Source organism: Phaseolus vulgaris, chromosome 5, assembly GCF_000499845.2.
Source record: "Phaseolus vulgaris cultivar G19833 chromosome 5, P. vulgaris v2.0, whole genome shotgun sequence".
Taxonomy (NCBI): domain Eukaryota; kingdom Viridiplantae; phylum Streptophyta; class Magnoliopsida; order Fabales; family Fabaceae; genus Phaseolus; species Phaseolus vulgaris.
In genome coordinates this window covers 19,799,405-19,871,493 of record NC_023755.2, presented here as the reverse complement: position 1 = coordinate 19,871,493, position 72,089 = coordinate 19,799,405, and the positions used below count along the sequence as shown (strand labels likewise).

Below are 72,089 nucleotides of genomic sequence, written 5' to 3'. Positions count from 1 at the left end.
GTTTTGGTTTTAACAGCTCAACCATTTGAAAAACAGTTTTCAATCTTTTCTAAAAACATCTAAGTATAAAACAATCGGTTATTTCGACAAAACAATCGGTTGTTTTTCACTTAGTTTGAAAAACACTTTTCTTTTAAAAAGATTGAGAATGCCTATGCTTTGGATTCAATCACAGAATGGATTACAATACACAAACTACCCCAGATCCTAACTAAGACAGCTCAGCAACAACAAGCACAGTCAAGCCTTCAACATCCTTCAAAGGGTTTGGATTCTTCAAAGCTTGAACACCACTTGGTTCAACAGTAGACTCTTGTGCAAGTCCTCGTTGATCTTGCGCAATTTCGCACTATTTGCTCGCGAAGCATCTATCTTCACCATCAGTTGATATTGCATAAGCACTTGCTCAGCTCGAGCTTTTGCAATGAGATTCTCCTGCTCGGCTTTAGGTTTTTACTGGATCCGCTCATGCTCTCGCATGTATTGCTCGTTTGCTTCCTGTGGAGCTCTTACGTTGTCCATGAGCTGTTGTAAGGTGGGGCATCGCTTACTTCGGATCCCAGTGGTGCTTGCCTCGTGTTCCTCATTACGTCAGAAAACTCAAACACAATTGTGGATGAGATCAGATTTATTGGGCCCCACGGTGGGCGCCAAATGTTCTCGTCGGTTGACTCTAGTGAGAAGCTCCATTTCCGATTTGTCTCCTCTGGAATCTGTTCTACGTCTTCTTATTGCACTGGGACGTGGCTCCGTTGAAACAAAGGGGGTTCTACCTATTGATCACACTACGACGATCAAGTCAGTGAGAGCTTACTAAAATCAAATAAGTATTCAGTTTCAGTCTCAGAAACAACGTAACTTTATTGGGGGACTCAAGCCCCATTTATAACTACTCTTGTAACAACTTTCTCTCATGAGAATCTTATCTCTACTGAAAGCATAAAATAATAACAGAAAAATCATCTACTAACAGGGCACTACTTCAGGTGCTAACAACAGGAAAACAACATTTTGTTTTACGTGGACACCCTTACTCACGGTGCAACTTTATCTTTTCAACCAACAACTATATGCATATATTTACGCATCTTAACAAACACGCACACTTATATGTTAGGTTAGAAAACATATTCTGCTAATAACCTTATTTTAATATATAACAAAAATATTATTTTTATTAGCCTCTAACGGGCTTACCAATATAACTGGGTTACCTCGTGACCACCCTTTGAACCCAACAACCGAACTAACCTACTCACGCCCGTGCACCGAGCATCCGAGCACTTTGTCCAGTACAACATCCAATAAATTTTTACACCCACTTTGTATTTATTATTTTATCATTTATTCTTTCTTTTTCTTTATAAATATAAAAGTTTAATTTTTTTAATAACCATGTCTAAAAGTGGGTTACAAAATAACTTGTGGAGTGTGAAAACATATTTCTTTTTTTTATTAAGACAAACTTTAATCGAAGCGTGTACAGTTATGATTTTGTTTTATGCTGCAATTAGACAACATAAAAAGAGAGATGTGACCTTTAATACAGACAGATTCTTAATTGTGGTACAGAAAAAAAAAACATTCCTTGATTGAGAGATGCAGAGAATATGAAACTTCTACTCTGTAGCATAATATTAACCATGAAATATGAACAAGAGTAATGAAAATGTATTATATATTTTTACTACATTGGAAAATGCAAATGTGACTAAATGTAACATAAAGAAGAAGGCGAATATGGTAAGTTTATGGTTACAAAGAAACATGACCCTTTGTCTTTTGTGAAATGATGCAGTAGTAGAGTTGCACAGTGATGGGGTATGAACAGGACTAAGATATCAATTCAGTTTCATTCACTTGTGTCCTTCGCCAGGGCTGGGATTTGAAACCACTTCTTGATTGTCAAAATGATCAACTACCTTTCCTCTACCATTATTCTTGACATAACTAGTGGCCTCAATTGAAGGAGGGGTGCCCTTCAAAGAGAGCACTTGTGGTGTCTGAATTTTGAGAATCTTTCTGGCATCCAAGAGAGAGGAATGACATACCAAAAGAAGTAGAGTGATGAGTATAACAGGGTTCAAGCGAGCCATTTGGAGCACTGATATGATATGTAAGGAAATGTTTATACCAAAGAGTTTATAACTTTGTGGCTTTGTGTTTTGTTGTTGAAAGAATGGCATGTGCATGCTATTTATATGGTTTGGAGGTTCCTACTGAGTTCTTTTGTGCATGACAGAAGGGAAAGACACGAAAGCAACTTTGACAATATTGTAGTCATTTTGTGTGTGGTTTCATTAAACTTTGTTTTGAATATTTCTTTAACCTGAAAAGAAACATGAGAGAAAAAAACTTGATGTGACACTGATTAATTCCTCTTTATGAAGTTTTTAAATATTTGAAAAGGAGGATGGGAGAGGCCTGAGGGTTAACCCTATGAGTGTGGTAAATAAGAAGAGAAAGACACATTTTTGTGATTTTTAAAATATACAAAAGTAATATGTTGGACATAATTTATTGTAAGAAATGGTTTAAAAATCAGATTTTAAACTTTTTTTTTCATTTGGAAAATGGACGGAGCAGCTTATTGTTTGGTTTGTTCCAATCACACAATCAGTTTAAACTTAAAATAGTCGAGAAAAGCTTCATGTTTTAATGAAAATTCTTAATATAAAGTATTTTTTATTTCTTTTTTCATTCAAATTGTAAACTTCTCATAATTAAAAATATAGTTTTGTATTGTCAAAACTTAGATACATAAGTAATACTATATATATATATATATATATAGTTTTAAGGATTATTTAATTAAAAAATATATTTTTCTAATGTTACTCGCTATATTATTTAATTAACACGGATTTAGCTATTGTTTAACTTATATTAATATTTTGACTGAGTTAATGACTTAGGAAAAGAGAAGTAGTATTACTCATTATAAGAAAATTATTAAATAAAAATTAATTTTAGAGATAAAAATAATTAATATTGATTGAATTATATATTATTTTAATTAATATAATAATTATTTAAAAAAAATTGATTTCTTATTTAATGATTTATTTGTAATGAATATTTTATACTATCAATTAAAATTTATCGAAAACTAAAATATCTTAAAATTTGTTCATTAAATAAATAGTGAGATCCATACATTATTAATATTTTGGACAAAATAAAAGGTTTAATGTGATATATTTCTCTTTGACTAAATAGTACTCAGGTCAGGTGATAATACTAAAAGAATGATAAGTGTTCTAAAGTTTCCCTGTAGAAGTTGGGTTAGGTTAAAATGATATTGAGACATCCATTTTCTTGCTTGTTTGCTCCAAACACCTTGGTGTGAGTTGCTTGTAAAGTTGAAAAATCTTCTTTCCCACAAGGCAATGTGATTTTGATCTAAAAAAAAAGAGTTCACTCTTTCACAGTTCATTGGCTGAAAGCTCATATTATGGCAGCCACTTTGACATTCCATTGTGGTCTTATTCTCAAGCAGCCATCAATAACATTAATTCCGTGCATGAATTATATGTGTCAACCTTTTTTGACTCGAAACAATGGATGGCTAAATTAGTAGTTCCACCATAGAAAAACACTGTGGAAACTGGTAGAAATTATTGTGACCCTTTTACTATAAATGCTCGAGTTGATTCGGGTCAAATGCTCAATAATAAGTTTAGAACACTAGGGTTACCAAACATTTTAAAGATTTTGGAGTATATGTTTTTATCCACTTCAAAAAATTGTGACTACACACATAATTGTCTTAATTTGTGTGACTATATTCTTCTTGCAAGGTAGGGGTCAGAACACATTATATATGGGGAAGTGGCTAAAGTCAGCGACACTTCTGAAGTGGGAATTCAACATTATTGGTGACTTGTGTCATGCAATTCCTTCTTGAATGATTGTGAAGGAGAAGACAAGAAAAAAAAGAGTTAACAAGCAACTGGAAAGTGATGAATGAGGTAAATTAGTTACTTTTAAACACAAGACTTTTGTAATATCATGTATTGTGGAAGTTTACTTGCACCTGAGAAAAGTGTATGATAATTGTGTCAAGAAAAAGAAAAGTACTTGATAGTGAGACATATATGTTGGTAATGGGGTACATGTACCTAACCTATCAAAACACAGAAATGGTAATGTATGTGACTTGTGACAATTGAGATTTAGTTCTTTAAGTAACCAAATAGAAAGGCTCATTCTTTTAGCCCCTACCTGGTCACCATCACTTGTTGGATATTTATCAATCAAACACCTTTTTCTTTCAACAAAACCAATAAACAATTTATTTAAATGCCCTTTTCTTCACTATAACATATTGGTGTAATTAGTGACTACTATTTCACAATTTCTTTTTCTTCTAGAGGAGAAGTCAATGGTTGTTTCTTCCTCCAACTCCGTAGTTTGTTCTAGCACTCCTCCATAGGCCAGGTCACATTAAAGATAATTTTGTCCTTAACTTTGAAAATGTATTTTTTTATTTACACAGAAGGTATTTTTAGATCTATAAAATACTTTATAAATTCTATAATCTAAATATATATTTCGAAATTTCATAATGTATTTTTTTTTATAAAAAAAAACTCATTCTAAATTATAAAATCAAAAATTATATTAGATTACACATTCTGAAATAAAAACATTAATAAAATAAAAAATATTTTTGATATTTTAAGAAATATAAGATGACACACAAAAACTATAGAAGTGCACAAATAAACAACCGAAGTTAATTTCTAGAATAGTTTTAAAATTCAGACCAGCTCATGGTACATGTGGCCTTTAAGGGAATGCCAAAGTCCGATAAACAAAAAATTCAATGTGAATTCAAAAGTTGACCAACCCATATTCATAAGATGTATAACAATTACTAACCAAAGAGTTGTATATAACATAAACATGCAAATACTTTAGATATATTCAATATAATTTTTTTATAACTTTTAATATTTAGTGTATCGGCTAATATGATTATTATTAACCTACTAGTTTAACCAATTATTGAACAATGTAATATCTCAAATTCAATAACCGATTGGACTTTTAAAATTATTGACTTTATTGTTTAGCAAGTGATTCAACAATCTATTATCTTTACAATTTCAAAAGCCTGTTCGGTTTTTAAAATTTTCAAAATTTGATTATGTTATTGCAACTGATTTTTCTTAATTTGGAACTAGTTAATCTTAATGGCTAAGCATGATTCAAATTTTGTAATGTATCAATGTTTATTTCTGTTTTGTCAATCAAATCTTGTGGAATTGGATTATGCACTAGATTTTGCACAACGTAGTAGCAGAGTTGTTTTAAAAAAATATTACAAATGGAGGATAATGTCTTTTTATAAATATCTAATACATTTCAATTACTAATATTAAAAAAATAGAAAAATTTAAATAATTCAATTTATATTGAGTTGTGTATAATTTCATTGGAATATTATTTTTCATAAATTCTCTCTCCACCTCAATACTTTCCTTTCACTACTTTCATATTAATTATGAAAAATCGGTTTTAACTTTTTTTAAAATTTTAAATAATCCTAAATAAATTATAATCTTATTTTTTTAAACTTGCATATGCATATCTTTCTTTCAATCACAACACTTCCATTCATTTTTTTCTCCCGTCGCAGTGTTTGTGATAACAATTCCATTATTTGAGCATGTGATGAGAGTTGACTAGAAAATTTGTTGTATTCGACATTTTTCAGTGCGAAGATTTTTTATTGTTTTTTAGTTTTGTACTTCATTTTTCACCTTGTTGGATTATTTTGGGTTTCGTGGCTTCCAAAAAAATGAAAAAAAAGCAAACAAAAACACAATCACTACCAATAGAAACACAAAACTTATCCCAACCACTAACGTTTATCACCACAAGGAATCACTACCACTTAAAAATAAAAAAGAAATTACCACATTTTCCACCATATTCAGCATAATGCTATTGAAATTAAAAAAATATATGAAAATATAAAGAGAAGGTACGGAGATATAAAGAAAATTTGCCTTTATTTTTCCTTTTTCTTTACCTTAGAATGATACATCCTTTCTTGATTTTATGTTACTAGTCAAATCACTATGAATATCCAACAAATTTAAAACAATAAGATTAACATAAAACTTTGATAGGTGAGTACACAATTATAGTTAATTTGAACCATATTGTTTCGTAAACATACTTAAATGTTTTGAAGGTATAGGGTTTTTGGCTTCTGGTCAACGAAAAATACAATTATAAGAAGAATTATAAGAAATAAAGAAATTGATAGAGTGTATAAGTGAAGATCACATCCTGGAGTATTCTTAGCCTAAAGTTGGGGAAAGAAAGGAATGAATTTGAAGTTTATAATAAAGCATAGAAGAGTATAAAGAAAGAATGGCTGGTGAGTGTTGTCCACTATTCTAGTAACTAAAAATTCAAAAGTAACTCCTACAACTACCTACTCTCAATCAATATTCCTGCTACTATGTAGCTGTACAATGTTGTAATTGGTAGAAAAGTTCTAATCGATATGATATGTCAACTACAAGAATTTTAAATCCATTGGCTAAAAACACCCAGTTTCAATTCAACAGTAGTTTTCTGTCCTTCTTGCCACATGATATTGGTTGACAAATTATTCAACTAATATTGCTTTTATGGAAAATTGTGAATAAAGAAAGTTGTTTGGATTAAAGTAAATAGAGTAGAAATTGTAGAAAAAATTTGTGAAAATTTGTAACTCACGATGAGTGTAATTGAAATTATATATTTTTTTAATTGATAAAAATGTAAGTTTACATATTTTTTCTTGTATTTAAAAATTATTAAAAAATTAATTTGATTGTTTTATTTGTAGATTATAATTATTTTTAATTAAAACATTTTCGGTAATTGAAACATTATTTCCGGTATTCGGTTAGAGTTAACTTTGAAAAAAAATATAAATAATGTAAAAAATTTAGACTATGTTGTCAGGAACTTTATTTAGAAAAAAATTGTAATTGTTGATTATTTATTTGTGAGTTTTAGTTGTACGCAGTTAAAAGATTATTTCCGGTATTGTGTTAGAGTATATTATTTCTGATATTGTGTTGGAGCTATAATTTTATAAAGAAAAAAAAAATATTCATGAAATAAATATTAATGCAATGTATTAAAGCAAAGTTCATGAATAAAGTTTGTGCATAACAAATATTAAAATATGAAATAAATAATAATAATAATAATAATAATAATAATAATAATAATAATGTTCCAAAATATGATATCAATGATATATTGAAATATGTATCATTTAAAAGAGTCCTCAAAGTCCTTAATTTGTTTTTGCATGTCGAAACATGTGTTCATGTTGTCAAAACGTGTCCATGTTGTCAACAAACGTGTGTTCATATTGAGTTTTATAGTCCGGATGGATTCATGCAATGCTTGGAATCCACTCAAATTTTGTGGTGACATTGTGAGTGATTATGCTTTGGGACCTGAGGCACACTGCCATTAACATGTTCTTCTGGAATGGTTGGGTCCACATCATCATCATCTTCGTCATCCTCCTAGTCATCCCTTCCACACTGTCGTTTGTACTATGGATATTTAACTTTTTCAGTGTTTGTTACCCCATCCGAGATTCATACATAATTCTAGGAATAAATCGATTTCACATGTTGTCATGAACTGTGAGATTAACATGGCATATGACAGAGGAATGTCGTTGTCCCTACATTTTATCATGTGTTGCATTATGTAATGTGGCCAGTTAATCCGAATATTATTCTTTATTGTCCATAGGATGAAAATATCTTTGTGCTGCAATTAAGAATAATTATTAAGCCGAGAAATCAAAATGTGAACAAACATGTAGTGAAGTAGTTTGTCATTCATTGATAGAACACCAACATTTATGACATTATGAGTCTTTATCCCTAACCTCAACATGACTGCAAATGTTGTGTCACGGTAGTAGTTCAGGTGCTTAGGATAGGTTGCAACATTCAATTGAAGTCCTTGGTAATTCAGTTTAGCCAACGACATCCAATCTGAAGGTTGTATAATAATCCTCTTGCAATTGACCTCTGGCCAAAGGATACCATCATTTGTAATCCTATGATTTGCATAAAAAACATTGATCATATCGTCAAAGCATGAATATCTTAGCATTATAAATTGTTTTGGTCCTTGATGTTCTAAATGATTTTGGAAGTCAAACCTTTCTGATTCTGATACAAACCACAACAACCAGCAGATGACTAAGGACACATCAAGCACTTCACAAAAAGGTAAGTCATCTCATTATACAAAACCAGACCCCACCAAACCTCGAGAGAGCATCAATAGAAGAAGAACCAGATATAAACTAGAATATCAAAAGTTCTTCCTTCTTTTCTTTACACAAGAAAAGTTATGGGAATAGATTGGGCTCACTTTGGGGGGTCCAAATAGAAGAATAAGCTAGATTAGGTTTACATAGCATAAATAGGGGTGTATTTAGCAAATTGGGCTTGTGCCAAGCCCATCTTTTATGAAAAGTGTACCTAGGTTTAGGGTTTTAGCTAACCTACCTTATAGAAGGGAAAATGGTGCAATTTTCTACCCTAGGCTTGACCTAGCCACCCCTCTCCTCTCCCACCTCTACCCCTCTCTCATCTTGCTCCCCAAGTCAATCCTTCCTTTATAAAGGGTGTCTCCCTCCATGTATTTACACATTGAATTTGGATAGTAAAAAACCTTACAGGAGTGTTTTTGTGAGACTTGAGAGTTCTCATAATGGGTCTTATCTTGAGTGTGTGAGCACTTCAAGTGGTGGCTCCAAGTGGCGTGACAACCCTTCTTCTTCCATAAGCTTTCTTCATCTCTTCCTCTTTCTATCTTTCTTTTTGCACCATCCATTCCATTCCTCTTTATGATATCATGCTTGTCTTTTATTTTTTGTTATCACTTGTCTTTCTATCTTATGTTCCTTCCATTTCCGTAATTTAATTTCATCATCATAATCACCATATTGTGTTTTTCTCTTTACCCTTTATAAGTGAACATTCACACTTACTTAACTACTTGGTTAAGTTCATGTCCAGTGGAGATCTTCTTTGGGTTCTCACCTTAAATTGTTAATCTCAAAAATCATAAACAAAAGAGGAACCTCTAAAATGTGCCAATCTAGAATCAACTCACATCATGTGGTATTCAGAGCATGGTTTTAATTGTGCTTATCTTTTCTTAGTTGATTTTTTGCTTTAAAATTTCAGCACATTTCAATTTTGCTTTTATCTTCCAGCAATTTAAATTTCGTTTTACATTCATCACCTTTCAATTCCGCCTTAAAATTATTGTCATTTACAATTCTTTCTTTTAATTCATTAAGCACTTTAAATTCTGCTTTTGAATATTGTTTTGTCAATTTTTTTCCTTACCTCATTTGCTTGAGTCTTACCTTCTTAGTGTTTTAGGAGTCTTAAATCCATTCTGCTTATTTTAATTTTAATTGTGTAGAACTAAAAAAAAATTAGAAATTGTGTGAGTAGTGGTTGATTTAATTCCAAACATAGAATGCAAATGTTCATATGAATTGAATCCCAATCCAATATCTTTTCTGAAAATTGAAAAGTGAATTCAAATATCCATGAACAAAAGAATATGGAAATTTTGAATCCATAAAAACAAAGACAAAAACAAATTGAGAGCATTCACATTTTAACTTTCACATTGCAAATTACTAAAGGGGATTCTAAGTATATGGAAAATTATTTTCATACTTGTGGAATTTAATCCTTCTTGCTTTCACAATTTCTAAGGACATTAAACCTTCATAATTAAAGTTTAAGTAAGTGTCTTTAAGTCTTTCTAAGTGCTTTTCTTGTTTGTCTTCTCTAAGTTTTGTCATTATCTTAATTCCAATTTAGTTTAGCTTTCTTTCTTTAAAATTTTCTTCCTTGTCTTCAAATCTTTCTTAAGTTTTGTTAGGAGTTTTCTTTGATGAGCAAGTGTTAAGATCTTTGACCTTTTTCACTTGAAGTGATGCTACCAAGTGTAGACCATTGGAAAAAAATGCAAAACCTTTCTTGAGTGAAGTTAACCTTTTTTCCATCCTTACTAAATAGCCGAGTGATACACATGAGTGAGTGCATTAATTGTTATTTTCACTAATTGTTTGCTTTCTTTGTGCAACATCATGTATCATTTATCTTCAGGGAAATATTCTAAACCACAATCTCCTCAAAAGGCACATCTTTTATGGGAGCTTGAGGATTCCAAGAGAAGCTTGGCCCACACAGATGAAGAAATGAGACAACTAGTAGAAAGAATGCACCAGCTTAAAGAGACTCAAGAGAGATTAATTAGAGAAAGCGCATTACAAAATTTCATGGGCACTATGGGAGTCAAGTAGAAAACTAAGATTAGAGAGTGCACAATTTTGAAGAAAGGAGTCATCAACACCAAAGACTTCTTTTCCTTTTGTAAATTTACCTAGTTTTAGTGGGGATAGTGACCCAAATGTATATTTAGGATGGGAAGCTAAAGTAGAACAAATCTTTAATGTGTATGAGGTCGAAGATGACCAAAAAGTTAGGTTAGCTTCCCTAGAATTTTTAGATTATGCCATGCAATGGTGGCATCAGATTGTAATTGACATTGGGCTAAACAAAAGGCTAGTCATGGTCTTTAGGAGTGATTTGAAGTTATTCATGCGTGTGCGGTTTGTTCCTCCTCATTACAGGAAGGAACTCTTGTTGAAGCTCCAACGACTTCATCAAGGATCTAGGACGGTAGATGAATACTTCAAGGACTTAGAAACCACGTTGACTAAAATTAATATGCATGATAGTGAAAAGTCAAAGATAGCTAGGTTCGTGAGTGGTTTGAAGAGATAAATTCAAGATATTGTAGAATTATATGAGTACTCTTTTTTAAAGAAGTTGGTTCACCTAGCCATCAAGGTGGAATTACAAATTTTGAAGAAAACAACTTTCAAAAATACTCATAATGATGACTTATACAAATCTTCATGGAAGGATACAAACAAAATTGCTACAAAAAATTATCCTTCCAATTTTTCAAAAGAAACCACTTCTCACCATAGAGTTTTTAAGACAAACCTTCCATTTCTACCCCTAAGTCACCCACCAAAACGTCAAGCACAAAATATTTTAAATGTTTAGGTTTTGGGCACATAGCTACCAATTGTCCAAACAAAATAGCTATCATGGTAAAAGAGGTAAATAAATACCAAATAAAAATGAAAAACAAAAGAGAAAATGAAAAAAGGAGAGGAAAGTAAAATGAGTCTCATCTTGTTGACTCGTACAAAAATAAATGCGCCTCCTAGGTATACTTCTTCCTTCTCTTTTTCATTCCTAAATAATTATAAATACTTAACATCTTTGATAAAGAAGTTTAGGGATGATCTTCAAAAACCTCCTAAAGGTTCTTCCCTTCTAAGAGGATTTTCACAAGCAAATCCGCTCTTACCTAAACATTCTCTACAAACATGGCCTGTATCTAGAATTCACCCATGTGAACTCCCCAAGCTTCATGAACATAAGTTTGTTTCAAATCCTAAATTTAGAAATATTTCTCTCTTCTTTGTGAACAAGCTAACTATGTCATTTACAAGAGTTCTAAATTCGAGGATGAATTCTTTCCGACCTGGGGGGCATGATATAAACCACAAGAACCAGCAAATGACTAAGGACACATCAAGAACTTCTCAAAAAGGTCAGTCATCTTAGTATACAAAGTTAGGCTCCACTAAACCTCGAGAGTGCATCAACAGAAGAAGAACCAGATATAAACCAGAATATCAGAAGTTCTTCCTTATTGTCTTTACATAAGAGAAGTTATGTAAATAAATTGGGCTCACTTTGGGCGGTCCAAATAGAAGAATAAGCTAGATAAGGTTTACATGGCATAAATATGGGTGTACTTAGCAAATTGGGTTTGTGCCAAGCCCATCTTTTATGACAAAGTGCACCTAGGTTTAGGGTTTTAGCTAACCTACCTTCTAGAAGGAAAAAGGGTGTGGTTTTCTACCCTAGGCTTGACCTAGCCACCCCTCTCCTCTCCCATTTCTACTCCTATCTCATCTTGATCTCCAAGTCACTTTTTCCTATATAAAGGGTGCCTCCCTCCATGTATTTACACATTGAATTTCAATAGTAAAGAAACTGATAGTGGGTTTTATCTTGAGTGTGTGAGCACTTCAAGTGGCGACTCTTTCACCACTCATCTTGGAGTGCCTCCTTTCTCCAAGTGGCGTGACAACCCTTCTTCTTCCATAAGCTTTCTTCCTCCCTTCCTCTTTTTATCTTTCTTTTTGCGCCATCCATTCCATTCCTCTTTATGATATCATGCTTGTCTTTTAATTTTGGTTATCACTTGTCTTTCTTCCTCTAATGTTCCTTCTATTTCCACAATTTACTTTCATCATCATAATCACCATATTGTGTTTTTCTCTTTGCTCTCTAGAAGTGAACCTTCACACTTACTTAATCACTTTGTTAAGTTCGTCTCCAGTGGGGATCTTCTTTGGGTTCTCACCTTAAATTGTTAATCTAAAAATCATAAAAAATAGAGGAACTCTGGAAATGTGTCAATCTAAAATCAAATCACATCAGATTCAAAGAACCCGAAATGCATGACCTTAGGAGCCACGGTTGATATATGAGCAAAGCTCGTCCCAAACTCGAGCATCTAGTCTCGATTACAAAAATAGTGAGGATGATTAAGGACGTCCTCTATACCGGGAACTGTTGTATCAAGAACTGAATAATAAGCAAGGGTTTTTCCCTTACCTTGTCGACGACTACATTGTCTCTTCGTAGATGAAGACTCCATTTCTACAAAACTCAAATAATATTCGTAATTGAACTCAATGAATATTTGCATAAAATTTGATGATAACAACAAAAACAACCATATAGCATATAATAGATAAGAAATAATAACATAAAATACTTGAACATTCATATTTGTTGAAATAGAGTTGAATTAAAGCATATTTAAATAAAAACATGCATACTATTCGTGTCATAAATAACATTCCAGATTTGATAACAAAAAAAACCTATGAACAATAAAATACAACAATATTGTACATAGTTTACGGATTTGCAGTCATTATCTTCACGAGCTTTCACATTCGTTGCTCGAGAGGCAAGTCAAAGACTTGCTTCACTATATTAGGATTAACACACAGGAAGTCGTAACAGTTATCCAACATATCTTCATCTTGTATGTTCATCTCCATTAACATTTCCCAGATATCAAATTCAGAGTACTAGAAAGTCGATGTCCGGCAGAGTGTGCGAGTGTGTTCACGAAATATTACATTTCGTTTTTCTTCTGCAACAACATGACGTCTGTTATATTGTAAATTTTCTTTCGTAGCATTAGCTACTTTTTTATGATGACAAACTTAGATGAAATGGCTCGTCGCTCAACAATATGACATAACTTATCTTGACTAATCGCTACCCCTCCCAATGATATTGGTTAATCCTTCAAACCTTGTATTAAGCCTGTCCAATTGCAGATCAATGACGTCCACCATGGGCGCTTTTCCTTTTGAACCCCTGGAAGAAGAAGTACCACCTAATAGTTGGGATGGTTGAGATGGTGTCGATTGGGGTGTCAGATTAAGGGCAGGGTTGTATGAATCAACATTAGGCATAAGTTGTATTTGCATACAACCATCCCTTAACAGTTATTACTTATAAGTAATGTGACCAAATTAATATTTATTGGACTCAAAAATACACTCAACTAACCTTCTGAAATGACCAATGGATCCTCCTTTACAAACACATCCTTCAATATCCTAGTATTAGAGGTTGTTCCTTCCCACCTAGCAAGAACATATGTGAATTTCATTTCAAAATCACAAGCAACAAATACATTTTGAGTTGGCTAGTCTTTTTCTTCCATAAAAATAAAGAGCATCAACTCGTCGAACTTTCACACGGATATGAGTGTCGTCTATGGCATCTAAACAATCCAAATACACAAGAAATTCACATTTATAAATAACTTGCATTGCACACAATATCAATTAAATATTTAAGTACTATTTCTCATATTCATACCTTAAAATACGAAAAAAAAATCTATTGTTATTTAAGATATAAGGTTAAACCTCGGTCACAAATGGTTGAATTAAGAACTCACCCTCCAACATCAATATTGCATTCAAAACTTTATGAAAGTGATGAGACACCATTTCCCTGGACTGATGAAAGCAGAATGAAACACTTTGATTTTTGACATTATGGCCAATGATGTGTAAAGGTTTAGCCACTTGTTCTTCTATTGTAGATCGAGATGCATCTTTAACCATCCTTGTTCCTCTTATTTGTTGACATAAATGAATAAATGCATTCAGACCCATGCGAATAATGTCACGACATCTTTTAGTATGGACCAAGTACGACATTAATTCTTGTCGATGACGCTCTTTTTTTGGAACAAACTCTGGTATAGTGTTATTTGTCTTTGTTAACACACACAACACATTCAATCCATATCTAATCATGCAAAGGATTGTCATTGTTGCTACTTGCGTCCACAAATTGATTTACTCTTATATTTGTGAAATTAGTGTGAAATTCACATCAACAACATCGGGATTCATGTCATTTGTGCTAGACATCTTGACATTGTCAAAATACATAGACCAATGGTTATTGTTATCCATGCTCACAAATATTTTAACACAGACAATCATATAATTTTAAGTACTAGTCATAATGTTTAGGGGTTTTATTTTATTTTTATAATTACGGTAAAGGATTAGAGTTTGAGGTTACAAAAATTTATTTATTCAAACAAATTATATAACTAAATAAATTACATACACAAATACATTATTCTTAAAATACTTGAATATAAAAAAAAAATCAATATAATCTTTATACATTCATACAACATTGTCAAATTTTCGTGCACTTTTTCCTATACCATATATTTTTTTACATGATGACTATTTTATTGCAAGTGTACCGTGTCAGAAGTAATAAATTTGTCCCTAAGGACGGATATCAAATCCACAAGGAACAGTTGAATTCTCAAGTATAATATTCACTAAATAGAAAACAATATGTAAAAGTTTGTTGTTAGAATTTGTAAGAATATAAATAAAGAAAAGTAAAAGATGTGTGTGATTCAATTGGGGTTCATCATTCTCACTCGACTGTATTTTTACAAAAGATTATAATATTCAGTCTTGATTGATATTGGTGCAAATATAAAAATCATTCATATCGATTCCTCGCATACAAAGTTATTAAAAGAGTATCCTAAATATCGATTTCTCGTATATTTATAAGCTCTTTATCATTATGAACAGATGTTATAAACAATTAACATTTCAAATTTATCCCTAGCATTTAAATATGTTAAACATTATCATTTAAGTCAGATTCTTAAAAATCTTTTACAGTCAAATCTAAGGATCAAAATCATGAACCATTCAAGCTAAGAATAAACTACAACACCAATCATCAATCAAGAATTGAAATATTATAGATAAATATCACCTCAATACATAAGAGTTTGAACAAATTACTCTCATTCTCAAAGGGAAGAATTAGCCACTCATGTTGGCCATTACAAGCATGGAAAGCAAGAAAAGAAGAGCCATGGTGTTTCTCTTGACGATTGCCTCCTCTAGGATTTTCTATCTCTTTCTATTCTCCCAATGATGTCCAGGTTATGCATCACACCTCATATTTAACCTAATTGGGCTTGGGTTAAGTAACTTTTTGCCTAAGCGAGTTTTTACTTGCTTGGGTAAGTTTAACGAGAAAAGGTCCAACTTTACTGAAGTGTGTTGAATAAGGTGCTTTGATGTCTCCAAATCTAAGTGGAATGCATGAAGATCCTTGTTGTTGGTTGTGTGTGTGTCTAGAGTAATTGAATTTGTTAATCCATTCTTTGTGATGATCCAAGGTTAATTGAATCCCAATCCTTTTGAAAAATATATGTTTTCTAAAGAGTGTGAAAATTCAACCTGTTGAAATGTCGAGTTAACTGGTTGTTTTACACTTAGTGTATTTTGAAAAGGATTTGAAAAGCTTGATTTTGTTTGACTTTGCTGTCAAACCAATTCAATCAATTGATTTTCTAAAAACCTTAATAGAATTTTGTTAAGTGACTTTAATTTGTTTTAAATGATTAAAACTGATTTTGGTTCTTGAATTAAATGTTTTGACCTTCTGGTTGGAGTTTAAATAAGTTATTTTACGCTCATGGTCAAAAATCAACTAAGAGAAATCATTCAAATCAGTTTTTCAAGATTTCAAAGAGCTTTGGATCATTCTCGAGTGGAATTGGATTGTCCTGTATTCTCTGTACTTTAATCTTTGATTATACCCAGGTGTATTCCATTCCTTTCTTTCTTAATCATTGAAATTTTGTGTGAATTGGTGTTGTGCAGTTTCAGAGGTTGTTCTGAAAACTGTGTGGCATTTGCCAAAGGTGGTGTGTGTTCTTGAAGGGTTCAAAATCATCACTTCGTGTGTTGTTTGTAGTCAAGGTTTGATTACTTAGTGAATTCTCAGTGGATGTTGAGGACTGGATGTAGCTCTTGGTAAAGAGTGAACCAGTATAAACATTTTGTGTTAATCTCTCTATCCTTACTCTTCTTAAAACTTTTTTTTCTTTGATTTTCAACACTACTGGTATAAACAACCGATTGTTTCAAAAGAACAACTGGTTGATTTTTTGCAATCAAACTAAAAATAGTTTTCTAATTGGTTGTACTATTTTCTAATTGATTGATTCTTCACTGACTTTCAATTTACCTTCAATATTTGTGAAAATATTTCATAAAAAAATCACCCCCTCTTGTTTAAGGCGTACAATTCTAACAGAGTGAACTCGTCTGGGCGAGCCTTGGGCGAGTTCCTCTGAAGTGAGCTTGCTTGGGATATTTTGAGTGAGTTTTGAGAGAGTTCCCAATGTTCCACCTTTCCCTTTTCATCTTGTTTATTCTCCTTTAGCCCTTTCATCTCCATCAGCCCTTTGCTTGAGTATTTTGTTCTTAGTGGTCTAGGAGTCTTAAATCCACTTTGCTTATTTATTTTGATTTTAATTGTGAAGAACTAATATCATTTATAAGTTATTGAGTAGTGGTTGATTAATTCCAAACATAGAATTCAAGTGTTCATATGAATTGAATCCCTATAAAAATAAAAGTTATTTGCGAAAATTGAAAAGTGATTCAAAACTATGCATGAAAAAAAGAATATGGAAATTTTGAATCCATAAAGACAAAGACAAAAACAAATTAAGTGCATTCACATTTCAAATTTCAAATTACTAGACAGGATTCTAATTGTATGGCAAATTGTTTTCATAATTGTGGAATCTGATCCTTCTTGCTTTGGCAATTTCTAAGAACATAAAACTTCATAGTTAAAGTTAAGTAAGTTTCTTTGAGTCTTCAAACGTGCTTTTATTATTTCTCTTGTTTATAGTTTTGTCTTCAATTGATTCAACTTTGGTTTAGCTTTCTTTCTTTAACCTTTTTCTTGTTTGTCTTCAAATATCTTTAAGTTTTGTTTTGAGTCCTTTTTGAGTGAGTGATAAGAGTTTTGACCTCTTTCACTTGAAGTTTTACACACGTGTGGACTCTTTGAAATTGGAACCAATCATCTTGAGTGAACTTAACCTTGTTCATCCTTTTCTCAAATTAGCTGAGTGATACACATAAAAGAGTGCTTTATTTGTGTTTGACAACTAATTGTTTGATTTTGTTTGTGCAAAACTATGACTCATTTGTCAATAATAATGCATATCAGTTAGATTTGTTTGAGGATTATGGAGTACATGCTACCTTTAATGTGATTTACTTAAAACCTTTTGTAGGTAGCACATATAATGAGGCACAATATTCAAATTTGAGAATAAATCATCTTCAAGAGGGAGGGGATGATGGCAGATACCCTAACAGAAGACCAACTACTAGGGCAATGGCTAGAACAATACAAGAAGAGTGAGACCCAACTAATCCAAGTAGGGCCATTTTCTTATATAATTTTAAAGTCATGACCTAGTTGTAAAAAATAGAATAGAAATTAATAAATTGGACCTACAAAATTAGGTCAAGTAATGCAGATTTTGGGCTTGTATTTAGTATTGAGTAGACTAGGGTTAAGGTTAGGGTTTCTAAACCTACCTAGGGTTTAATTTGGCTCAATTTTGGCTCATCTTAAACTTTAGGCGGGTCATGAATGTTGAAGCAAGTGTGATCAAAAGCTTTGAAGAATTCAAATCCTAGCATTTGATGGAAGGCTGAAGTTGCTTGAAGTTGATGTTGTGTTTTTAGAGTAGGATCTAGGTAGTTATCTTTGTAATCCACTCTTTGTTGAATCTAAAGCTTAGGTGTTTTCAAATCTTTTAAGTTTAAAGTGTTTTTCAAACTAAGTGAAAAACAACCTGTTGTTTTGTCGAGACAACCAATTGTTTTACACTTAGGTGTTTTTGAAAAGGTTGAAAATTGTTTTGGTTGGTTGACTTGTTGTCAAACCAAAACAATCGATTGTTTCGTGAAATCAATCGATTGTTTGTTTGAAAATCTTAACAGAATTTGTTTTGTTAGTTAAGTGTGCTTTAAATGATTTTCAAACTGAATGCGCTCCTGTTTTAAATGCTTTGACCAATATTTGAAAGCTATAAATAGTTTGTTAATGTTTTATAACAAACAAGAAAAAGAGAAAAACATATTTGAGTTTTTCAGAGATTGCTTTCAAGATTTGAGTTTTCACCTTTGAGCTTTGGTTTTCTCAAGAGAGAGTGGAATAGGATTACATTTGTATTGATTTCAGTTCATTCTGTAACAAGTGTAATTCGTTTTGAATACTTTGTACATTTTGGTGTTGTAAAGCCAAGAAGGGTTGTGTGCTCTTGAGGTTGTCAAGATCAACATTCTTGGTGGGTGTGCTGAGCCAAAGGAAGTGTGTTTCTTGAGGGGATCAAGGTCATTTCTTTGGTGGTGTTTGTGTGCTTAGTGGATTACCCAATGGATTCTAGGGACTGGATGTAGCTCTTGGTTTAAGAGTGAACCAGTATAAACTGTTTTTGTATCTCTTTCTTCTCTCAAACTCTTTTAAATTCAGTTGTTATTATTTTACTGGTATAAACAACCGATTGTTATTCTGGTGCTTTGCTGTTTTGAGCTTTGTTTCTTGGCTAACTGAATTCCTAATCTGGTTTCTTGCAAAGAATTTCATTCTAGCTTAAAAAGTTTGCGAAAACCCCCTTTAAACAATTCACCCCCCCTCCTCTCGTTTAAGGCCAAACTTTCTAACAATTGTCATCAAGAGCTAGGTACTTGAAAAATACTCAAGTTTAATCCTAAAATCTTTTTTCAATGGTTGAAAAACTACCTTTTGGAGAGGGTGCTTCAATCAACCGACCACCTCTTTTTTGTGGTTTGAATTATCAATTCTGGAAAGATAGAATGAAAATCTTTGATGAATCTCTTGACAAGGGAATTTGGGATGCAATTGAAAATGGTCTTTTTATTCCAAAATTTGAAAAAGATGGATCTTCCATTGAAAAACATTGGTCTCAATGGACTGATTTTGAAAACAAGAAGACCAAATTTGATTGTATTGCTAAGAACATCATAACATCTGCCTTGATTTCGGATGAATTTTTCAGGATTACTCAATTCTCATCGGCCAAGGAGATGTGGAACACTTTGGAGGTGACTCATGAAGGAACCAATGATGTGAAGAGAGCTAGAAAGCATACTCTAATTCAGGAATATGTAATGTTTAGAATGCTTAAGGGTGAGTCAATCGCTGAAGTACAAAAAAGGTTCACCTACATCATCAACCACCTTATGAGCCTTGGGAAAACCTTTGTTAAAGAAGAACTAAACATCAAGATCCTCAAATGTCTTGATGGATCATGGCAACCTAAGGTGACAAAAATTTCTGAATCAAAAGATTTGACATCCTTGACAACGGCTTCATTGTTTGGTAAGCTTAGAGAACATGAGTTAGAAATGAATAAACTCAATGTTCAAGAAAGTGAAGACAAACATGTGAGAAGCATTGCCTTGAAAGTTGCCAAGCAAGCAAGAGTCAAGTGATGAAAGTGAAGAAGAAAACTTTAGTTTGTTGTCCAAAAAGTTTAGTAGATTCTTGAAAAGAAATCGCAACAAAGAAGCCAACAAAGAAAGGTATGGCAACAAGAAAACTAGTGATTTCAATTCTAACAATTATACTTGCTTTGGTTGTGGTGAACAAGGGCATATAAAAGCTGATTTGGCAATGAAAAGAAATCAAGCTACAAGGAGGAGAAGGGAAAATCAAGAAGAGCATATATTGCTTGGGATGAAAATGAAGTCTCCTCATCAAGCTCCTCATCAAGTGAAAATGAAAAGGCAAACATATGCTTGATTGCAGAAGGAGATGATGAGTCATGTAGCTCAAGCAATGTAAGTTCATGTGCTTCCCTAAGTGTTGAAAATTATAGTAAATTGCTTCAAGCTTTTCAAGAAACTCATGAAGAAGTTAACCGATTGGTTCTCTCAAACAACCGATTGAAAGGGCTTAACAGCTGGGTTGAAAAGAGGGTTAAGACACTTGAAGAAGAGTTGGAAAAATCAAAAATTGATTTTGAAAAGCTTGAAAAACATTGCAAAAACTCTTCTCATGTGTGTAACTTTCTTGTTTGTGAAAATTGTGAAAATCTTGAAAAGAAAGTTCATTATCTTGTTAGAACTCTGGATAAGCTTTCAAAGGGAAAATCCAACTTTGAGAGTGTCTTGGCATCTCAAAATTGTGTTTTTGGAAGAGTTGGATTAGGTTTTAATCCACAGAACAAGCAAGATAATTTTTCAAAGAAATTTTCAAAATAGCCAGTAAAACAACCGATTGTTAAGTCGAAACAACCGGTTGTTACATGCTTTTATTGCATGAAAAGAGGCTATTCTGTCAGATTCTGCAAAATAAGGAAATATTTTGTTCCCAGAGGTTTTATGAAGTGGATTCCCAAAGGTTGTGAGGTTTCAAATGATAAAGATAAATCAAATGGACCCACATTTGTAAGGGGACAAAACCTTGTTGGTTGAAGTCATTTTTATGCAGGGAAACTAGAAGAACATGAGGCTCTGAGTCATCTGATCAGGTTCTTGGAAGGAAAGGATTAAGACTGGAACTGAATTGAGGGTGTATACCAGTCCAAGCCTTTTCAAAAGTCAAAAGAAGCTTCTTGATCACAAACAATGACTCATTGAAGGGACTTCATAAAAGGATAAGACCTTCCTTAACTTTGCCTTTGTTTTTTAGTTACTAATTCATGTTAATTTTATTTTTTTTCAAATGAACATTAACATCTTTTTTGAACCTTTCTCATTCTATGCTTGAAATTCACAATCTGCCAACATGTTGCAAAAAAACAACCGATTGTTTCTTCTCTGACAGCACTGTGAAAGAATTGAATTAATTTCTTTATGCATTTTGTCTATTGCAGATCTCAATAATGAAAGGATCTTAAGTCAATAAAGCAGTCTTGAAAGCCTGATTGTGTTCTGGAGGAAGTTACAAGATGTCATAAAGGAATATATTCCACATCTTGGAAATTCAAAAGGCTTTATGTCTAGACAAAGAACACATGTGTTGACCCTGTGTTTTTCTGCCCTTTTCTGACGTTTTTTGTGCAGTTCTTGGACCAGTCTCTTATCTTGTAGACCGAAACCCACAATCACCGAAGGATCAAAGAAGATATCTGGGTTGCTATAAAAACAGTTGCAGTTGTTTTCTTTCAGAAAAACAACCAATTGAGCCATCTCTTGCAACATTTCTTTCTCTCCTTGTGTGTGAGCCTTTGCCTCTTTTTTCTACTATCATGGAGTCCACCCCACCTACATCAAAGAGGATCAAAACAAGGGTTGTAAGGTCCGGAAGGAGGCTTGAGGGCTGGTTTTCAGGGGATAATGAGCTTATTGAGAGGTATCGCTTTGAGACAATCACAAAAGTGATCAACAATCCAAAAGTTGTCTCCTTTGATTGGTTGAAAAGCCAAAAGCTGGACAATGTTAGAAAGCTTCTCAAGGATCAATTGCTAAGAAGATTCTTGGACATGAAGGGAAACATATATCCAGATTTGATTCGGATATTCTACACAAACCTAAAGTTTGAAGGAAACAACCTTGTTTCACATGTTAAAGGTGTAGACATGGAGATTACTCATGATGTATGGGCTGTTGTAACTGGATTGAAATATGCTGGTCTTAGAATCAATAAAGGTAATCTTGGAGTTGTGGAAGATTTCAACAAAGTCCAATACTACAAAAGCTGCTTGAAGAATCAACAAGCACAAGTGAGAACTTGTTCTGTTGGAGGGTTAAAGTTAGATGAAAGGGTGTTAGCTCTCATTGTCACTTGGATCCTAACTCCAAGGGGGAGCAACCATTCTGTTTTAACAGAAAAAGATCTTGTTTATATCTACTGCATCATGAAGAAGATCAAGATCAATTGGATTCATATAATCAAAGAACATATGTAAACATCCATGAGGTTAAGTGACTACCACTATCCCTATGTTGTTTTAATCTCTAAATTCTTGCTCTATTTTGAAGTGAATCTTGAAGATGAGACCTCTGAGTTGGTTAAATCAACACAAGAAATGAACAATGGTTTACTAAGCAAGATGAGATTCACCAAGATAAATGGAAGATGGGTGAGCAAAGATGGTGATCATGGTGGTTCATCAAGTGTTGCAACTGCTGATTTTGATGAAGAAGATCAAGTTGCTGATATGGATATCCACAATGAAGAACAACCTGCAACTAACTTTGATGTTGGAACAAGTGCAGGACATCAAAGGGATGAGATTCCTTTTATGTCTACTTTTGAAAGATACATGGTGGATAGACTTGATGGCTTTGCTAAAAATCAAAGAAATCTCCATGATCTTTGTGTGACCAATTTCCAGAGCATTGACAACAGATTCCAAAGCATGGACACTCGATTTCTGACCCTAGATGAACAGATTGAAGTTATTCAAAACCAGATCTTTGAGCTGCAATATGGCAAGGATGACTGAAGAAAAACAATCGGTTGAATGCTCGAAACAACCGATTGTTTTTGCTCTGTAACAGTTTAAGTGCTATTTCTTTTAAAATTATGTTTTATCTGGAACAATTTCTGTTTTATCTCTTCTTATAGTCTATTTGTGAAGACAAATAGGGGGAGATTTTATGTTGTGTTGTCTTTAAATCTGCAAACTCTATCTGTTTAAGTGATTAATGTTTTTGTTGTTTACTGCTGCTAATGCTTTATGGTTTTTGGCTGCTGGTTTTTCTGCTGTTTTGTTTAAGCAAAACACAAGATTTATGTGTTATTCTAACCTGCTGCCATAGATGTTGTATATTTCTTAAAAAAAATTTTGCAGGAACTGCTTCAGATTCAAACAAGTCCAACACAAGCAACTAGGGATTTGTCTTCATCAAATAGGGGGAGATTGTTGAAGCAAGTGTGATCAAAAGCTTTGAAGAATCCAAATCCTAGCATTTGATGGAAGGCTGAAGTTGCTCGAAGTTGATGCTGTGTTTATAGAGTAGGATCTAGGTAGTTATCTTTGTAATCCACTCTTTGTTGAATCTAAAGCTTAGGTGTTTTCAAATCTTTTAAGTTTAAAGTGTTTTTCAAACTAAGTGAAAAACAACATGTTGTTTTGTCGAAACAACCGATTGTTTTACACTTAGGTGTTTTTGAAAAGGTTGAAAACTGTTTTGGTTGGTTGACTTGCTGTCAAACCAAAACAATCGATTGTTTCGTGAAATCAATCGGTTGTTTCGTGAAATCAATCGGTTGTTTCGTGAAATCAATCGGTTGTTTGTTTGAAAATCTTAACAGAATCTGTTTTGTTAGTTAAGTGTGCTTTAAATGATTTTCAAACTGAATGCGCTCCTGTTTTAAATGCTTTGACCAATATTTGAAAGCTATAAATAGTTTGTTAATGTTTTATAACAAACAAGAAAAAGAGAAAAACATATTTGAGTTTTTCAGAGATTGCTTTCAAGATTTGAGTTTTCACCTTTGAGCTTTGGTTTTCTCAAGAGAGAGTGGAATAGGATTACATTTGTATTGATTTCAGTTCATTCTGTAACAAGTGTAATTCGTTTTGAATACTTTGTACATTTTGGTGTTGTAAAGCCAAGAAGGGTTGTGTGCTCTTGAGGTTGTCAAGATCAACATTCTTGGTGGGTGTGCTGAGCCAAAGGAAGTGTGTTTCTTGAGGGGATCAAGGTCACTTCTTTGGTGGTGTTTGTGTGTAATCTGTAATTGATTGCTTAGTGGATTACCCAGTGGATTCTGGGGACTGGATGTAGCTCTTGGTTTAAGATGAACCAGTATAAATTGTTTGTGTATCTCTTTCTTCTCTCAAACTCTTTTAAATTCAGTTGTTATTATTTTACTGGTATAAACAACCGATTGTTTCGCAGAAACAACCGATTGTTTTTATGGTGCTTTGTTGTTTTGAGCTTTGTTTCTTGGCTAACTGAATTCCTAATCTGGTTTCTTGCAAAGAATTTCATTCTAGCTTAATTTTTTTGCAAAAACCCCCTTTAAACAATTCACCCCCCCCCCCCTCTCGTTTAAGGCCAAACTTTCTAACAATGAAAACCTAGAAGGTGCACATAAGTCACATTGCCTTCACATGGCAAGTGTGACTTGAAAATGGCCCCACTTTTGAATTCATTTTCTCCTTCATTTCTTTTGAAATTTGGTTGGACCTTATACATATAAATAGGGGTGCTTGAATCATCAAAATTCAGATCAAATGCTATGAGTTATGCTGACAATTTTGCTAGCCAAACTCTTCTTGTCTCCTCTCTCTAGGGTAGACACCTTGTTTGATATCTCTTTCATTTTCTTCAAGTGATTAAGCCCAACCTATCACTCTCCATACACCTCACGAGACTTCAAGGATTCAAAAGCTCTTTGAAGTTCCTCCTTGACTTCTGATAAGTGTCTATTTTCAGTAATATTTCATATTAAAATATAGGCACTTATGAGGATTTATTGCTAATTTACCTATAAAATAATCCTTAATTTATGAATTTATACCTTTTTACATTTTTTATGAGCTTTATTTGAATAAGAGCATTTTATTCCCAAATTTGGTGTGAATTGCAGATTTCTAGGGAGGATTGAAGATTTAGAGTAAAGGAGAATAATTTGAGCCAAAAAAAGAAAGCTAGAAGGTCCGAGAATGAAAAAAGATGCAAAGAAAGATTGGGCTTTTTTTATGTTTTAACATTTAGCCCATTAGCGCGACACAGGAAGCAACCTAACCCTAGAAAACTAGGATAAATAGAGGGCTAGAAGCTCAACCCTAGTGTGCCAGATTGAGAGGAAAACACCATAGAGTGAATTGTAACCCAATTGGGAGAATGGAAGGTGCTAGAAGTATGCGTGGCTAATTCTACCCTTTTGGATTGGGAGTAATCTGCTCAAATTCTTATGTATTGAGGTGATATCTTATATATTAATATTCAATTCTTGATTGATTATTGGTATTGTTGTTTTACTTTTAACTTTCCATGACAATTTGAGAATCTTAAATCTGACTGAGAGGTATTTTTAGGGTTCAAACCTAAACATCAATACTTAACATATTTGAGTGCTAGAGATAGACTTGAAATGTTAATTGCCATTAACGTCTGATTGTGATTTCTAAGTTGTTTTTATAAGTATGCGAGAGATCGATGTTTAGGAAACATTCTTAAGAATTTTATATGCGAGAGATCGATATAAATAAATTTTCTACGGGCATCAATTTCAATCAAAGAACTCAATATTAACATGTTAATCAAAATACACGAGAGAGTGGGAGAGATGAAACCTAATCCCTATTTTTCCAATTGAAGCAACTAATTATTTGTTTGTTTTCTTATTGATCAGTGCCACCACAATCACTTCAAAACTATTTTTATTGTTTTGTTGTTATATTTAGCGAATATTGTACTCGATAATTCACTGTTCCTCGTGGGATCGATATCTGTCCTTAGGGACAATTATTACTTTTGACAAACGCGGTGCACTTGCTGATGTGATTCCACTAGCACAATTTAGAATGATTCTTGACATTCTTAGGAATCAACTTGAGTTGGACAATAGTTAGGCACTTTTTCTTAGAATTGGATCAATGTTCTAAGTCAAGAACTCACCAAAACTAGCACCAAATCCAAACTCATATGGAAGTTCCACATATTACCGAACAAAATGAGAGGAAAAGCAAATGCACCGAATAGAAATGGCTAAGAACATAATTGAACCGATTAAAATGAATTAAAAGGCAAGAAAGCTGAAAAGGAGTGCTGGAAATGTAAAAGCACCGAACCAAAACATGAAAAAGAAGAAGAACAGCTGCTGGAAAATGAACTAGCCGAACCAAAACACAAGAACACAAGCTTAAAACATGAATATCAAAGAGAAGGAAGGAAGGAGAGGAGAAAGCTCATAAAGATGGATGTATGGTTGGATGATCACGCCACTAGAAGGATGGAGACTCCTAGATGAGTGTGCAAGCCGCCACTTGAGGTAACCATGGAACCATCAGGATAAGACTAGTGAAGAAGGCACAAAGCTCTCCAATGCTCTCTCAAAAAATGAGTATAGTTTCTTTAGTCTAAATTCAAATCTCAATTGTACAAGCTAAGCACCTTTATTTATAGCCTAGAGGTGCTGAAAAATAGGTGGGAAAATTCAAATAAACTCATTTGAAATTCCCACCAAAAACAAGTCACATGGGAGGTGTGACCTTTTTTCTACTATGACACCTCCTAAAAACTACACCTACACCACTCTCCTAAGTCACATGGACAATGTGACTTTATTTTACATTTTCACACTCCTTTATTTAATAACCACACCTCCTAAAACTATACTAGAGTATTTCAAAGCTTGGCCTTGCCCCTCATGGGATGGACTTGGGCTCTTTGGGCTTTGGGCTTGGGCCTCATCTTTATTTTATGTCTTCTTTTAATTTTGAGAAGACTAGAAGGAAGAACTTCAAATGTGAGGGTGGATGTCCTCTTCCTCCATTAATAAAAGCCTCCTTTATTTGATTCTCATCATACTCCTCGAGTTGCAGAGAATTCGTCCACGAATTCTGAATCCCTGCATATAACAAAGTCAGTTTATTCTTACAATTAAAAGTGGAAGAAAAAGGAAAACATGACTTAGCATTTGGAAACAATGGGATTTCAGAAAAAGAGGTTCTATAAAACGACCAAGTTGGAAAAATTTGTTTAGGAATGATGATATCTTTTGGAAAAAGTCCTCTTAAATGGTGACAACCATTAGGAGGTATGAAAAAATCATCCCTAACATTTTTAAACCAAGATGGTGGTGAAGTAAGAACCTTTGGTAATGAAAAAGATAAGGAAGGAAAACACCTTGGATGTGAAAGTATAAGACCCATGTCAACTTGGCCTTCTTTGTCTTTTTCATTTTTACTTGTGGTAGGTGGGTGAGTGAGGTCTTGTTTTACCTTGTTTAGCTTTAAGATTTGCTTTTGTGGACAATGAAGAGCTATGTGCCCAAAACCTAAACATTTAAAACATTTGATATTTGAAGTTTTGGTAGGTGACTTAGGAGTAGAAGGATTTGTAGTAGAAACTTTTTTTGGAAACAAGGTTTGTTTGGAAAAATTGGAAGGAGAATTTTGAGTAGAAATTTTGTTGGCATCCTTCCTAGAAGAGTTGTAGAAATCATCATCATGAGTATGTTTGAAAGTTGTTTTCAAAAGATAGGATTCCACCTTGATGGCTTTGCGAAACACTTTCTTTAAAGAAGAGTACTCATTTAATTCTACAAATTCTCTAATATCTCTTCTCAAACCACGTACAAACCATTTTATCTTTGACTCTTCATTAGCATGTATATTCATTTTAGTCAAAGTTGTTTCAAAATCTTTAAAGTATTCATCTACCATCTTATGTCCTTGAGGAAGCCTTTGGAACTTCAACAAGTGTTCCTTCCTAGAAGGAGGAACAAACCTCGCGCGCATACGCTCTTTCAAAGCATTCCAAGAAACCACGGGAGGTTTCTTGCGATATATAATGTCCATTACAATTTTATGCCACCATTCTTTGGCATAGCCCAAAAAGGATGAAGAAACTACCCTAAGTTTATCGTCATCTTGGACCTTATACACATGAAAATAATGGTCAACCTTAGCCTCCCAATCTAAATACACATTAGGATCACTATCACCATTAAAACTAGGGACTTTTTTACAAGCAATGTTGAACACTTGGTGATATCTTTGGTCACGGTTATAGCTCTCTTCATGAGAATGATGGTGATGCTTCCTTCTTCTATGTTCCTCTTCACGGCCTAAAGCATTTGAAGAACCTCTTGATGAAGGTCTATGTGAATGATGCCCATCATTGATAGAGTGAGATGGCCTAGCTTGTTGCACCTCCATCTTTTGCAATTTCTCTTCCAAACGCCTAATGGAGCGTTGAGCTTCATGCAATTCACCAAGGACCGAAGCTTTGGAAGGAGAGTGCTGCTTGTAAGATGCACCACTTGAATAGCCAGCCATTTGCAAATGAAAACAGCAAACACACACAAAACAACAAACAAGTTAAGAAACAAAGTTAGCAAAAAAAATTAATTTGGCAACCAAAATTGCCGAAGTGAAATTGGCCAGAAAAAGAGGTCACTCTCAAAGAAATAATGTCCCTGCACCAATCTGATCTTGAGGTCTTGGAATCCTCAAATGAAATATGTCAAACCAAGGCACACCAATCTCAAGGCAAACCACAACAAAACCAAAGAAGCAATAAAGACAAACAAGAAAAAGTATAAGCAAAGAAAGGCTAGAACAAAAGGAATACTAGATGTTTGACAAACTCAAAGATTAATGAACAAAAGACAAGCAATAAAATTAAAGAACTCAATGAGAAAGTAGGCACACAAAAGAATACTTAAAGAAAAGCACTAGAGTAGATGAAGAAAACAAAAATTAGCTACTGGAAAAAAAAAATTATGCAAACTGTGCTTGATGTTCACTGATTTAACTGGAATGATATAGAGCGAACTGGATTATGAAATTTAAACCACAGAAACTTCAAGATGTTAACTCAATAATGGCACTGGAATCACTTAAAAACAGTAAGCCAATTAATTGAGATAAATTTTTCAAAATCGCTGCCAGATTACCGTATTTTTTTCGGCAGAATTGTACACTTTTTGTATTTTATTTATCATTTTTTGTGTACTTTGAATTTTTGAATACTTCTTTTTTCTATGCTTTTATAACACTTTGAATAACACAAATCCAGAATTTCAGAATTTTCCAGTGATTAAATCAATTGCAATAAGGAAAAACAGTAAGCACGTTTTCAGAAACAGAGGAATCCTAATAGGAATGAAAAACAGAATTATGAACTAGCAAAGACATAATGGAAAATGATGTATAGGAACTTGTATAGGTCTAGAATACAAGTATGAACTCAATTCTAAAACAGAAAATGCACAAAGGATCAATATCAATTTCAGAAAATTATATGACACTAAAGCAAGAAACAACAAATTCAACAAAAGTACTACAAGAAGTGATGACAATTATGGAAAAACAAGACTAAGACAAAACTTGTATGGATTCAAAAAGAAAAATACTCAAACATATGATAGGCAAAAGAATTAAAACAGCAAGTAAACTCAAATAAGCCTAAAAACAGAACCAAAAATTGCAAGAAATTAAAGAGCTCTTGAAATTAAAGTGCTACACAACTCAACAATTAAACAAGAACACACTTAAACTTATGATACCACATGATGTGAATCCAATAGCAAAGAAGAGATGATTCTTTGACATTCTATGGACTCAACTAGAGTTGGAGATAGCTTAGGCACTTATAATAGAATTGGATCAAGGTTCTATGTTTCAAGAACTCACCAAGACTTGCACCTCACACCAAACTCATATGGAGGAGCCATCTATTGCCAATTGAACCGAACAAATTGTGTAAAAATGCAATTGCACCGATTAAAACTCTTAAGAAAGCATAAGAACCGAACAGAATATGAATTGGAGCTACAGAACCGAATCAAAACAGAAACAAATGCAAACAGCCGAACATAAGTGCAAGAGAAGGAAGATGAACCGAACAAAGAAACTAAGACATGTTTATGCTTTGTATGATAATGAAGATGAAAGAAAGAAGAACTTATGGAGATGGATGCTTTGGTTTGATGGTCACGCCACTTAGAGGATGAAGACTCCAAGATGAGTGAGCTAGTGCCGCCACTTGAGAGAACCAAATGCACTCAAGAAAAGACAAGGTGAAGGAGAAGCAAGCTCTCACAAAATCTCTCTCAAATTGAGTAGAGTTTCTCTATTACTAATTTCCAATCTCAATTGTACAAGCTAAGCACCTTTATTTATAGCCTAGAGGTGCTGAAAAATAGGTGGGAAAATTCAAATAAACTCATTTGAAATTCCCACCAAAAACAAGTCACATGGGAGGTGTGACCTTTTTTCTACTATGACACCTCCTAAAAACTACACCTACACCACTCTCCTAAGTCACATGGACAATGTGACTTTATTTTACATTTTCACACTCCTTTATTTAATAACCACACCTCCTAAAACTATACTAGAGTATTTCAAAGCTTGGCCTTGTCCCTCATGGGATGGACTTGGGCTCTTTGGGCTTTGGCCTTCTTGGGCTTGGGCTTGGGCTTTGGGCTTGGGCCTCATCTTTATTTTATGTCTTCTTTTAATTTTGAGAAGACTAGAAGGAAGAACTTCAAATGTGAGGGTGGATGTCCTCTTCCTCCATTAATAAAAGCCTCCTTTATTTGATTCTCATCACTTGCCGTAAAAAGTCATCAAGTTTTTAAGCCTAACCTATCACTCTCCATACACCTCACGAGACTCTAAGGATTCAAAAGCTCTTAGAAGTTCCTCCTTGACCTCCATTCTTCATTGCTTCTGCCAATCAACTCCACCATTGAAGAACCAAGTCAATCGATGGACGTTTCAAGTTATCATTATATGTAAGGGTCATATCGGTTAAGCTCCCTTTTATATCCCAAACTTCCAATTCAAACCTCGTGACCAACTCCTTCTCGTTGGTCTCGACCTCTAGGCACTACTCTCACCAACTGTGCAAGTCAATCCTAGCTACCGTCAACTCGACCTCCGACTATTTATTCTCGGCAGAGATAACATTGTTGGCATCTAGGGCGGAATGGAGAGAGTTTGTAGACACGTTTAGTTGTGAACACAAGTTATCTACCTTAGCCAATTTCTTGTTCTTCTGCAGTAAGTTAGAATCCATATGCTTGTCGAGGATTAGAGTTCGAGAGCACAGTTCCATAAAGGCATCATGCAACTCGCGCAACTTGGCCGAAAGAAAAGACTCTTAATTGTAGGGGTTTAAACTTGCAGTAACTCCCGACTAGATGAACTCGGTCCCCCCAAACCCCTCTAACACTTAGGTGATTTACTAGAGGATGAGCAATCTGAATGTCGCTTGGATGACCTGCCATAGTCCTTTGCATGCTCATCTCGATGCTTCTTCATTGGATTGACGGGAGGATGAGTGTTTCCAAGGGTGTCACAACCGTAAGAAGCATCACAGTCTTTGCAACGCCTTTGCCTGTCTCTTTATCAGCAACCTTCGGTTGTCACCGCATCCTTAACTCCTTGAAGTAATTCTTGTTGCCATTAAGACTAAAGTCGACCACTATCCTTACACTAAAAACAAGTCAACAAATATCAAATTTGAAATAAAAAATCGAGACAAATAGAGACATACCATCAACATCAATAAACTTGTGAAGGGACAAGTATTCCTGAAGAAGAAGCCGAATAGGATCTTGACTTCGACCACATGTGAAAGCGTGTTGGGTTCTTGGTTCAATAAAATGGAAATCGGGGACTCTAACCATCATAAAAATATAGACAACCCTTCCCTCTTATCACAACCTTGAAGAAACTCCCCTTAAAGTTCTTGTAAAATGAGGTGAAGGGAGTGAGGTCGTTCTCAGCTGACTGACTAATGATAATCATCCTACCTGATCTCCCCATCTTGTACCATGAAAATGAAGAAACGTCCTCGGTGTGGGGCTCAAACTTAAAGCCTCACAAAGTAACCAAAAGACCTGCATTGACGCCCAACCGTTTGGATGTAACTGAGTGGGTGCCACATTTAAAGTACGTTAAACTCCCATCTCAAACTCATCCAATGGGAAGTAGGTATGAACATCCATTATTAAACAAGAATACAAATATAAAAAATATTGGTCACACCATCTCGACCGAGATAGACAACGTCCGAGTCTTTGCACTTGCGCAAGGAAATTATACCATCCAGAACATCGCCCACTAATATATCTACACTCTCGACAAACAAATGAAGTAGGGACAAATGTAGATATTTCAAGAAGAACTCCCTAATCCGACTATCCACCCACTCAATTAGGATCTTGGTTGAGAAATGAAAAAACTGAGAAATCGAAAACCAAAGACCTACAAGAACATGTGTAAGGATTCTGACCTTTGTAAGAACAATACAAGTTGAAAAAAAAAACTCAAATAAAAAGCAAAATGTTAAACCTCAAATTGTGAATGTGGGAGAAAACAAGGAAGATGACACAAGTGGTGGTCAACAAAGTTTTGATGTGCAAAGAGATAAGAATAATGATGATGAAGTAAGTATGCAACAACCAAGAGAAGACAAAGGTGAGATCATGGAGAAAGAAAAAAAAAAGTGTAAGATAAGAGTGGAGAAATGGAGAGGGATATGAGTATAGGAAATGGAACCAAATGTGGAAGAAAGAGTGATCAACATAAGCCGATGAGTCTCACGATAAGAAGAGACAGAAAGAGAATTTGAGAAGTGGGATGAAGTGTACTTGCACGTTTTGAATTGGAGTATGTGCAATGTCTCCACATTCCATACATTTATTTTAAATTTTTCAAAAAAAAAAGAACATTTAAGTTAAAAACAAAACAAACATTAAATAAAAAATAATTTATAAAACGAGTAAAAAAACTCAAAAACGTGTTTATAGCATGATTTTAAAAAAAAATTAAAAAGAAAAATTGAAAACAAAAATCATGTTAAAACACACTATTTTTAAAAAATAATTAGAAAAATAGTAAACTCATGCTTTTAAGCGCAATATTTTAAAAAAAAATTACATTTTTAAGCATGACTTTTATAAAAGAAATAAAAAATAATAAAAACATGGTTTGAAGTAGGACTTCAAAGGGAAATATTTGATCAGAATCAAAATTGTGTTTGAAAATACGATTTTTTTTATTTTAAAATCGTGCTTCCAAATTAATTTTCCATTATATAATTTTTAAAATTTAATTATTTAGATAAATTAAAAGAAAAGAAAATTACACCCTTTTTATATACTAGTCTCACAAGAACAATCTCACATGTTAGAATGAGCTTGTCCATCTTTATTAAATGCGGGCATTATAATATTATAGCGCACATAATTTAGTTAACTTTCAATTAAGTGAGTTAAACCTCCTTAATTTAAGCTAAATAATTTAAGCTACTCCATGATAAATTGATGCTACACTAAAGGCCATGAAAATTGAATGCTTGTTCACTGTGAAGTTGTTGTATGAGAGACATTACCAACATTTTTTGTTCTATTTATTTATGTTTTAATAATCTATTAATGACAACTAAAAGTTACAAAATAACAAAAGATTATCACAAAATTATTATGAAATAAAAATTAATTTTTTTAAAAAAAATTAATTGTTATAAAAGACCATTTTAAAAATTAAAAAAAATTAAATTAGTTTCTATTTTTGTTAAATAGCTTTTAAATTAGCTATCAAAATTTTAATTACTAATTATTTAAATTTTAAATTTGGTAATAAAAAATTTTGATGACTAGTTAGATATCAATTTAGAAATAATAAAAACAAATTTAAAAATAAAAAATTTTTTAGTCTCTAAAATAATTTCTAATTTAGTCACTATACCAACTAATTATTATTTTTTTTTAAATTTATTTTTATTTGATGATTTATTTTAGTGTATATTGTAAGATAATATTAGGTTGCTAAGTTATGTAAACGTTAACATATGGGTTATTAATTGATAAAAAATGTATAATTTATAATAAATATTCAAAATAGATATTATAAAAGTTAACAATTTTATTATACAGAATAATTTATGTTTAGAGGAGAATATAAAAGTTATTTACATCCCCAGTGTACTTAATTAAATTACAATGAATTTCTCTTCGGCATTCATTTTAGTGTGCTTTATAGTTATGTATTTTTTTCATTCATAAAAGTATTAGTTTATATTAAACCTTTTGCATATGTTACTATGCATGTTAATTATTTTTCTGCCCACATGTCCACGCAAGTTTATATAAATAAAAGTTATAAAATGTCCTATTATATATTTTTTAATTTAACAAATATTTTTTTATTTTTTGATCCCAAAATCTTACTTAATAAAACAAGTTTAATTATAGGTATATTTATTTTTAATTTAACAATATAACTATACATGATATTAATATTGATATATCTAGTATACAAGAGAAATCAATATAATTTATCTCAATTATTTAAAGTGTCAACTAAATGACTTTAACAAAAAAAAAGCAAAAATCAAAACATGAGTACCATTCATCTCCAAAACACCAAACTAGTCTCACCAGTACGTGCGAATCAAAACAAAGACAAAAAAGAAAATAAGAAAATGATTTGATGAGTGAGTGAGTGAGTGAGTGACGCTTTTTTAAGCGTTTTCTTTTCACATTCTCTGCTTTTTCTTTCTTTCCTTCTTTGCATTCCTCTCTTCTTTCCTTTGCTTCCCTTTTTTCGCATTCACAGCAGATAACAGAGCACGCTGCAGCAACACCACCAATGGCGGGTTACAGAGCCGACGACGACTACGACTACCTCTTCAAGGTTGTCCTCATCGGAGACTCCGGCGTCGGCAAGTCCAACCTGCTTTCTCGCTTCACCAAGAACGAGTTTAACTTGGAGTCCAAGTCCACCATTGGCGTCGAGTTCGCCACTCGCACCTTGAACGTCGATTCCAAAGTCATCAAGGCCCAGATCTGGGACACCGCGGGCCAAGAAAGGTTTTGCCCCTTCTCCCTTTCCTTTCCCTTCCCACAATGCAAGATCATGCTTAACACACTAATGGGTACCCTTGTTTCAAGTCAAAAACCCTACTTTTAAATGGTCAACAGTAATGGGAAAAAAGTGATTATTTGAAGGGTTGGTTTATTTGGGTGGATCTAATTTTGCGTATGTTCAACTGGGTTTTTGTTGGTTTGTTTTTTGTTTTACTTAGCTGAGTTTAATGTTGTTTTGTGATCCATGTAGTATAAGTGGGAAGAGGGTATGATATTGTTTTTGTTGCATAATTGGGGGGATCGTGATCTAGTGTGGAAGCTCGCTATAATTTTAGAAGTGTAAGTGAAGTGTGTGTTTGTGGAATCAGCCAATTCGGTTAGTTAGTGTTATTGCTTGTGCTAGATTTGGTTTGTGGAGTCGGTTTGGGTTTTGTGCTTTTGAGATCGGCGGTGGAAGTGGGACCGTCAGTGAGGCGATGTAGTGTTTAGAAAATGGAGTGAATCGGATGTTGTTGATGTCATGTGATTCAATTCTTTGATGCGCTGTTGGTGTGAAATGGGAATAGATTATTACCTGATGATGTGTTGCTGTGTTATTTTATGAGTTTGGCATCTTGTCTGTGAGTGTTGACATGGTCAAATTTGTTAAATGGGGTTTCAACAATGAATTGGATGATGGGATGGGATTGAAACTCGTGGTTTGTATGGTCTCAAAATAGAAGTTTGTGTAACACTTGAATTTGAAATGCATTGAATAGGATGGTCACTTAATTCAATTGAACTTGACTAATAACTTATTGATATCTGACTAGATTGTAGTTTGTACTACATTTGGGTCTTGTAATGGCTCATGCACAAACAATGCTTCATTGCACGGGTTTTCCTTCTTGAGAAAAGGCTATCTACTGTTGTGTATGCATCAGTAATTCCTCTTTTCACTATTTGTTTAAATATCTTATTGTCTTTTATGGCAGGTGTTGCTATTGAAAATAAAATATGATCCTCCTGTGTTAACTTAAACTATTTATACTCTATTTCTCTGTAAGTGGATATTCCGAATCTGCAAAACTTAAAATTTTCTACGATTTTATTTTTAGTATTATTTTCTTCATGATCTGACCTTGGGATTATTGTGCAAATTTCTTCCTTTTAGATCTTAGTTCTATGGGTAAATAGGTTGAACTTTAGCTTTCTCATTTCTACCTTATAGCTTGGGAAGGGTTTGAAATATGTATATATATGTCTGGGCTTTGATCATGTGTGATCTCAGATGAACTTTGGCCTGGTTTTGCAAAATAAAATCAAGCATGCCTTTATTAAGCATATGCCAATAGAAATTGATTATATAGTTTTCATTTAATACATGTTATATGAAAGATCCCTTGAAAAGTTGAGTTTTGACCTTTTCTTGGGTTACGTACTTGAGTAATTAATCATACTCCTTGTTGGCTATCATTGCATTTTGTGGAAAGTCTGGTGAGGTTAATGAGTCTTATAAAATAAACAAGTTCTGTTTTATACTCAAGGAAATTATATCTGTAAGCTTATAGGCTGACACATCAATGATATTTAAATCACTCAACGTCATCCTTGCTGTTCTTATTAAATAATGGTAATAATTTGGTTAAATTTTTAAGCAGGTCCATTAACTCTGGAAATTTTCAAGCAGGCCCTTTAACTAATTATTTTAATTAGGTTCCTTGATTTTGCAATTTTTTAATTGAGTCCCCAGGGCTTTTAAAACTGCCATAAATTGTATTTTCTAGCAGTTTCAAGCTGCCAAAAAATAACTCTGGGGACCTACTTTTTTTCGTTTAGGGATCCAATAAAAAAAATAGTTTAGGGACCTATTTGAAAATTTCCAAATTAGTTCAGAGACATACCTGGAAGTGTATATTGTAGTGTCAATATTTTGGCCCATATATTTACTGTCAATTATTTCCCTTCAATAGTTCAACAAACTGTAGCTCGTTCTTCATCAAAATTTCCTTGAAAAGATTCTTCATTTCTCCCCTTCCTCCCAACCAAAACCCTTATAGCACCACCTATACTGGTAAGAATAAAGTATTGTTGAATTTTTACTGCATATATCACTGTAGACCTTGTGATTGACTGAAAGTGTGCATTGGAAACTTTTTGTTGCATTGCATCTGAAAGACTGAAATGATATTTCTATATGAAACCGTGGATAGGTGGCAGAGATCAACAGTTCTTGTACCACTTAATTTATTAATATATACTTGATATATTGATGAAATTATGTATTTTTCCAGGAAAGTCTGTCCTATAATATATTCCTTGAAGGGGTAAAAATAAAAGATGCCTTCATTTTATTTCATGTTCTACTGCTATTGAACAACCCTAATCTTTTGATGAGTACTTGTTTGAAATATGATATACAAATTAAATTAATAGTAGTGAAAGAAAATTAAGATATGCTCTTTTCAGTCTTTTTCATATGCATCACTGACTTTGTATGGACCTTAATCTTTGTATAAAAGAATTGTCTAATATGGATTATCCTATTTTCAAATTCTGGGTATGGTCTTGCATTCTTATTCAAGTTGAATACCAATGTCACAAATGTGTCCTGCTTGGTTTCTGTTCTCTTGCCATTATCACCTCAATGAACGTTGGTCTACGTTGCTTCATAACCACCCATTGTTGTGATTAATCACGTGTATCAAGTTCACCAAACTTGTAAATTGACTTCCCACAAACTTGCATCTTGTTGATTCACACTATTTATTTTTGTAGGTATCGTGCCATCACCAGTGCTTACTACCGTGGCGCAGTTGGTGCGCTTCTGGTGTACGATGTTACTCGCCATGCAACATTCGAGAATGTTGACAGATGGCTGAAAGAGCTGCGAAATCACACAGACGCCAACATTGTGGTGATGCTTGTTGGAAACAAATCAGACCTTCGCCACCTGGTAGCTGTTACAACAGAAGATGGGAAGTCGTATGCTGAGAAAGAATCACTTTACTTTATGGAAACCTCAGCTCTGGAGGCCACCAATGTAGAGAATGCATTTGCTGAAGTTCTAACTCAAATCTACCGCATTGTTAGCAAGAAAGCAGTAGAGGGTGTTGAGAATGGAACAGCGTCTGTGCCTGCCAAAGGGGAGAAAATTGACCTGAAAAATGATGTGTCTGCTTTGAAGAGAGTTGGATGCTGCTCAAGCTGAGGATGGAAAACGTAGTTGTTGAATTGGTTGGTATCGGCTCTGTTGTACGTGTAATATTCTGAGAAATACGAACTAGAAGAAAAGTGATATTTAATGTCATAGCATGTTAGACTCTTTCTGTAACCTTAAAAACTAAGTTTGGTGTTTCAATAGGAGCTGCTGTGGAAGAAAGTTGATTGCTAGTCTTGTTGTAGTGCTGTTATTATTGTTTTTCAAATGTTTTCACATGCAAAGAATTAATTGAAGCTATTGTCTCATTTAAGGTTTTCTGTCCTACTATTATCTTCTTATGGTTCAACAACTCAGACTCTTGGTGAGATCACACTATAATGATGGAGCTAAGTTTCAAAAACCTTGTTTGGTTAACTAGAAATACAGTCGACAGAAACAGGAAAAAAAGTATATACAACTTTTAAAAGTAATAAATAATTTTAGGACAAAGTATTAAATTAAAAAATTACATCTTTTAGCTATTATCAAAGTATTTTTATATAATTTATTTATATTTACTCTTTTTTTCTCCTCACTTAAAAGAGTGAAGAGAAATTCTTTCACTCGTTCTTTTTTCTTTCCTTCTGTATATCTAAACAAAGTATATTCTTTAATTTTATCATCGTCATATCTATTCCTTTTTATTCTCTCATCCAAAATATCATTATAGACGAGAAATGCGATTTATATAGTTAGAGCGCCGCTTTGGTTATGAAGAGATTTGGGTATCTGACAAATTTTAGAAACATTATTCTAAGAAATATTTAGAAGAAAGCTTGCAGAGTATAGCCACTTGGGATCGTTAGAAAAACATAAGAAATATTGGAGGATGTTTCTTACACAGTTATTATAGCGGTGTATAAATCAATTTTAGAAAATATATTATTTTTATTTATAAACAATTCCATAGAAAAAGAAATATTCCGTTGCCGGGACTTGAACCCGGGTCTTTCGGGTGAGAGCCGAATATCCTGACCAACTAGACTACAACGGAATTATTAAGATTACAGCGGGCTTAGAGTATATAACAAATGAACTATAAATCAGATTTTCCAATAGACAGTGTTAGGGAGGGCAAGGTAGGGGGCCCTGGGAGAGTTATGACCTTGCATGATCCACATATTTTTGTCCTACAAAATGCCTTTCCTTTTCTTTTGGTATTTCAATCTTCATCAGAGATAACCTATTTAGCACTGACACGGATACTGATACGACATGGGCATGGATACGAAGATACGTAAAATTTCTAAAATGTAGAATACGGGGACATGGATCTATATTTTATATAATTATGAATTATATAAATTGACAATAAAGATTTATATGCACAAATATGTTTCAAATTAATTTTTAGAGAAAAAGATGTTTTTCATGACTGGTTCACAAGAATTTTTTTCTTATTTTTATAATCATAATAACAATTTATACAATAAAATTTGAATTTTTAGAAAATTAATATATTTTTTCTTTTTAAAATTGTGTTAGAACTATATTAGAATTGTCAGAAATCTAACAAATACTACTTGAATTTGACACTTCACAGATACGTGTACTACAGGTGTCATACGAGTGTCGGTGTCTGATAACCCACACACCATTTAAGAGAAGTGTCTGAACTTCATAGAGGATAACTGATAGGTACAAACAGTATACTTTATATATTGATTTTGTATGACTAATCTAGTATAACTAGACTTGTACCGGTGCACAACACGGGTATTTTATAAGAAAAATAACAATAACAAAAACTATAATATTACATTTATTACAATATTAATAAATTAAATAAATTATAGAATTTAACAACATTCTTATAAATATATTTACAATAAATAAAAAATTAAATACAATAATAAATAAAATATTAAAGTAAAAATTAGATAAAAAAAATAACAGTTTACTTAAGATTTAAACTATTATTATAAAAGTAAAATAAAATAATATATATATATATATATATATATTCATATAGTAATATGTGTATCTTCCATTATTTAATCAACAATAAACAATATATTATATTACTTTAAAGCTCATTAAAGTAAATAATAATAATCTGTAAAAAAATATTTATGATAAATAACTTAAATTTCATTCAAAAAATAATTTTATCATCTATTTTAAAGTCATTTAACATATATAAATTCTTTTATCCCGCTCCAAGTTTTGTTGATTTATTTGACGCGTTTTCTTTCACTATTTTGTATAAAAATATAATTTATATAATTAAATATATATAATGTAAATAAGAAAAAAAATAAAAAATAAAAAATTTAGAAAAAAAATATTAATATATAAGAAATAAAAATCAGCATATACGAATAAATAAAAAAATTAAACATACTAAATCATGCATAAACATAAATAATAAACATAGATAAATAAATTGTTCAATTATTAACAAATTGACACAAATTTTGAGGAAAATAAGTAATAATAAACATTTATGTTAAAAAAAATTATTCTAAAAGGCGAATAACTCGAATTTCATTATTTGGTATGTTAGTTTTGCTTCAAAAACAATTTTATCGTCTTCTTTAAAGTCATTTAACATACAAATGTTCTTCGATCCCGCTCAAATTTTATTGATTTATTAGGCGTATTTTCTTTCGCTATTTTGTATAAAAATATAATTCATACAATTAAATATATATATATATATAAATATAAATGTAAATAAGAAAATAAATAAATTAATTACAAAGAAAATATTGATATGTAAGAAATAAACATCAACATATATGAATAAATAAATAAAATAAAGATACTAAAATTAATATAAACAATGCATAAACATAAATAGTATACGTAAATAAATAAATTGTTCAACAATCAACAAAATGACACAAATTTTGAGAAAATAAATAAGTAACAATAAACTGTAAAAAAATGATTTATCCTAAAATGCGAATAAATCGAATTTCATTATTTGGTATTTTAACATGCTTCTAAAATGATCTTATCGTCTTCTTGTAAGTCATTTAACATACATAAATTCTTCTATCTCTCTCTAAGTTTTGTTGACTTATTTTGCGCGTTTTCTTTCACAATTTTGTATAAAAATATAATTTATATAATTAAATATATATATATATATAAATGTAAATGTAAATAAGAAAATAAATAAAATAATTCACCTCAATGTTTACTCAAAATGCATATTGAATTACATGTGTTGTGATAAAATTGAATCATTTTAAAAAATATTGGGACCAAATTTACATATAAGAAATAAACATCAAACATAAACAAAGAAATAAATAAAAATACTAAAATTAATACAAATAATGCATAAACATAAATAGTACACGTAAATAAATAAATTGTTGAAATATCAACAAACTGACAAATTTTGAACAAAGTAACATACAATTTTTTTTTCATCCCACTGTAAGCTTTGTTGATTTATTTGGCGCGTTTTCTTTCACTATTTTGTATAAAAATATAATTTATATAATTATATATAAATAAAAAATTACATAACAAATATTAATATATAAGAAATAAACATTAGCATATGCAAATAAATAAAAAACTAAAACATACTAAAATTAATATGAACAATGCATAAACATAAATAATACAAGTAAATAAATAAATTGTTCAAGTATCAACAAATTGAGACAATTTTTTTAGGAAAGTAAGAAATAATAAACAATTATGTAAAAAAATAATTCATTCTAAAAGGTGAATAACTCGAATTTCATAATTTTGTATGTTAACCTCTTTTTCAAAAACAATTTTATCACCATCTTTGAAGTCATTTAACATACATAGTTTTTTTTCATCCCGCTCCAAGTTTTGTTGATTTATTTGTCATGTTTTCTTTCACGATTTTGTATAAAAATATAATTTATATAATTATATATATAAATTACTAAATGAAAATTAAAATAAAAAATAAAATAAAAACTTACAAACAAATATTAATATATAATAAATAAATATCAGCATATGCGAACAAATAACAAAACTAAACATTCTAAAATTAATATAAACAATGCATAACATAAATAATTAAATTGTCCATATAATAACAAATTGACACAAATTTTGAGGAAAGTAAGTAAAACAGTTATGTAAAAAAATTATTCATCCCGAATCACTCAAATTTAATTATTTGGTATGTTAACCTCGGTTTCAAAATCAATCTTATCACTTTTTTTGAAGTAATTAAAATTCTTTCATTCGTTCTAAGTTTTTTTTTTATTTATTTGACGCGTTTTCTTTCACTATTTTGTATAAAAATATAATTTATATAATTATATATATATATATATATAAATGTAAATGTAAATGTAAATAAGAAAATAAATAAAAAAGTTACAAACAGATATTAATATATAATAAATAAACATCAGCATATGAAAATAAATAAAAACTAAACATATTAATACAATTTTTTGTGAAAAGTAAGGAACGATAAACAATTATTCTAAAAGGTGAATAACTCAAATTTTATTATTTTGTATGTTAACCTCTCTTTCAAAAACAATTTTATCACATTCTTTGAAGTTATTTAACATACATAAATTATTTCATCCTCATTCAAATTTTTTTGATTTATTTTGTACATTTTATTTCACTATTTTGTATAATAAATATAATTTTTTATAATTATAAATATAAATGTACATGTAAATAAGAAAAGAAATATAAAAATTACAAGGCAACTATTAATAATAAGAAATAAACATCACCATATACTAATAATTAAAAGAAAATTAAACTTACTACACTTAATATAAACAATGCATAAACATAAATAATACAAGTAAATAAATAAATTTTTCAAGAATAATCAAAATCTTTCCATCCCGCTCTAAATTTTTTTATTTTTTTATTTCAGATTTTATTTAAGTTGGACATTAAATATTTTAAAATTGTATTTATTTCAGATTTTGAATAATTTAACAATTGTATTTACGTAAGATATTAAATTTTTAGGGTTTCAATTTTTTAGTAATTTTGAATAATTTAGGAATTTAATTTATTTCTGATTTTTTTAAGTAAAACATTAAATAATTTAGCTTTTGAATTTATTTAGGATTTTGAAAATTTTAGAAATTTTATTTATTTTATATTATTATTTAAGTAGGAAATACAATAATTTGGGATTTTTAAAAACTTAGAAATTTTATTAATTTTAGATTTTTGTTTAAGAATGAAATTAATAATTTTGGGAATTTTTTTAACTTTTAATTTTTTATTTGAGAAGGTCCTAAACCTTTTTTGAATTCTTATTAATTTAGGATTTTGAAAAACTTATAAATTTTATTTATTTTAGATTTTTATTTATTTAGGACATAAAATAATTTAAGATTTTTAAAAACTTAGAAAATTTATTTATTTGAGATTTTTATTTAAGTGTATTACATAAAATAAGTTAGAATTTGTATTTATATAGGATTTTGAATAATTTAGAATTTTTTTTTTATTTCACATTTTTACTTAAGTATAACATTTAATAATTTAGGATTTATATTTATTTAAAAGTTTGAATAATTTAAAATTTTTATTTATTGAAATTTTTTAGTTTAAGTAGGACATTAAATAATTTATATTATTTAGATTTGTATTTATTTAAGATTTTGAATAATTTATGAATTTCATTTATTTCAAATCTGTATTTAAATATGACATTAAATAATTTAGGTAAGTATTTATTTAGGATTTTGAATAATTTTGAAATTTGATTTATTTTAGATTTTTATTTAAGTAGAACATTCAATAATTTAGATTTCATATTTATTTAGGATTTTAAAAAATTTAGAAATTTTATTTCTTTTAAATTATTATTTAAGTAGAAAACAAAACAATTTAGGATTTGTATTTGTTTAGGATTTTGGGAAATAGAGAAATTTTATTAATTTTAGAGTTTTATCAAGAATGACATTAAATAATTTAGGATATTGATATATTTAGGATTTTGAATAATTTAAGATTTTTATTACTTTTTATTTTTATTTATAAATGATATTACAAATGTTTGGGTTTTTATTTATTTGGGATTTTGAAAATATTATAAATTTTATTTATTTTATATTTCTATATAGTTATGAAATAAAATAATTTCAGATTTGTATTTACTTAGGATTTTTATTTATTTGAGAGGATTTTTATTTATTTGAGATTTTAGTTATATATGACATAAAATAAGTTAGAATTTGTATTTATTTAGGATTTTGGATATTCTAGAAAAAAATATTTCTAATTTTCATTTAAGAGGGAAATTAAATAATTTAGAATTAGTATTTATTATTATTTTAAATAATTTAAGAATTTTATTTATTTAAGATATTTTATATAAATATGACATTAAGTAATTTAGGATTTATATTTGTTTAAAATTTTGAATAATTTAAGAATTTGTATTTATTTATAACTTATTATTTATGTAGGAAATAAAATAATTTAGAATTTGTATTTATTTAGAAATTTTTTTTAAAACATTGAAATTTAATTAATTTGGATTTTTATTTAAGAATGACATTAAATAATTTAAGAATTTTATTGATTTTACATTTTTGTTAAGAATGAAATTAAATTTTTTGGGACTTATATTTATTTAGGATTTTAAAAACTCATAATTTTTTTTATTTTAGATTTTTATTTAAGTAGGAAATAAAATAATTTAAGTTTTTGTATTTATCCTTATATCATTTCTCAATTTCATATTAGTCTATTTTAATGAGAATCACACACAATTGCATTAAGAAGATCTATGATGAATCTTTCAATTTTTATAGATTTTCTTAATATGAGTACAGAAGAGGTTTATTGAGATTAAAATTACATCATTTGCTAACAATTTCCTACAACTTTTCATGATACTAATACAACAATTTATGTGCACTCACAACAATTATGATATTATTACCAGCACAAATTACAATCCATGCTACAAATTCAGATAATACTAATACTTCATTAATGTGCGCAACATACATGACTGAATCCACATATTGATGTCTTTAGAGTAGAGATGGCGGGCTGGCCCGTCCCGCACTTGGCCCGAAAAAAGCAGGTCGGGTTGGCCTGTCTCGCATAGAATCTGCAGGTTGGTTTTTCTAACCCGCCCAGCATAAGGGTTGGCCCGCGAGTCTGTGGGTCAGCCTACATAAGATATATTTTTTTAAAAAATAATTATTTGAATAAAAAATTTGAATTTTTTTATTTAGATACATTAGATAAATGGTCTCATAATATTATTTTCACGAGACATGCATAGTAAGATGTTATTAAAATTTTCGAAATGTGAAATATGAGACTACATGAAGAAAATGTGGAGGTGCATAAAAGAATTTCTATATTTTAAAGTTATGCGGGCCAACCCGTCCCGCCCCACACTTAGCATGCGCAGGCTGCGGGTTATACGGGGCGGGCCTAAGCAGGCCAGCGGGTTGAAATAAGCAACCCGCCCCACGTTTTATCAGCGGGTCGCAGGCCAGCCTGCACGACCCACCCCACTTTGTCACCCCTACTTTAGAGAACATCTTCATATCTCCAAATCAAACATGACTGTAATTTGTGTTGCAGTACATGGTAGCAAAAACCTTTTTATCTTCAAATCGTGCCTGCACAGAATAAATCAAAATAAGTTTTCAGTTATTTTACGTTATACTTCAGAAAGCAGATGAAGAACCATATACATTTGCATTTTTCAATCTTGTGTGCACAGAAAAAAGAAAGAGCAGTCCAAGAAGAAAGAGCAATATTCCAGGATGAAGAACATCTATCACATAAAAATACTAAAAAAAAAGGCTCCAAACTTTATCAAAATTAAATTCAGATTTGAAATTTGAATTGCGAAAAAACATAACAAACAGAGAAGCAAAAATATCAAGAATAGTGAAGCAAAGAAACCGTAAAAGAGACGAAGAGAATCGACAGAAACATCAAAAGCAAGCAACTTTGATAAGAAAACAAAAAAAAAACATTTTTATGTTGTGAAACAATGTGATAAACACAAAAGCAACAATATCAAGAACAATGGAGCAAAGAAACCGTAAAAGAGATGAAGAGAATCAATAGAAACATCAAAAGTAAGAAACTTTGGTAAGAGAACCCAAAATAAGTCATTTTTATGTTGCGAAAAAACATAACAAACAAAGAAGCAACAATATCAAGATCAGTGGAGCAAAGAAACCGTAAAAGAGATGAAAAGAATCGATAGAAACATCAAAAGCAAGCAACTTTGATCAGAAAACAAAAAAAAAATCATTTTTATGTTGTGAAACAACGTAACAAACACATAAGCAACAATATCAAGAACAATGGATCACAGAAACCGTAAAAGAGATGAAGAGAATCAACAGAAACATCAAAAGCAAGAAACTTTGATAAGAAAACCCAAAATAAATCATTTTTATGTTGCGAATAAACGTAACAAACAGAAAAAGCAATAATATTAAGATCAGTGGGGCAAAGAAAGCATAAAAGAGATGAAGAGAGTCAACAAAAACATCAAAAGCAAGCAACTTTGATAAGAAAACAAAAAAAAATCATTTTTATGTTGCGAAAAACGTGACAAACACAGAAACAACAATATCAAGAACAATGGAGCAAACAAACCAATAAAGAGATGAAAATAATTGGTAGAAAAGATCAAAGTAAGGAACTTTGATAAAAAAAAAACCCAAAAAAATCAAAATTAATGTTGCGAAAAAACGTAACAAACAAATGAAGAGAATCGGCAGAAAAAATAAAAGCAAGCAATGTAGAAAAGAAATGATAAATAATAACCCGTTCTTCAGAAAATGAAAAGAAGAAATGAGAATGAATGGATCTTTGATTATCAAAACCTATATAAACTCAAAAACCCATGGCGTTGCAATTTCAAAATTCAAAAATTGCGCCAAGTCAAAAATATCAAAAAGAAGAGATTTGCAGTGGTGGTAAGAGATGAAAGCAGATGGTGCAGTTGCCAAATTTGTGAAACATAAGCATAACAAAGGAGAGAAACGTGAGAGATTTTTGGAGGGAATGCAGAGGGTTAGGGTTTAGGAAAAGAGGAATGAAGAGAGTGGGAGGAATGGGTGTTTATATGAGCGGTACGTGGCTTCATGTGGTTACGCCATTTGCCAGCGTTTGATTGGTTCCTTCCTTCAGTTTTTCTACATTTGGTAAACTTTTTTTTGAATTTTTTTTAGTGAAATTTCGTGTGAATGATACGAGTCATTTGTTACCCTGTGAGTGAGTTTTATTTGTATTATTTATAGATAAGCAATACATTTATTAATTTATGCTTGTATCAAGTGTTTTATTGAATGTTGTACAGGACATAGTGCTCGTGGCTTAGTGCTCGGGGGTCGGATCTCGGTGCATGGCGTAGGCAGGTCAACTCGGTTGTTGGGCCATGTGGTTAGGCACAATTTGGTTAGTAAACATGTCTTGGCATAATTGAAATAAACTTTTATAGGTAAGCATAAGGCTACCAATAAAGGGTATTTGTGAACCTAGGGGTACATTTAGTACATGTGGTGTATAAGTCAAGTAAATGTTTTCTTTTAACCTAAATGCATGGGTATTAGGGCACGTAATGGTTAAGTTGCATGTATAGCGAAAGATAATGTTGCACAATGAGTAGGGTGCCCATGTGAGCAGAATGTTCCCCTGATGTTGGCACATGAGTTGGTACCTTGTTGGCAGGTGGTTGTTTTGTTATTATTTTATGCACTCCTTGGAGATAAGATTCTGTTATGTTGTAGCACCTTTGGAGAAGGCGCACCTAAATAGAATGGGTTGCTCCTGAGTATGCTTTCAGTTGAGATTAGATTCTCGTGAGAGAAAATTGTTACAAGAGGTAAGCTATAAAAGGGGCTTGAGACCCCAGGTAAAGGTACGTTGTTTCTAAGACTGAAACTTACTACTTCTTAAATTCGTATAAGCCTTGTACTGACTTGATCGTCGGAGTACAATCAACAGGTAGGGGTCCCTCTGTTTCAACAGAACTACGTTTCAGAACAACAAGAGATAGGAGGACTCGTAAAGAGACAGACGAAACTAGAGCTTGTCATCAGAGTCAACCAGCAAAAACAAATGCATTTCGTGGTAGAAAAATATTTTTTCAAAATGCAAAGCTGGTTATTGAGAGCATGAGGTATGTACTAATATTCTCCCAACTTTTCTGCGGCTCATTGGAAAGGCTTGCTAGCCTTCACTTGTGTCACTACTATCACTGCAGGAACTGGACATTATTTTTATATTATTAATGTATCTGAAGAATTAGTAAATAGATTTTCATGTGTTGGCCTTTAGAGGAGTTTTAGATTACTCCACTACATACACATTTTCACATTCCTGGCTTTCTGAAAGCATTAATTTAATGCAACTCATGCATTGCTTACACTTAAATATTGACTAAGGCTTCTTTTTCATATATTTGGTGATTACAGAATACTAATTTCCGGATTATGATAGAAAGTGTTCCTCTGATTGTAAAAATTTTCATTTTATGAGAAAAATGCCTACATTGTAACCACAAAGTGATGTTCCTCTGTAGAACATAATTTCTAAAACGGTGGTTGTTAAAAACTATTCAATGTCTGCTATGAAATGTTTTAATTGTTTCAAAATAAGCATGGCTTTTTTGTAATATGAAGAAAACATATGTTTTACTTTTCTATTTAACATTTTTACATTATTAACTGGTGTCATAAAGACAGTTAAAATAATCATAACACCAATAAAGAAATAAAATTTATGCTGAATAGTAGGTGTAGTCTAAGTAACTAGTAACACTGTATAACAATTTCAATTGCTTTCATTCAACAACAATAATGCTGCCACATTAGCTTCTTTGGTTTCTGATTGAAACTCGCCCTTTGTTCTTTTTTAAATACCATATATTTTAAAATCGTTTGTTCTATTTAATTGTTATTTTTAAATTCATGACAATATTAATTACTCTTTTTGTCATTTCAATTGTTACTTTTTTTCTACCTAATTTTTAATTATTTACACACATATATATACACAAATTTATTTACCGCAATGTACACATAAAAATAATAGAAAATATTATAAATTTTCTTCTAAAATCAGTAATGTGAAACAGACACATCACTTTCCAACATAGCACATGGATTTGCCATAACTTTCAAACAAAGGGGAAAATTAATTCATTTTGACATTTTTTCAATTTTATTCACTGGACCATCATCACAGAAAGTACTATTATTTTTCTTCAAATCTCAGCTGCCACATTAATTGATTCAAGAAGTATATCTGAATCAATGGACATTACACTTAAAATCATTGCAACTATTTGGAGAAAGGACATTCTTGGGAAGGTGGTGAAGCTTCGGTGCCATCCTCCATGGGGTGATTTGGGTTCTTCCCTGAAATAAGGCCTCCGAGCATCTCAGCTGGGTCATAATAAATTTCCACCTCTTCAACTTTCAAAGAGTCATCCACCTGTGCAGATTCATGAGTCATGATTGTGATAAACCCTTAATTAAAATGTTTTTTTATGACCATTACTGAAATAATTCTATCAGTAACTGTCAATACTAGGTGGGATATTTTGTTTGTCTCAGAAATTTTGGTTTTTATCACAAATGATTGAATGTTTTCATACTTGTTTTAACTTAAGTTTGCTGACAGGTATTGTTCTCTTTAGAATTTTGTAGTTTCATTGCAGTTTTGTATTTACTTTAGTATTCGGTAGTTCTATCAGAATTTTGTGTGTATTTTAATATTCATTAGTTTCATTTAAGTTTTGTCCTAAAAACTAATGAAAACTAGTTCATGAACACTTTTGTTTTTCTCTAAACCTACCAAAGAGTTTTGTCAGAACATTCTGGTATTTATTTTGCTTCGAAACATTTGTTTTCATCGTTTGTTTTTTTATATTTCTAATGTTGAAATAGAAACATGTTATATTTTATAAAAGGTTTGAGATAGCAGACAATGGTAAGTTAACGGCAAGAATCCATTTTCTGAATGTAAACACATAGTAAAAGTAATACCTTGACAGTTCCGAAGCCATAGAATTGGACCATCTTCCCAGTAGGGGCATATTCCTTATAAGGGCCTTCAAAGAACCCCCAGTGCCTAAATTTGTAAGCAATTTCAGGAGGTCCACTATAAACTTTTATCACCTCCCAAGCAAACCCTCTGGGAAAAGCTGATCTGAAGACTTCATGAGATGATTCAAAAGTCTCTTCATCAGCTTTGTAAGGCTTCAGGTCTTCTGGCAGAGAACTTTGCAACAAAGCATTATAACTTCCCAGCTTCAGAGTTTCCTCTCCAGATAATCCCTCCCTGCCTGCAAATGAAACATTATGCAGACAGCATACAATTAATTTACTAACAGAAAAATCAGCACAAGATTGATGTAATTATGTGATACAACTATCATTTATTACCACATATTCCATTGAAAAACTTGTCTCCTACTAGAAAATACTTTTACACAAATGAAGATGTTACAAGATCTTTCTCATGGAGATGTCTTTTTGCTTCAGAACTAACTAATTATCCATGTTTGTGGATGGAGGAAAATTTGATCCTTATTGTGGAATTATGGAAGTAGGGTGTCTAATGAGAAGTACAAGGTGAAAAATACATAGGAAATTTTGATCCATTCATTCATCCCCTTTAATCATGTGAATAGCAGTTAATCAAATAGTGTTACAAAAGAGTACAAAAAATATAATTAATGGGCTAAAGCAAAGTCTCCATCTATCTATCTGTCCATCAAATCAAAACCCCTAACATTGGAAAAGATGGAGAGGAAATAAATTTGACACATATTTAAGTGCATACCATTCACAAATAGCTTGAACTTCTCAGGGTTTATTGTCTTGAAATCCTGCAAACGGATCTTGTGTGAGAGCTCCATCTCCCATGACTTGATAGCATTTTGCACTATCTCCTCCAATGATCCTTCTGGCCATTCCTGCAAACATGCAAATACAAATTGAACACATATTCCAGAGAGAGAGGGGAAATGGGTAAGAGGGTATGGTGGTTGTTGCACCTTGGTTCTTCCTTGTTCAAAAAGCTTGTTCACAGCATCATAAGTGGGAGGGCCACCATGTCTCCACTGGATGTTTGCAGGTTCATCATGCAAGAAAGATCTGTACCTGTCTTTGGCCATGACAAATTAATATGACAAGAAAACCAACAGCTATAGTTGTATCATAAGACTACATCATGAGTTCTTATATAGGCATTTTCATGGCCTCTTTTGAATCAATAAGATAAGGTTTTCTTTCCTTGTATTTATTAAATATATTACTTTCTCTGGCATCTTAAGATTATCTGACCAATTATAAACATAAATTTAACTTTTAGAGGTTCCATAATTAATTGCTTCCACATCCCATTCCCGTCACACCTTTCCTGTTTATACTAATTAATGAATTTGAGAACATTAGAGCAAATTAGTTTAATTTTTACAGAAGTTGTTTATGAAAGCAATTAACAGATAAACCATGATTCACTAAAAATAAGTTTGAGATCTCAAATTAGGATTTATCATTATGTAGGACAACAAAGAAATTATTAAAAGAGAATTAAGAACTCAAATTGAATTGGCATATATTTTATAATATTAATCTCTTATAACAAAAACAAAATTATTCATATTTACTTTTATACATAAATACTTTTTTATTAGCTAATATACCGTTGATTATATGAGTATTTTAAATAAAATATTATATATAAATTCTGACGAGTCTATAATTCAAGTACACTTTAAAAGCAGGAAACCCACATCAAATTTAATATAAAATATTTTAAAATATTAAAAAAAAGTAATAAATATCAATAATCAATTTTATATTACGAAGAAGTTTTATAATTATGTTTTTTGATATACTAAATCAAAATTTATAACAATTTGTTTTATGCCCTATTAATGATCTTTTAAAATTTAATGTCACATATTTGAACGAGTGCACTTGAACATACACAAGAATCTCACAGAAAATGTCTAATAAAACAAATACAAAAAAGGAAAACAAAAGAATACAGCAGCAGCAGCACCAACACCAGTAACAGCAGCAGCAACACCAACACCAGTAACAGCAGCAAGTGCAGCAGCAGCAGCACCAATAACACTAGCAGCACCACCACCACCAATAACTCTAGCAGCAGGCCAGAGCAGCATCAACACCAATAGCAGCAGCAGCAATAACAATAATAAAACAGCATGCCAGCAACACCAATAACACTAGTAGCAGCAGCAAAAATAACTATAATAAAACATTAGGCCAGAGCAGCAGCAACAATAACATAGCAGCAAAAACAATATTATTATTATTACTATTATTATGTTTGACTGGTAGAAAAAAAGGAGAGAAAGGAAGGGCTTTTTTTCTTTTCCGATTAATTGAAGAAAAAGTGACAAAAAAAAGTAAAGAAAATAACTATTTTTTCTTTCTTTTTTATTTAAATTAACTTTTTTTTATTCGCTTTCTTTCCATACATCTCAACATAATAAGAGATTGACTTAACTCCAAAATTGAATTATTTAAATATTATTTTATTTCTTAAATTTTAGATAAAAATTATTTTTTAGCCTTTCAATTTCAAAATAATTAGCTTTAGTAGTTTACATAATATTAGAAAAAGTTTGATACCTCTATCAAATGTTGTTAAAAAGTTTAGTTAGGTGATTAATGCATTACAAGTCCTTTATATGATAATTTATTTTAGTTTTGCATTTTTATTATAAAAAATGGTACGATATGCGTATTTTATTTCAAAACATTTCTTTCAAGGGTATTTAAAAAGAAGTCATTTCAACAAAATGATTAAAGTAATTTTGTTTTTCAAATTACAGAAACTAAAAAATAATTTTAAATTTAAATTATCAAAAATAAACTCAACGTATATTTAATTCTATTAATTACTTATTAAAAGAAATTATTTCAATTATTTTGTCAGTTTATGTCTGTAGTTGAGGTACACACAATCAATTTGAAGTTACCGTTAATTGCAAAAAAATTAATGAAATTAATTGTAATAAGACATTGTTATCAAATCATGACACTTTTTTCTTACCTAAAAAGTGTATTTATTACTTTCTCTTTCAATTTAAATTTAAATACTTTTATATCAACTGAATTTTTCGAATTTTTGTTGATTGAAAGGCACATTAAATCCTTTAATACATAATTATAACTATGATATCCTATATACACCACATGATTTACTGAGTGTCCAAGTGGCCACTATCTTCTTATTTTGGACTTAACAAATAAATAAGTTATTGGAAATCTCTTCTTAATTTAATGAGAACCATGACCAATGAATCTTGATAATTGATCCATTGAACATATTTAATGATGGTCATTCTAAAATCTTGAAATTATATCTTTCTTGAATACTATGAAATTTAACCTAGAAAGTTGAAAATACTATTTTCAAGATATCTTGAAAATCTGATATGCATTAATTACCCATTATTTCCTAAAAAAAAAATTAAAGAGCAAATGAATTTTGTACATTTGCACAAGAAAATTCATTATAAACTTCAGAATATCCAACAGTGCAAACCGCAGAATATGTAATCATCTCTGTAATTCAATTCAGATTTACATGCAAAAAGTGAACTAACCAAACTAAAATCTGAACAGCAAGTTGAATGGTCACCAATTCTAGTTAACAATTTAAGGGCAAAACCATGCTGTCCAATGTTAAACTCAATCCTCTTTTCCCCGATGAATGTCAACCAGGTATCTATTTAGATACTGGCCAAATGACTTCGTAGAGAATGACTCATCAACATGCCTCCTAGCTTCTCTGCCCATTTTTTCTGCCCCCTGAGGATCATTTAGGAGCTTAGCCATTGCTGAAGAAAACTCTTGTGGTGTAGGATCACAAAGGAATCCCGTTACACCATTCTTAATTGACTCCACAGGGCCACCACTATTGCATGCAATAACAGGCTTATAGGCTGCCATGGCCTCCAGAGGAACAATGCCAAAGTGCTCATCCTGCATCAAAGATCTTTCTGTAAATCTCATTTCTTAATTCAGTTTCCACCAGTTATAATGAATAATAATTTGCATGGTTTTATATACCTTTGGTGTGTAAAGAACACACAGGCATTCCGAAAGAAGTGCATTTCTTTCATCTGTAGGGCAAGAAGTGATGAATCTTATTTTACTAGAGACTCCTTTCTTTTCTGCTAAATCTTTAAGCTCTTCTATGTACTCCACATTCTCCTTCAACCGTTTGTCAAAGCCACCTAGCACCAATTATGACAATAGGGTTGTTACGCAAATTGCATGCATGTGCACAAATGCTTCAAAGTGAAATAAATTACTCAAGTATGATTTGTTCAAACTTAAGACTCTGCGGTTTTAACAAGAAAATACATTTAAAATAAAATAAGGGAATATAGTAGCGGAGGAAGGAATGAACAAACTAAGAAAATATTTAAAAGTTTACTCTATGCCTTTCTTATTACATGGAAAGGTCATATACAAACCTAGAATTATCATGAGCCAATCCTTATAGAACAATAGTTGTTCTACTAATAGAAAGATATAACAGAAAGATTTTGCTCAGAGATGACAGACAGCTACAACTTCTAAATATAATTTGCAAACTCTGCGTAATGGGCCTTGAAGATCTAGAGCCGGTATCAATTGCCTCCTCCTGAGGGACAACCCTGTCCTCAAGGATTGTGGCTAGTCGGTAGGTTGGGTCATTTGGGAGTGCATCTAGTGGAATAGATTGTTGGACTTCAGATATATGTTTTGGGTTGTGGGAAGGGTTTGTGTAATTGGAATTGGTACATGGGGTGGGTCTTTTGGAATAAGCAATTCGGGTCTGTTTGTATGAGATGTGGGAGGAAGGTTCTAGAGCATGGGTTTAGGTGGGAGCTGTGGTACAACTGGCGTTATTAAGTGGGAATGTGTATGTGGCTGAGTTGAGGTTGGAAGATTTTACGATTTAATGAGTCGTTGATGTTAGAAGCGGGTTGAAGAGTGTGGGTAGGTAATGGAAGCAAGGTGGACGAGGGAGCTTCTATTTCTTGAGGATAATGGAAAGAGGGGGTGTTTTTGGGCCATGGTAGGGTTTAAGCAAGGATATGTGGAAGATCGGGTGGATTCAGGAGGAGGGTGGTAGGTTGAGTTTGTAAGCAATCTCACTGATATGATGTTTTATGGAATAAGGTAGTTGGAAAGCTTGTTGTGGGGATTTGCTGTAAGAGATGTTTGACGATACGTCTGTCGACGAAGCATAACCCAGTTGTCGATGTTGATGGTGTGGTGGCGACAAGATCGATTAGCTGTGTCATTTGTTGTTGGGTCTTCAAAATGGTAGCTTTCAACTGATGGAGCGTATAGGTACGTACGCCTAACGTCGTGTCGAGGTTGGGCTCTGTAGCTGTTCCTGGAACGTAGTCTAGTATTGTTGGTGGTGGTCGTCCGTATAGAGCCTAAAAGGGATTAGTTTTGATGGGGAGTGGTAAGATGATGCAAGAATTTGTACCATGTTCTTTGGTTGTTACTGGTAAAACATCTCAAGTAGACTTCCAAACTCCAATTGATAACTTTCTGGTCATCGGTTTGTGGATGGTAAGCTATGCTGAATTTTAATTTTGTGCCTTATAGGTAAAATAGTTCTTTCCGAAAATGAATTGAGGAATTGAGGATCCTGATCAGAAAAGATGGATTTTGGTACTCCATGTAGCCTGCAAATCTCAACAGAAAATCGATTAGCTAATTGAGTGCCATTGAAGGATATGGGAAGGGCGATGAAATGGGCAGATTTGGATAGTCTATAAAAAACTACCCACATGACGGTGTGACCAAAGGATGAAGATAAATGTGTGATTAAATGTGGTTAATTCCTCCCAAAGCTTGGCAGGTGTGGGTATTGGTTGGAGTAATCCTAAAGATTTTTTATTGCTTGGCTTGTTTTGTTGACAGGGTAGGCGCTGTTTGGAGTAGTTGTGTCACGGTACATTCCTGACTAGAAGAAAGACGTTGCGAACCGTGCCATGGTGGCTTTAAGACCGAAGTGACCCGCTGATGGTGTGGCGTGGAATTCTTGTAGCATTGTGGAACGAAGAGTACCCGTGGATGGAAAATAGAGGGTGTTGGCGATGGTATAGAAGACCTTCTGGAAACTGTATGCCGAGGCAGGTAGGTAAGTTAGTTGTTGCACCTCTTGTTCCACTTCTGATTCATAATATTTGTGTAACTTTGTGATTATGTTGAAATCGGTGAAGAGAGGACCGAAAAAAGGGAGGGTGGTGGCCTAGATAGGAAATCCGCAACTTGATTGTGGCGGTTAGAGCGATAAACGATCTCGAAACTGTATCCTAAAAGCTTGGTATCTCGGTCTGGCATGTAACATGCATTGGTAAGTAATCCCTTTAAGCTCAATTGATCTATTATGATTTTGAAATGTGCTCCAATGAGGTAGTGACACCATTTTTTAACTGCTTTTGTAATGGCTAGCATTTCTCGGACATAAACTAAGCTAGTCTGCATATTTGGATAGAGCTTTTTGCTAAAAAAAAGCAAGAGGGTGACCTTCTTGAGATAGCACTGTGCGAATGGCTAAAATCAACGCATTCGTTTCTCAACAAAAGGCATGGAGAAATTCGGAAGATGCAACATTGGGGCTATAGTTAGGATTTCCTTTAATTGTAAAAAGGCCTCATGAGCGGTTGTATTCCTTGTAAACTTTGGTAATCTTAATAAATCTGTGAGTGACTGGCATATCCGCAAATGAATTTTCTATAGAATCCCATGATGCCCAAAAATGCACGTAATGTGGTGAGGGACATGGGCCTGGGCCAAAGTAGAATGGCCTGTATTTTGTCTAGGTATGAGGTGACAGTGCTTTCTTGAATAAGATGGCCTAAATAAAAAACCTAGATGGTTGCAAAAACACATTTAGATTCCTTAATAATGAATTTGTGGGTTTCTAGCAATTGGAGATTGAGAGAATGAGAGTCAGGTGTTGGATGTGTTCGGACATAGATTGGCTATAGATGAGAATGTCACAAAAAAAGCACTAGGGCAAAGTGGCATAGATGTGGTCTTAAGAGGTCATTCATGGCTGCTTGAAAGGTGAAGGGCGCATTAGAGAGACCGAAGGGAATAACTAGAAAATCAAAATGCCTATCAAATGTTCTAAAAACATAGTCCCAACCGCTATCTTGGTCTACTCATATCTGGTGGTACCCTGGGCGGAGATCTAGCTTAGTAAACCCTTTGGCAACAGTTAATTCATCCAACAACTCATCAATTGTGGGAATATAGAATCAATTCTTCACTATGATATCGTTTAGTGCTCTACAGTCCACGCAAAAACGCCAAGTGCCATCTTTTTTTATTAGAATGTTGGGGCGGATGATGCCTTCTTCTAGCATTTCCTGAATAAGGGAGGTCATAATTTGTTTATGAGCTTGATTATGAGGTCGATGAGATGGTAATCCATGGGGAAAGGCAAAAACTGTGGTATGAGTTTAGGTGTGTGAATATCCGGGTGGTGTGTAGGGTTGGGAGGATGGGTAGTAGAGGGGTTTTGTTGGAAGGTAAGAAGATGAGTAGAAGCTATGACATTGTTGTGTAAAAGGTGCAAATATGGGTGGGTGAAGCATGTTTGTGGAGAAGTTTGGTGGTATCGTGGAAGGTAATTGGGAAACCATTGTGGTTGATGGAAAGGTGAGGGTAGAAAATAGCTTGTAAAGATCCAAAAGAGCATAACCAATCCATTCCAAGGACCATATCAACGCCCTCAATTGGAATGAGGTAGAAGGGAGTGGAGAAATCACGTGTTCATATAGAAACCAAAACATTAGGACAAAGGGAAGAACATTGGATTTGGTCTCCATTTCCAACCATGACTGGTTGAAAGAGGTGAAGGGCTAGATGGGGTTGCAATATGTTATGTGAATTGTCTGTGTTATTAGGATAGTAATTGGAAGATGAGCAATGTGGCCTTCAAATTTAAAAGTATGGGCTGAAGGTGTGGCTCATAAGGCTTGGAAGGAGAGGTGATGAGTAGGGTCGTTTGTCTTCGGGTTAGGGAGCTGTTTGAGGAAATTTTTGTAGGGTATTCTAGAGAGGTGTCATCACTCAACAAGAGGAGAAAATGACTAGATGTGCATGTGACCTAGATTTTTTTTTTCATCACAATTGTAGCTCTACGCTCTTAGAGTTGGGTTGAGGTAAGTTTTTTTAGGGGGGGGGGGGGGGGGGGGGTGGGGCGTGGATTGGAGAACATCCATTTCCCTTCGAATCTCGAGTGTGAAGTCAAAGATGAAACAATTTAGAATCATCTCAGGAGTAAGGCCCAGAACCCGATTGCATAGTTTTTCAAACACCTTTTGATATTCAGTGACTGTGCCAGTTTGACAAAGTTTAAATAACTCCACCTGATGGTTGGCATATGTTGAGGGGCCAAAATGAAGTTCAATGGCTCGACAAAAAGAAATCCAATCAATGAGTTGGTGATTTTGATACATTCATTTAAACCAACTGAGGGCATCACCTCACATATAGAAAACAACCATGTTTAAACGAGAATCCCAGGGAATATTATAGAATTGGAAAAAATGATTAGCCTGGAATAGCCAATCTACGGGGTTCGTACTATAAAAAAGGAAGGTAAAAAGGAGGGATGGTTGTGGTGGTTGTTGTATTAATTAACAATAGCATGAGAAGTGTTGGAAACAGGGGGTGGAATGGAGGAAGTGGCATCTATGGAGAAATGGTTGAGATGAGATGAGACGTCGAATCAATAATAGGTGGAAGATTGGTGGTTTGAGAAGACAAGGTAGTGAATAGGCCAGTGAGGGTATGAGGTTAGTGTATCTTGTTTAAGTTCCAAGGCCGTTTGATGGGTTTCCATGGCTTGATGGAGGGCAAGGTAGCAACCTTCATGGTGTTCTTGTGTGGTACGTAGTTGGGTTTGCAGATTAGCTAATTTGTTCAGGATGGATTGGAGTGTTTCTTTAAGGTCTTTGGTTGGTTTAGGAGGCATGGAGGTAGGTCAATGAAAGTACTTGTTACGGTGCTGGGTGCTAGGAGGTGCGAAAGGAGAAAGGGAATATAGTTGGAGGAAGGAACTGACTAACTAAGAAAATATTTAAAAATTTACTCTTTGCCTTTCTTATTACATGGAGAGGTCTTATAAAGTCTTAGAATTATTGTGTGCCAATCCCTATAGGACAGCTGTTGTTCTACTAACAGAAGGATATAACAGAAAGATTTTGCTCAGTGATGACAACTACTGCTTCTAGATATAATCTGTAAACTTAGCGAGCCTTGATGTTTTCCTAATGGACCTTGAAGATCTGGGCCTGGTATCAGGTTTGTTCAAACTTAAGATTCTGCAGTTTTACCAAGAAAATACATTTAAAATTAAATAAGAAGGCCCAACACACCAAGTAGATGGAAATCAATAAATTTTTTACTTGCAACTTTTTCCAAGTCCAACCAAACTTTACCCTATTTTAGTTTTTAGACTAATGTATTCACAGGTACAACAGTCCTGGATAAATTCAGATAACCTTCAAAGATCCTAAGTAAAAACTCATAAGCTTAATGAAATGAAGTTGTTCCTTGATATTGACCCTTGAGTGAAGCAGCCCAAACTTGCACAAAAGAGTACTTGGTTCTTTGCACTTAATGGCCAATGTTTATCAACAAATACTAAAGGATCACATCTAGACAGCTTAGAAAAAGTGTTTTAATCATAAATAAGCAGATATTGCATGCCTTTCAACAATATTTGCTCACAGTTTTCTGCTAAAAAATTGTACAGATTAAATAAATTTGTGCTTTAAAGATTGACTCCATGTTATATCAAATAAAATAAAATAAAATAAAATTCTGTGTAATATTATATGTTGTACATTATCCTAGAGAAGTGTTCGTGACTAACCAAACCAAATGAACATAATATCACAAGTCCTAAGTTTCCTCCTCAAAACCAATATGAAGATCTAATCCTCAAACAAATAAGGTTTGTAACATTGTCATAACTATGCATTCCACCTCTCAATTGATGGCAACAAAGTTAAAAGTTTAATAAATTAACTTTCTGTCAGCACATAATCGTTAATAAATACTCATTTCTAGTTTATTACAATAGAAAATAAGCATGCGCTTTCCACAACAATTATGAAAAGGTTCAATAAGTAACAAATTGACAAACCCACACAATACACCTGTTTGAGAAATAATTGTATCACAGTCATACTAGATAATTTACCTACAAACCAAACATAATTTTCATTTAAAATAATATTTTATATCTTGAAAATGAAGACACCACCATACCAAACTCCAGTATGAGTCACATACATCAGAACAGATATTCCCATCCCATGTCCATTAGCAATGTACACAACATCTATCATCAGAAAGACAGCTGTAAACAAAAATAGGCTCACCAGCAATAGTCAAAGTAGCATTAGTAATATCTTTATGCTTAAAAATTCCTTCAGGTGAGTGAAGCAAAGCAAAAGCTGAAATAGCTAACTGTATATTCTTCTTCTTTTCAAAGCGATTGATAGAAAGGAAATTCAGCCTACAACAGAAGGAACAATGCAAATTAAGACTATGATTCTATTCTATACATAAAGTTTATAAAATTGGATATAAGAATAAGTACATGCATAATCTTGTAAAGTGTCAACCATATATCTACAAACATGTCATTTACTTAAAGGAACTGGGTTCGTTGAACTGATCCACATTGACAGCTGGATATAGAACAGCTGGTCGAATTCCTTTAGCATCTAGAGACTTAAAAGTATTTGCAAAAGTAGAGGCAGTGAAGTTGCTGTTAACAAGTATCAAATCAGCCATTCCTGCAATTCAGCAAAGGCTAATAAAGATGCAAGGTTCAGCATGTAGACTAGACAATATAATCCGAGTAGGAAAAAATTAATAAAGCATGGACATAAAGTTAAACCAGTCGTTATTTCTTCTACATAGTCAATTGGTTTTCTATACATCCTCCTAATGAAAGTTGAATGTTGAGCCAGTAACAAGTCCGGAAAATGACAGTAGAATACAACCTACCAAAGAAAATAAAACAACTAAGAATTGAAGATGTCAAAACAATCCACATATGATATATTCTTCTTCCTTCTTGGCTACCTTTATTGACCTTTTAAGTTTGAAGATAGGAATAACTACAGATACTTGATCTGCCAGTACAACATCAAATGAATGCCACATGAAAAGTACACAGAAAGCAACAAAAAGGCACCGAAGGTATGCACACAAGGCATGAAGACGGTAGAACACATGACGAGGAAGGAAGGAACCATACACAGTAACCGGAAAGGTACCTGAAAGATCACAAGTCAAAAACCATGTCAATGGCAATGCTACTTCCTTAAAAAGAACAGAAATGTGAGACATTAATGGCTTATTTGAACTTTTTCCCTACTACAGTCAAAATTCGATTTTAGTCTTTTGTTACATTAGGCATTTCTGTTAATATTAGATGTCAAGATAATAGAAGGCACAAATAAAAGTGCAATTAAGGCCACAAAAATAGAGTGAGACTCACCAGCAACAGTTTCTTCAAAGCATCTATTTTTGTCATGATGTGCAGTAAAAACATGAACTTTATGGCCCTGGGATGCAAGCTCAACAGCAGCATCCACAATCAATCTCTCAGCTCCACCTTCAAAACAATCGCAAGGTAAACTGAGAAGAAATCAACTAGAGGGGAAGAAAATAGCATGATATGTTTCATGAAACCAAAATTTTAATTTAGAAAAGTCAAATTAATGGAAATTTTACAAAAACTGTCGGTTTTAATTTGAGTGGACTAGAAAACAATGGGGAACAGTGGTTACTTACCTATGCCAAGATCCGGGTGAATTATTGCGATGTTCAGTTTTGAGCTTGTTCCCTTTCCCATGTTTGAAAGTAAAGATCGGAACTTTAAGATGAAGATAACAAACCCAGGAATCGTTCGCCGGCGACTGTGGTGGCGTTATGTCGTAATCCGAAAGACAAAGGAATTTTAACCCTTCTTTCGAATTGGGGGTAAACGTCGTCGTTTGAAAAAAAACTCACAGAATGTTATGTGAGAGAAAGTTTAGGTTCATAAAATGGAAATAACAAAGTGAAATGAGATAAAATTAGGAGATTCGCTATATTTTTTATTTTTTATTTTAAAAATATATAAGAGGATATATTTGTTATTTTGTGAGCTGTTTTAATTTTATATATAAACAGATAATAGAAAAGATAACATTATTTTTAAATTTTAAATTTTTTAAATTTAAAAATTTGTAACATGAGGTTTACTAAGTAGCATTGCACAATTACATATTTTTCTTCCGTTCATCTTCATTAAACACCTTTTTTCGTTTTCTATTTTCATATTCAAAATTCAAAATATGAGAAGTCATATTTTTCTTCTATAACCACGAAACCAGTAATTGTTGTTTTTCAATTATAAAATAGAAGATGAAAATGCAATGTCCAAATTTACTTTTATTTTCTATTCATTTATGCATGTATTTGACATTGTATGATGACAATATTGTTATTATTGTGCTGATACAAATAACGCCATAAAATACACGAAGATAACAATTTAATCAAACTTATAACAAAACTATTAAAGAAAACAACACACACAAAAATAGTAAAATTTTGTTCATTGAATAAAAAATTGAAAGAGAAAAAAAATACGTGATAAAATGCGTCGGTGGGAGTGAGAGGGGTTAGTGTACGAGAAAGAGATGGCTTAGGGAGAAAAGGGGGGCACACGTTAGTCTACAAGCGAAATGAGTGAAAAAATGGACAGAGGAGGGAAGAACAAACCAGCACAACTCTTACATTTTGGATTTGATTGGGAGAGTTAAGAATAAGGGGTGGTGATGGGGATATGGAGGGGGGTGTTTGATGATGATGGAGGATATGGAAGGAAGTGTTTTAAGGTGATGGAGGATATGAAGGAAAAGTGGTTGACGGTGCTAGTAAAGATATAAACGATTTGACTAAGTTTATTTGCGATTCCAAATGACAAAGAAAAGATAAACATATTTCATTATATTTTATCTTTTATATATAATATTTTTATTGCTTAATGGTTTTCCATATGATTTAAAATAAAAAAAAAAGTTTGGTTAAAATCCAATGAAATGAAATTTGCATATTCGTTTTCTCATTTTATTTATTATTAATTAATTTAATCCATTTTATTTTTTTTGCTTATAGCTTAAGGGCATGAAATTAAATTATTTCTTATTTTCATTTCATTATAGAAAAATTTGAATTACAATGTCCTAATAATCAGAAATATACTTTCTTACAACTTATTTTTTATTTATATTTTGTGGATATTTTTCTTATAATAACTGTTTTAAAGTTGTATTTAAAATGAATTTTATTATTATTATTATTTATTTTAGTTATATGAAAAAATATGTCGATAATATATTAATATTTAATGTTTGAAAAATCTTATTTAGCAATATAAAAGTGTAAAAATTAAGTTTAGCTCAATATAAGAACTAAAAATATTTTTCTAAATAAATAAGGAGGTTTCACAAGTGCTTGAAGAGTTAAGATAGGTAACTACCGAAAGAGAAGCGGAGAAGTGGGAAGGAAGCGTTCACCGGCGGCGGAGAGACATGACCGCAGAAGAAATATCCGGCCCTCCCGGCCCCAAGCTCTTCCGTCTCGTCTTCTTCATCGGCGCTGCAGGTAATCCAATTCTCTATATGCCTCTCTCTCTCACACACACACAGACACACCTATTTCTTCCTTACATGCGTCGGTTTTAACGAATCGTTTCAGTGATCTGCACCACCGCAATCAACAAGTGGCGCGAATACGAGAGGAACACCATCGTCCAGCAACAGCAACAGCAGCAGCAACGAGTCGTGGAAACGCATAATTCGTCGGAATCTGTTGCCGCTCCCAAGACTCTCAAATAAAGGTTGGGGTTTTTATTGTTAAGTGATAGGTAGTTTTAAGACGGAGATTTTGCGTTAAATCAAGTGTATTATGAAGTTGTAGTTTTTCTCCTTAGCTTTGATTATTAATTGTTACCGTTGGGGTTGTGAATGTGAGATTTTGTTAGGTTAGGCAATGGATGTTTGTCAATGCTTGCTGGAAAAAAATGGAAATGAATTGTGGTGGGAAGAGTAATAAGTTGTGAGGAAATTTAGAATTGGCGGATAAATTGTGCTTTATTTATTATTGCCAAAAAACAGAAGGACTTCGTTTGTAACTTGCAAATTCCGTTATTCAGGATTAATTGCTGATTTTACCTTTGTGTCTGAATATGAACATACTGTTGGACTCTCAAAGGCCCGCCGATAAGGAGTGAATTTTGACATAATTGTTATTGTTTATCCAGATAATGACTTGTGGTATTTGAGTTTCTAAATATCAACATGCTGCTGGACTTTATAACAAACTCAGATTGAGTAGGTATAATGGTTCTTCTAAATATTAACAAAGATGCATAAAATACTCTAGGTTTTTTCTGTAGGTTGAGAACTTGATTTAGCAACTTTCAGGTGGAAGGACAACTTTGAGTTTCATTTCATGTTTAAAATAATAGGGATGTTAGAGTCAATTTTAGGAAATTTTGGGAAGGCAAAAATCTTAAGTTCCTGAGAACTAATTATACAGTGTTTGTATACTCTTAATAAAACATTTACCTTCCTTTTATTCATTTTCCCTACATCTGTTTCATACGTTTAGGGTTTGCCGATATAAAAGTATTTTTTAGGTATCTAGTGACATATCAACCATAATATGCTCTAACTCAGTAGTCATGTTGGTTAATAGTCATTTTGGTTCTTCCAATAAAGTATGAATTCCCTTTGTTTCTTTTCTTTTCTTATGTGAATCGTTCTTTTTATTCTCTCTGCTCGATTGTGTAATACATTTGTTAATGTCAGTCTTTGGACTCTTTGCTCTCGCGTGCCCTTAACTGCAATCCCCCAAAAAACAGGAAAGTGGAAAATCTGCAATTACTTGCTTAGGTGGTTAATTAAACTCCTTCCCGTGATTCTTTAACTGGCCACGTGGCCAGTGTTTCATTGTTTTCTCGCCCCCAATGCATTTGCTATTTATTCTCGTTGGGTGATTCAATAGATAATCCTCCCACGTTTGTTCTAAACCCCTTACCTACTGAAAAGTCAAGTCCAACATTAATTAGTTTCTTAGAAAGTTCACATTCAATTCCAATATGCTAACTCAACCACATCAGATTAGATCTAGTTAGCAGCAAAGAATCTTACTAACTAACTGGATAAAATTTATAGAATTCTATTCCTAAGGAACTGATACCCCTGTATTCTATCTTGCAGAATCAGTAGAAGAGACTCATAGGAAATTGACAAATTTGGGTTCAAACTGAAGTTATGATGCAAAAAATCACGGGCATATATTGTGTATAAATATTGGATTCATTTTCAATTGTATTGCATGACAATGCCTATAATCCCATTACTCAGAACCTTGTGAAAGAAAATGTTAAGCAAGTCTTCATCTTTTATTGATGTCTCTCACGAAAGAGGATCAACACAAGGTTTTACCGAGCTGAATCTGCCTTTACTAATCTGATGTTGCAATTATAAATGAAGTGACTTCATGGTATTGGTCTTACTGAATGACAGTCGAGAAGCATGTATCTTGTTTGAAAAACAAATATGTCGTGATTTTTTCGTCACTGCATTAAGTTTTTTAAGGCAGTCTTCCCCATTGCCTACATTTCCCAAGTAGTAATACACACAAAAAAGAGACTGGTTCAAATTATTAGCCACTTTATTTTGGTGCATTATGTTACACCTTATTAGTAAGGATTCATCTTCTTCAGGTACAGTAGTTGGTCTAGGTATTAGTTGATTGAGAGTCTTGATTGTGGATGGGTCTTGGGAGGTGGTCATGGGTGATTTTATGAGTATGAGGATAGATGATCGTGATTTGGATGAACCATGGTTTGTTGATGTATTGTCATTACTTGGACGATGACCATGATCGAACTTGGGTCATAGGATTTGAATTACAGGAAACTCAACCAAGGCCAAGGCCATAGACTGTCTATCAGGCAATTGGTATTAGTTCAGATACTTACCAATAGAATCGTAAAAAATATTTGTATACGTCATAATTCTCAGGGTAACAGAATCAAGGGAGACATAACCTCCCAACCTTCCAATTGTATATGAGCTTTCCTTAGAGGTGTCGAAATTTATCCCTATAAAAGTCAATACAAGCTCAACCAGAGGGCCACTTGAACTTACTGACTTATAACTGACTTAAAGTGATTAATTTGAATCATAACCAGTTCGGATGAGGGATGCATAGTTCTAGTCTTGGTGTGGTTGATCGCTTTTGATTTGTGAATTATGTGTTTCAAATGTATGTTTTTGAGATTACTCACGTAGAAGATTGTATTTTACTACATTGGATTTCTAAAATAAAAATAAGGTGTATTTAGTGAGACTAAAATAAAATTAAGCTGTATTTAGAGAGATTGAAAAAAATTATGTAAAGTTGGGTGTGATATGTTGTAACGTGACTGTTCAATAGGTATTATTAATAAAAAAATAAAGATATTATTTACAAGTCATAATATATAGTAAAAGTAAGTTATATGTGAAATCAAACAAATTTAATATATCATTAATATATAGTAAAAGAGTCAATTGAGTGAACCACTCAACTTAGTTAGAATGAAATGTGATTTGTAAAAAGATTTAGATCCGACAATATGGTGGTTCCGGTTCAACAGGTTGAATTGTCTGGTCCGGTCCGAGTTCAACCGGTTGTGAGAGCAATAATCCTAATAATGACTAAAAGTTATATATAAGGGTTACTCTAATGAAAACAATTTATTACTTTTTCATATTAAAAAATACAAAACATTAAGAAATTCATTGTCAGGAAATTTTTTAAAGACTTAATTTATTATTTTGTGTTTTTTTACTTTATTTTGTACTATTTTTCCCTTTGTTGACTTTTATCTATACGCAAGAGCTGCTTAATTAAATAACCTCAAATATTTTTCTAAACCATGTTAGCTCAGATTTGTTTTATCCAATAAAAAATTGTTACAAAGAACTAGTCTTTTATTGAAGTACCAGTGTTATTTTTGGTTCACTTAATAAGAAGATCTAAAAAAAATGAAAACTAAGCCACACAACTCCAGAAAAGAGGATTGGTTTGAGAATAGGGCTTAAGGGGCTTTGCCTAGTGTGTTTCTTTCCTAGTCTTTCTCTGCATCGGCACTCTCACTGCATGTTAATCTGAACAAATGTTTTTTCTGCTTATTCATGATTTATTTTAAATTATTCCTCGCAACTATTTTATTAAACTATAAATAAATCAATTATAATATATAAATATTGTATACAATTAACATTTTATCCATGTGGATCATGTCAACATTTTTTTCTTCATATTTAATCATAATATCATTTCCTTTTTATCTTCTTAATTAATGTTTCAATTTTACTTAAATTTAAAATAACTTACCATGTATATTAAATTATGTTCACGCACACCTGTATATATTTATTTTATTTCTATAACATTATTTATTTAAATTTATTGTGTATAGCTTTTGTAGGTTGATGTTTAGTCGTTGAAAAACTATCTTGTGTTAATTTTGTATTTTAAAAATTTACTTTTATCAAACAAGTCGTTTGAAACCTGAAATGATATCATTCTCCGTGATATATATATATATATATATATATATATATATATATATATATATATATGTTGAATATTAATGTTAAAGTGTTACAATTTAAGCTGTATTCTTTTATACACCCAATCAATTATTGAATTATGATGATAAAAATAATAATTATTCATTAAAAGCATATTATTTTAAGGATTCTTGATATTGGTAAATAATTTGTCTTCCAAGTATATTATTCTCTGAAAGTCATTTAATAATATATTCATAATATTTTCTTAAACTTATCATTAATTTTCTTTTTGTTTTACTCTACAGATTTATGCTAATAACTTATTTTGAATTTTAAAATTAGTATATAATTGTAATCATGGTATAATATAACTAAAACACTAGAATTAAGTTCAACCAAACATTGTTTGTTTAGAGCATATAATTCCATGATATTGTCAGTGAATGTTAATCTTTTTGTGCAAATAACTTAGATAATTTCGGTATAAATCAAGTCGGCTTGGCTTCCCAATTTGGTTTTGAAGATAGTTATGATGAAAAGAAAAAAAGAAAAGAAAAGGTATATGTTTGTATAATCATGGCTTTATACCACATTTATAAAGGTAGGATAAGGTTATTGACATTTTGACAATTTTAATTAATTGAACAATCAACAATCAATATTATATTTATTTTTAGGATAAATACTTTTATATATTTTTTAGTGTTGATCTAGTCAAAAGTTAGTTAAAACTTTAATTAAAAACATTCAATTTTCTTTTATTTATTTCATGGTATAGATCTATTTATAAGTTATTTAAGAGGATAACTTCTTTCTCCCTATGTTTTTGGTAATTAGGTTTTATAGGTTAAGGTACTCGACATTGTAGAACCTTGTTTTCCAAGTTATTTAATGCATTATCATGTCCTTGAAATTTTAGTGTATTTTGTGGAGACACGATGTTCGTATAATGTCTTACAAACTTAAGGTTTATCTATTTCATCAACACCAACATATCTTAAAAGTTTTTTTTTTTCAAAAATAAAAGAATAATGCATTGAATTTAGGAGATCCAACATTATCTGAATGACATAATTGTTGAGCATTTGATGATGAGCACTTAGCACCTGCATTTGCAGGCTGTTGCTTTCAACAATCATGTTGGAAACGCCAAAGACCTCCATTGCAATGATGATGTATAAATATACACCAAAATAGTTTACATCAACTCATGCTCTTTCACAAGAAACACTAAACTTAGTGTTGCAGGGAAACACTCAAACACACCTACAAAAGACTTTTTCAGTTCTTTCTAAATTACTGTAATTCAACCACCATGTTATATCAGTTATTTAAAAGAATATATAAATGAAAGGCATTTCTTATTCATAAATCACTTTTACATAATCAAGTTAGGCTTAAAATTATATTTTTGGATCATATAAAATTCTATTTTATATCTATTAAAAATCTAAAGGTGGTACATTGGTGTATTGAAAAAAAAACACAATAGGGTATATAAGTGAGAAATAAATATATCTTACAATATTTTTTCAATTGAGTTAAATATAAATTTATATTTTAATATGATATGAAAATGTATTCTAAATCTTTAACAGTGGCATATTATATTATTCATATATCAGAATTTGAATATATCTACTTAAAAACTTGAAACTTTACATTGAGGAGAGATATAGTGAAAAAAATATATAGTCTTTTATAAATCGATTAATAAATATCTATCATATTATTATTTACACACCAAATATAATAATCCTAAAGGTAAAGAAATATATTAAAAAAACTCAAATTTTATATTAACGGTAAATAATCTAAAAATAATATATGTAAGTGAGTAATCACATTTATCTCAAATAAATGATTATGGAACTTTTCACTACAAGAAAACCTCAATTTATCCATGGAATAATTTCGTATGTGTACTGGATCAGAGCACTGGGCTCAGCGCTCGGTGATCGGACATCGGCACCTGTGTCAAGCAGGTCAGCTCAGTGGTCTGGTCGAGTTAATGGGCCATGTAAGTGGGCTTCAGGTATGTGTGCGTTGAGGTTCATTCATATACTTAATGCGTATAAGGCTTGGTCAGCGAAAGAGTGTGAATGGTGTGTTTAGTACATTTGAGTCTAGCACAAGTAAAATATTCTCTAAAGACACCTAAGCCCAATAGCACTAGGGTTTTGAGGAATAAGTTGCAAGCGTGATATGTTGTACGCCTACAATGGACAAATTGGACCCCTGATGCTGGTACATGAGTTGGTACCCTGACGGCCATGCTGTTAAGATTATGAACTCCAAGGAGGTAAGATTTTGTGCGATTGCCGTACTAAGATTGTGCGCATTGTAACAGACTCTCCTCCCATCAAACCTACTTTCACTCGAGATAAGGTTCTCGTGAGAGAAGGGTTGTTACAAGAAGTAACCTAAAAGTAATTTATAAAAAGGACTCGAGATCCCAAGTATAGGTACATTGTTTCCAAGACTGAAGCTACTTGCTTACTTATTGTTTCTATAAGCCCTGTACTAATTTGATCGTCGAAGTGCTATCAATAGGTAGGGCCTCCTCTGTTTCAAACGGAGCCACGTTCCAACATCCAAAGGAAAGAGTAAATTCCAGCAGAGGCAGACGAAGTCACAACTTGTTCCCATAGTCAACCGACGACCAGGTCAACCAGCGAGAACATTTGGCGCCCACCGTGGAACCCGATAAAACCAGCTACCAGGCAATATGAGGAATACTCGACAGGGTCCATCTGGACAGGAAGAAGGTGACAACTTAACCCTGCAACAGCTCATGGAGATTGTCCACACTCTCCAGGAGACAATGACGACATCCAAGGCTGATCAGGAGAGGATTTTGGTTGAGGTTCGAGCCGAGCAGGCACTCAGACAAGACCAATTCAGGGTCGAGCTGGATGCGTCGCGGACAAGCAACGAAGAGTTACGCCGGGCCAATGAAGAACTACGGAGAGATCTACAACGTTTGGGGGAACACTCAGCAGGGGAGCAAAGCCCACCTATTCCAGTTAGGGCTCGCCCCATGCCGTTCTCCCACGCAATCATCAATGTCGTGATACCAACAAATTTCATGACATCTAGAATTACTTTCACAGATACCGAAGACCCGAAATCCCACATCACGACTTTCCATACTCAGATGATGATCTCAAGAGGAATGGATGCCATGCATTGCAAGCTGTTCATGCAGACGTTCGCAAGCACAACATTGGATTGGTTCATTGGTCTCCCGGATGGACACATAACCTCATTCGATCAATTCTCTACATTGTTCAGGGAACAATTCATAGTCAACCGAGCTCCACCCCCGTCTCTTTCGACCTCTTCGGGGTGAAGCAATATCAAGGAGAGCCCCTGAAGGACTTCCTGAACCAGTTTGGGGTGTTGGTGGTAAAGCTCCACACCAAGGATGAAGCTCTGATGGTGCACGCCTTTGGACGGGGAATTCTGTCAGGGTCGTTCAACGATTCTTTGATAAGAAATCGGGCGAAGACGTTTAGTGAGATCCGACGACGAGTTGTTGCCCACATCAACGCTGAAGAGCAGGTAACGGTAAAACGTGGAAACGTTGGGCCAACGAAGCCTCAAGAGGGTAGCTGAGCTCAACCCATGAGAGTACATGAAGTTGCGACGGAGAAGAGATCGCCGACCCGACATGCACCATACAAACCGAAAAAGCACCAAACTAGGGCGAGAACAAAGGGAGACATGCCTTGTCGACACAAGTTCAAAATGAACTACAAGAAGTTGATCGCCATCCCAGACGTGGCTGACAAGTTGAAGTTCCCCCAAAAGAGTAACAAGAATTTGGGGCCAAGTAAGGGCAGTTGATGCGAGTTCCACAAGGCCTTTGGGCACGACATGCGGAACTTTATAGCACTGGGATACCAATTGGCTGATCTGGTGAAGGATGTCTTCCTGAAGGAGTATCTAGAGGAAGGTCAAGAAGGCTCGACGGTGGTGACACAAACAGAGGATCAGGGACACGAGGTGCCAGTCCATGGCGAGGTCAACACGATCTCTGGCGGGTTTTTAGGCGCAGGATGCCCCGCCTCCCAGTAGAAGAAATATGCTAAAGAAGTGATGGCAGTAGAGGCGCAGGAGCCTGACCTGTCGCCCGACCTCGACCTCTACTTCACTAAGG

The 72,089-nt window shown here is 32.6% G+C and overlaps 4 protein-coding genes and 1 non-coding gene across 6 annotated transcripts; 2 read left to right on the top strand and 3 right to left on the bottom strand.

Annotated features, from left to right (window-relative positions):
• The first annotated feature begins 34,668 nt into the window (after window positions 1-34,668).
• Window positions 34,669-38,552, top strand: LOC137835260 (ras-related protein RABA1b). The gene is made up of 2 exons (XM_068643687.1): window positions 34,669-35,108; window positions 37,863-38,552. Exons 1-2 carry the CDS (start codon window positions 34,888-34,890, stop codon window positions 38,293-38,295), a joined length of 654 nt encoding a protein of 217 aa, XP_068499788.1. The 5' UTR covers window positions 34,669-34,887; the 3' UTR covers window positions 38,296-38,552.
• A 655-nt stretch (window positions 38,553-39,207) lies between these two features.
• TRNAE-CUC (transfer RNA glutamic acid (anticodon CUC)) lies at window positions 39,208-39,280 on the bottom strand. The gene has a single exon. It is a non-coding gene; the product is annotated as a tRNA-Glu (tRNA).
• A 10,004-nt stretch (window positions 39,281-49,284) lies between these two features.
• On the bottom strand, window positions 49,285-51,491 carry LOC137835259 (pathogen-related protein). The gene is made up of 4 exons (XM_068643686.1): window positions 51,272-51,491; window positions 51,058-51,190; window positions 50,259-50,557; window positions 49,285-49,704 (listed from the first exon to the last, which is right to left on the bottom strand). The coding sequence occupies exons 1-4, from the start codon at window positions 51,389-51,391 to the stop codon at window positions 49,552-49,554; spliced, it is 705 nt and encodes a 234-aa protein (XP_068499787.1). The 5' UTR covers window positions 51,392-51,491; the 3' UTR covers window positions 49,285-49,551.
• Window positions 51,492-53,740: 2,249 nt separating this feature from the next.
• On the bottom strand, window positions 53,741-62,376 carry LOC137835258 (uncharacterized). Its single transcript, XM_068643685.1, has 8 exons — window positions 62,097-62,376; window positions 61,801-61,917; window positions 61,383-61,576; window positions 61,195-61,300; window positions 60,943-61,090; window positions 60,671-60,807; window positions 54,327-54,493; window positions 53,741-54,239 (listed from the first exon to the last, which is right to left on the bottom strand). The coding sequence occupies exons 1-8, from the start codon at window positions 62,155-62,157 to the stop codon at window positions 53,946-53,948; spliced, it is 1,224 nt and encodes a 407-aa protein (XP_068499786.1). The 5' UTR covers window positions 62,158-62,376; the 3' UTR covers window positions 53,741-53,945.
• Window positions 62,377-63,776: 1,400 nt separating this feature from the next.
• LOC137835257 (uncharacterized) lies at window positions 63,777-65,873 on the top strand. Of its 2 annotated transcripts, none has more exons than XM_068643683.1 (3): window positions 63,777-63,956; window positions 64,050-64,191; window positions 65,576-65,873. In XM_068643683.1, the coding sequence occupies exons 1-2, from the start codon at window positions 63,884-63,886 to the stop codon at window positions 64,187-64,189; spliced, it is 213 nt and encodes a 70-aa protein (XP_068499784.1). In that variant the 5' UTR covers window positions 63,777-63,883; the 3' UTR covers window positions 64,190-64,191; window positions 65,576-65,873. The 2 variants fall into 2 exon arrangements, with proteins under 2 accessions (XP_068499784.1, XP_068499785.1); XM_068643684.1 differs by lacking the exon at window positions 65,576-65,873 and adding an exon at window positions 64,336-64,524.
• The last annotated feature ends 6,216 nt before the right edge of the window (window positions 65,874-72,089 follow it).

Bases quoted from the DNA above. Each gene is read 5' to 3' on its own strand.
- LOC137835260 (XM_068643687.1), top strand. From the start codon at position 34,888: ATGGCGGGTTACAGAGCCGACGACGACTACGACTACCTCTTCAAGGTT. The intron at 35,109-37,862 runs GTTTTGCCCCTT...TTATTTTTGTAG, and splicing joins GACACCGCGGGCCAAGAAAG to GTATCGTGCCATCACCAGTG.
- LOC137835259 (XM_068643686.1), bottom strand. From the start codon at position 51,391: ATGGCCAAAGACAGGTACAGATCTTTCTTGCATGATGAACCTGCAAAC. The intron at 51,191-51,271 runs GTGCAACAACCA...GCATGTTTGCAG, and splicing joins TTGAACAAGGAAGAACCAAG to GAATGGCCAGAAGGATCATT. The intron at 50,558-51,057 runs GTATGCACTTAA...TTTCATTTGCAG, and splicing joins GTTCAAGCTATTTGTGAATG to GCAGGGAGGGATTATCTGGA.
- LOC137835258 (XM_068643685.1), bottom strand. From the start codon at position 62,157: ATGGGAAAGGGAACAAGCTCAAAACTGAACATCGCAATAATTCACCCG. The intron at 61,577-61,800 runs GTGAGTCTCACT...GTGATCTTTCAG, and splicing joins CTTTGAAGAAACTGTTGCTG to GTACCTTTCCGGTTACTGTG. The intron at 54,240-54,326 runs GTATATAAAACC...TCTTTGATGCAG, and splicing joins GTGTTCTTTACACACCAAAG to GATGAGCACTTTGGCATTGT.
- LOC137835257 (XM_068643683.1), top strand. From the start codon at position 63,884: ATGACCGCAGAAGAAATATCCGGCCCTCCCGGCCCCAAGCTCTTCCGT. The intron at 63,957-64,049 runs GTAATCCAATTC...GAATCGTTTCAG, and splicing joins CTTCTTCATCGGCGCTGCAG to TGATCTGCACCACCGCAATC.